General features: G+C 38.5%; 2 protein-coding genes across 2 annotated transcripts; both read right to left on the bottom strand.

Annotated features, from left to right (window-relative positions):
* Positions 1-12,597: 12,597 nt before the first annotated feature.
* LOC309491632 (hypermethylated in cancer 2 protein-like) lies at positions 12,598-24,776 on the bottom strand. The gene is made up of 2 exons (XM_082190686.1): positions 24,643-24,776; positions 12,598-17,381 (listed from the first exon to the last, which is right to left on the bottom strand). The coding sequence occupies exon 2, from the start codon at positions 17,348-17,350 to the stop codon at positions 15,992-15,994; it is 1,359 nt and encodes a 452-aa protein (XP_082046812.1). The 5' UTR covers positions 17,351-17,381; positions 24,643-24,776; the 3' UTR covers positions 12,598-15,991.
* Positions 24,777-24,999: 223 nt separating this feature from the next.
* On the bottom strand, positions 25,000-58,465 carry LOC309491631 (FYVE, RhoGEF and PH domain-containing protein 6-like). The gene is made up of 20 exons (XM_082190685.1): positions 56,768-58,465; positions 55,805-55,904; positions 44,013-44,077; positions 43,753-43,783; positions 42,892-43,043; positions 41,630-41,786; positions 40,551-40,638; positions 36,108-36,158; positions 35,915-35,973; positions 35,755-35,826; positions 35,602-35,670; positions 35,155-35,238; positions 34,938-35,017; positions 33,087-33,189; positions 32,863-33,009; positions 28,984-29,092; positions 28,783-28,871; positions 27,681-27,815; positions 25,448-25,590; positions 25,000-25,332 (listed from the first exon to the last, which is right to left on the bottom strand). Exons 1-20 carry the CDS (start codon positions 58,348-58,350, stop codon positions 25,296-25,298), a joined length of 3,354 nt encoding a protein of 1,117 aa, XP_082046811.1. The 5' UTR covers positions 58,351-58,465; the 3' UTR covers positions 25,000-25,295.
* Positions 58,466-67,000: the final 8,535 nt, after the last annotated feature.

The following is a 67,000-nucleotide window of genomic DNA, read 5'->3' as shown; positions in this document are numbered from 1 at the left end:
CAGGAAGAAATGCAGAGTGACAAAGTATATGGGCAAAGAAACAAAGGTTTTTTGGAACTTTAGATCTCACAAAAGATGTAGGCTGATCAAGTAATTCCTAAAGAGAAAGCATATCTGGATATGACTCGTTAATTCTCTAAACATTTGTATACCTTTTAAAACAAGTATATATACAATTTTAATTAACTGGCATGCTTAATTTAGATGTACCACAGTTAACACAAAATCATAATGACTGATTAGTACCTATATGATTAATTAATGATGCGTGTGAAAGGAAATCATTTTGATAACATTTTTATCTGTACAGAGGAAAAAAGTTTGTCATGAAAAAAAAAACTTTTGTCAGGTCGATGAGGCCTTCATAGCGGAGAGTCTAGTTGACATGGTCGCTGCTGACATTTCAGGCTGCGTTGTGGTCGTGTCCAGGCGCAGGTCCTCCATCTGGATACGGCCCAGATACGGCTGAGTACCGTAAACCTCGGGATAAACAGTGAGACTAATGTAGCGTAGAAGCCATTCTTCTTATGCTGTAACAAACACATCAGATGTTATGTGAAGTGTTCCCGGTTCCGGCTGACCTAGTTTATGCAATCTAATAATCATTTTACATAATTTGAATTATAGAAATTGATAATGTGCTAGTATGCTAGGTTAAAAAGATGTGTTTTTAGTCTAGATTTAAACTGACAGAGTGTGTCTGCTTCCCGGACAATGTTAGGAAGTCTGTTACAGAGTTTTGGTGCTAAATAGGGAAAGGATCTACCGCCAGCAGTCGATTTTGATATTCTTGATATCAACTGGCCGGAATTTTGATATCACAATAGACGTGAGGGACTATAATGCGTTAAGAGCTCGATCTTACTGGGGAGCTAAACCATTTAGTTCTTTGTAAGTAATCCGCAATATTTAAAAATGTATACGATGTTTAATCGGGAGCCAATGCAGTGTTGACAGAACCGGGCTAATATGGTCATACTACCATCCTGGTTCTGGTAAGAACTCGAGCTGCTGCGTTTTGGCCCAGCTGTAGTTTGTTTATTATGCGTGCAGTGCAACCACCCATAAGAGCATTACAATAATCTAGCCTTGAGGTCATAAACGCATGAACTGTTTCGCATTTGTCATTGAAAGCATATGTCGTAATTTAGATATGTTTTATTGTGGAAGAATGCGGTTTTATAGATGCTAGAAACGTGGCTTTCAAATGAAAGATTGGTATCACAGAGCACACCCAGGTTCCTAACTGACGAAGACTTGACAGAATATCCATTAGGTATTATACAGTATTCTAGGTTATTACGTGCTGAGTTTTTTGATCTAATGTGTTTTCCAGAATTAGGAAATTACTAGTCATCCAATTTTTTATATCAGCTAATGCTTTTCAGATTGGTGCTACTTCCTTAAATTACATACATGAGTTTTAAAGAATCGGTTATAAACATTTCTATCTTTTCCTCATTTTCAAACGACTTATATAACAGTGTTAAAACATAACGTGTCGATCCTGCTCTGTCAATTTATATTGGACATGAAAATGTTTGATTTTTTATTGTTTTTATAGACTTTATACATCTATTAAAATTCTTCCTAAATGTTAATCTTCTGCTTGCATGTTTTTATCCCCCCTTGTAATGGGCTTCATTCGCTTAAAACGTCCACTCTGTTACACATTGCATTGTAAAAATTTAATGTAACAGGGTTGACACATTTCTTTTCAACAAACCTGCACAGTCCAAAATCTACCAAACTGAATGAACCTTCTACCATATAGTTAAGTCAAAAGACAAAAAAGTGGGGGATAGGATAAGGGTATGTCGCATGCAGGATTTGAACCTATATCCTCTTGAGCATAATGCCACAATCACACAGTAGTAACCCAATATACCACAGATGCAGCTAGACTCTACATTATAGTATTTATTTTTTTTTTTTTTACAATGGTTATTCATGTCTGCTTTGCTAAACGAGTCTGCTTTTGGTGGTCACAAATCAGAAACAAGGTCTAGGCTAAAAATATCCACCCTGGTTCCCCTTTCTCTCCTCTCTTTTCATCTGAGTGGGTATTCATCCCCATACCTGTGGGAAAAAGATGGCAGAATAGTTGATTTATTGAACAAGGACGAGTATATATCTAGTTTTTGGGGAAAAGCAAACAAATTTTGAGAAAAGAACAAAGTCAAGAGCCATGATTCAGCAATAGATTTTAAATTAAGCAGTCAGCATTTAAATTATAAAACTTAAACTGGTATTAACAAAGATAACTATGCATACACACTTGAACAGACAAACAGAAAAAACACACAGAGAAGGGAAGAGACCCCCAGATGGCTTAGGGTCTAGTGGTGATAGAGAAGGTCATTAATAACCGTAGAATAAGAGGAGGCCATAACACAGCCTCTTCTGTTAGCCAGAGCCGTTCTAGTTCTAGTGACATTCTGCACAACACTTTATATGAGCACACATAACTTTGACATGATATACGTCGAATATACATACGAGAAAGAATCTGTTTACACACAAAAAATACAACCATAGGTATTACATGAAAAATGCATAACCAGAAGTGCATCCACAAAGAGAAGTAGTCCCACCAGTATTTAGACAACTTTACAATCAAAAAACTAAATATTTTAAAGTGTTTTTTGTTTTTTTTGTTTTACATAGACAACTTTTTTAGTTTTTTTTTAAGATTGCATATGTGTTTTTTGTATCTGATGCATCAGGCTTTTATGCTCTTATAGTATTATATAGGATAATATGGTATGGAGCTCGTTGATTTTATTTTGAGGCCCAAACTGAGCAAAAATAATTTGGTGCAGTTGCTAAAATGTACTATGGAATTCTTGTAATGTAAATCAATGAGATCTTTATAACAGTATAACAGACAAAAAATGCATATTTATACTTACATACAAAATATAATGTAAATGCAAAACAATGATGATTGAGTACAAATAAATGTCCCTCAAAAGCCTGATCTATCCCATTTGATACATTTTAACACAATGTTTCTAAAAACAATATGTATGGATAATCAAGTTGTCACAGAGTAGGTGGCTGCGAAGAAGTGCATGACAAAGGCAGGGGCGTCGGACTGGGGGTAAAACCAGTACTGATTACCAGGGCCCCAAAGGGAGAGAGGGCCCTTGAAAAGTCTGGAATATATTTATGTTACCGGGATATTTTCATTTCCTAATTACATTTTATAATGAATGTCAGATGAAATGTAAAATTAGTGTATTGGCTGAATAACTTTGTTGATTGATTGACTGGTCCCACCCCTTGCTAATGCGCCAAATGGTTTAGTCCATCTGCACGCATTTTGTTTATGTTAGTTCAGCATCTGGAGGAGCGCAAACTTCTGCTGTAGAAATGTCTTTCTCAAAGCAAGGCAAATCAGGCCCCCCAAAATGAAAGGAACGACATTAGAAGGAAAGAAAACAAAATGAGGGGAAACAATTGGTAACTGACTTATTTTCAAAGAAAGGTGAGCACAATCTAGAACACGAAATCTGTAGTGCTAAACTGCTTGAATATCTCCGCGATCGTTAGTGCTAAAAATCAACTGAGACAACCCATTGAAAGAGCAGAACATACACTTTCAGATGATAATTTGGTTATACATGTAATCTGAGGTAAAGGCTAAATAAATAAACTGTACACTAGCAATGCTGTTTGCACAACACACCATTATAATAGCCTAAATTGAAACCTGTTTAATTTTAAATTAATAGGCTATAATATCTAAAATGAGCAATTATATAGCCTACGTTGAGTGTTATATACAAAAAAAAAAAAAAAAAAATATAATTTAGCTTAAACTTAGTAACCACAGTAAAGTAGGCTAGAGAATGTTGAAAGGAGGTTTAAAATGTGTGTGCAAACATGACAAATTATCAGGCTACTCTAAGCATTTACAGTTAATAGTTATTACGCTATAAATATCTAGGTCTACAGATTCATGTGTGCTGAGGCCATATTATTATTATTATTAATTTTTTTGAGGAACATGGGGACATCAGGACTGCCTATGCATAGGGCCCGGGATCTTGTGCTACGCCCCTGGACAAAGGACATACTCAAACTGACTTTAATCTAACAAACAGGAGAATAACTGGGAGAAATGACAACCACATACACATTGACGTAAAACAACAGCAATGTAAGACCAGGAACAGAAAGCTGAAACTGAGAGCTTAAATACGGGCAAACAAAGGAGCTAATGAGATAATTAACAAGGTGGGCTCTAATCAGTCAGAAACATAGGAAACTGTAACGCAGTTCAGATGTTATGGGAAGAAGGAGGCGGGAACCGGCGAACATTCATCAACTTTAATACCAAAATAAAACAAATACAAAACGAAAAGTAAAGTAAAGACAGCAGCCCCTCACGGACGACTGCTGTCACAATAAAACAAAGCACAACACAAGTTCAGGCCTGTCCTCTCTCGCTGTCGTCGCTCCTCCTTTATGCTTCCGCTCCTCCTTGAGAGATACGAGACTGGTGCGTCGTGCAGGTGTCGCTCATCAGTAATCACGCCACCGGCCTCGTGCCGCTCTCTCATGGCCCTCGGCCTCGTCCTGCTCGCCACATACCAGACGAGGCGAGAGAAAAGGAGACGGAAGCATGAGGAGCGACAGAGACGAGAGAGGGGAGAGAGAGAAAAAAAATCTTGGTCCGACTCCCACAACGCGCTGCCATCTGGTCCTCCACCAGCTGGGTGATCTTCTCCGCAGTGCCTGGCGGTGGCACTGGATAGCCCTCAGTGGACGGCTCGACACTTCTCCACTGCCTGGTGGACGGCGACGGCTCCTCTGTGTTCGGGCAGTCGGCAGGAGTTGCCCATTCCCTGCTCCTCCCCGTCATGGCGGATGGCAGCAGGCTCCGGCCCACGGCGAACGGCGGTGACTCCTCCGCTCCCTCACGGACGGCAGCCGCCCCTCCAGCACCCAGGCAGCCAGCAACAAGCTTGACCGTCCCCCCGGCAACTCACTCCAGCGCACCGCCTCGAGCGTCCATGGCGACGGAAACTGCCCGCCATGTTCGAGGGCACCGCGGATTCCCCACAGTGGCGAGGGCATTCCTCCTTCTTCCCTGGTTTCGGCACCAGTGTAACGCAGTTCAGATGTTATGGGAAAAAGGAGGCAGGAACCGGCGAACATCAACTTTAATACCAAAATAAAACAAATACAAAACAAAAAGTAAAGACAGAAGCCCCTCACGGACGACTGCTGTCACAATAAAACAAAACACAACACAAGTTCAGGCCTTGCTCTCTCGCTCTTCACTGTCGTCGCTCCTCCTTCATGCTTCCGTTCCTCCGTGAGAGATACGAGACCGGTGCGTCGCGCAGGTGTCGCTCATCAGTAATCACGCCACCGGCCTCATGCCTCGGCCTCAGTCAAGAGCCATGATTCAGTCAATCATGGCTGAATCATACACACACTACTGCTCCACTGACTATACACTGGTCACTCCACTGCACACCTCAGATCACTTCCTCCTCACTCTCACCCTCTCACCTATCCTCTTTGGTCTCATCCACACTTCCTCCACCTGATCAGCTTTCAACACTAGATACTAACAGTGCAACTGATACTCTTTTCGCTACTTTAACATCCTGCTTAGACAACTTCTGCCCCCTTTCCTCCAGGCCAGCCCGCGCCACACCCTCTGCCCCCTGGTTATCTGATGTTCTCTGTGAATATCGTTCTAAACTCAGGGGTAAAGAGAGGATGTGGCGCAAATCGAAAGATCCTACTGATCTTGGTCTTTATCAATCCCTCCTCTCTTCCTTCTCTGCTAATATCTCTACTGCTAAAATGACTTACTATCACAACAAAATTAACAATTCTTCCGACTCTTGCATGCTTTTCAAAACCTTCTCCTGTCTTCTCAACCCTCCTCCTCCTCCTCCTCCTCCTTCATCAACCCTAACAGCTGATGATTTAGCCACATTCTTCATATATAAAACAACCACCATTAGCGGCAAATTGACCAATCCACAAACTGACAAAAACACATTTTACCAGCTAACACACACATTCTACCCTCCTTCTCTCTACTTTCAGAGGCAGAAGTCTCCAAACTCATCCTTTCCAATCGCCCTACCACCTGTCGGCTTTCCCACTAACCTACTTCAAGCCATTTCTTCCTCAGTTGTACCCACACTCAGGCACATCATAAACGCCTCTCTTCACACCGGTACCTTTCCCACAGCATTTAAGCAGGCTAGTGTAACCCCACTGCTTAAGAAACCCACTCTAAATCCAGCACATCTGGAAAATTACAGACCGGTATCTCTTCTTCCATTCGTCGCGAAAACACTTGAAGGAGTTGTTTTCAACCAGATCTCTTCCTTCCTTAAACAGAACAACCTCTTGGACAACAATCAGTCTGGTTTCAAAAGCGGACACTCAACTGAGACTGCCCTGCTCTCAGTAATTGAAGCTCTGAGACTGGCTTCCAAATCCTCAGTTCTCATCCTGCTGGATCTGTCTGCTGCCTTTTGACACAGTTAACCACCAGATCCTCCTGTCAATCCTAAAGATGAAGGGCATCTCGGGAACCGCACTCCAATGGTTCAAGTCTTACCTCTCAGGTAGGTCCTTTAGGGTGTCGTGGAGGGGTGAGGTGTCTAAGACCCAACATCTAGCTACTGGAGTGCCTCAGGGCTCAGTGCTTGGACCACTTCTCTTCTCCATCTACATGACATCACGAGGATCTGTGATTCAGAAACATGGTTTTTCCTATCACTGCTACGCTGATGACACACAACTCTACCTCTCATTCCTGCCTGACGATCCGACGGTAGCTGATCGTATCTCAGCCTGTCTGACAGACATTTCTGGCTGGATGAAGGACCACCACCTTCAACTAAACCTTGCGAAGACAGAGCTACTTGTGGTCCCGGCCAACCCAACACTCGTCATCCATAATTCGTCAGGCTCGTCATCCATAACTCCATCAAGGTCAGCCAGGAACCTTGGAGTGGTAACTGATGATCAATTGAACTAGAACTGCCCAGTCATGTAGATTTACCTTGTACAGCATTAGGAGGATCAGGCCCTTCCTATCAGAGCATGTAACACAACTCCTTGTCCAAGCGCTAGTTCTATCCAGACTGGACTATTGTAATGCTCTCCTGGCTGGTCTTCCAGCTTGGACGGTCAAAACTCTGCAGCTGATCCAGAATGCTGCAGCCAGAGTGGTCTTTAACGAGCCGAAGAGAGCACATGTCACTCCTCTCCTCACAAAATTGCACTGATTGCCAGTTGCCGCTCGCATCAAATTCAAGTCACTGACGTTTGCCTACAGAACAACCACTGGCTCTGCTCCCTTTTACCTAAACTCATTACCTCAGACTTATGTGCCATCCAGAAACTTGCGCTCTGCAAGCGAACGACGTCTTGTGGAGCCATCTCAAAGAGGCACAAAATCTCTTTCTCGGACCTTTACCATTACTGTTCCCTGCTGGTGGAATGATCTGCCTAACTCAACCAGAGCTGCTGAGTCCATAGCCACTTTCAAGAAATGACTGAAGACGCTTCTTTTTCGACAGCACTTGATCCAGTAATACTAACATTTTCTCTTCTATTCTATTCTATTTTATTTTTTTTGGTAATAAAAAATAAAAAATAACGTACTGCGTTAGATTAAACTGAGAAGGGTCATAGCACTTGCATATTGTTGTCCTACTGTTAGTTTAACTGCTTCTATTGTTCTCATTTGTAAGTCGCTTTGGATAAAAGCATCTGCTAAATGAATAAATATAATGTAAATGAATCAAAACAGAACATGCATGTGACACAAGTAAACATAAGTAGCTTTAGACCAGTTCATGAAATATTCTTTATATAAACTTTACTTTATATAAAAAAAAAAGTTTCACAGCATAAGGTTTGATCTAATCACAATTTAGAGAGGCCTATCAAATATTATAGAGTAGGCTGTACAGTACATTAATGCTCTTTACCATACAAGCTGCCCATTTTTGCTTTTACTCTGCTGCACTTACAACTTCGACCATTGCAAGTACATTAGGCTACTTTACACAATTTAAAAAGTTAACAGAAACAAATCTTTGTTTAAATCAATAATTTATTATTTATTGGATATTTAAATTGCAGTCTGTCGAATATTTTTTTTTTATATAAATATATTCTTTATATTTTATTTTATCAGTAATAAAAGCTGTAAAATATATATATATATATATATCCCTCTGATGGTCCTCGGTCATTTGTGACCGAATAATTTTCTGTTTTGAATTTCTAAAAATCACAGCTTCATCGGAAGGTTATGATACTTGGTGACTTTTCTGGGATTAGGTATGTGAATACAAAAAAAAATTGAGGTCATGATCCGAGCATGCTAAGTGGTCGTAAAAAAAATAGTCACACTCGTGGTCTTCGGTCAAAAATGACCGACCCATAGGAAATGAATGGGAAATTTACAAAAACACAAAAATTCTCTGAATTTTTGTCTGTACAATCTACAAATCGGACACGATTCTAAAAAAAAGTACACCGTAGTAAAGGGGTGACACTCTACAACATCAAGAGTGCAAAAAATTCACACCCACCCACACACACACACATACAAACACACGTTTATACACATACACACCAATAAATTCAGATTACAAAAATCTGTTTTGAATTTTTAAAAATCACAGCTTCATCAGAATGTTACGAAACTTGGTGACTTTTCTGGCATTAGGTATGTGAACACACAAAAAAATTGAGTTCATGATCCGAGCATGCTAAGTGGTCGTAAAAAAATTAGTCACGATTTTGGTCTTCGGTCAAAAATGACCCCCATTGGAAATGAATGGGAAATTGACAAAAACACAAAAATTCTCTACAAATCAGCCACGATGCAGAAAAAAAGTGCTCAGCTATGAAGGGGTGAAGCTCTAAAACATCAAGAGTGAAAAACATAACATAATTAATAATTATAATTAATATATGTATATATAATTAATATAATAATTATTAAAATTATTAAAATAATAATTAATAAAATGTTATAAACCTTGGCAAAAAGTATTATTTGAGAATTTCTAAAAAAATACATTCAATCCACATCTTAAAAGTAAGTAATTTGGTCCAAAAACAACTAGAATTCACAAACATCTCCATTTAGAGCTATACAGGCATCTAGTGGTAAACCCATGCAATAACATGTTTTATTTAATTTTATGTTTAATAAATTGATTAATTTTATTTTATTTTATTTTTTTTCTGAAAGCCTAGTCTCTATTTTACCCGAAAATACTGCATAGAAATTTTTTTTTTAAAAAACAAAACAAAAAAAAAAATCATTATTTCCAATGGCAAAAAATGGACTATAAATATTGCATAAATATTAATAAGTTCAATCAAATTGTCTCAAAATTCTAAATTAAAAAGAATAAATATTATAGAACAAAAATAAATTGCATTGGTTTTTACTGGGATGGAGGAAGTTTCATTTTTAGGTGTCCGGTCATTTATGACCGGGAAGGCCCCCACTGTGACTGCTAAAGGAAGACCATCAGAGGGATATATATATATATATATATATAAACAATTAAAAAAATAGGCTAAATGTGTACTATTATTAATAAAACGTATTTATTTGTGAAATATTTGTTGCAGGTGCTAAAACAGTTCTTTCCAAACTTTTTTTTTTTGTACACAGCTTTGTTGATTATAATGGGAGTGTTCTAGTTGTGCCCTGTCCCGTCAATCACTTGCAGTGTAGACACAGCGTGTGGAGTGATGGCTGAGTTCAGGGGTGGATCCCTCCGGCCCCTTTGACAGGCACAAACATAGAGAGTTGCTGGTGACCAGGATGGGACGAGGGTATGAAGATGCGGGGGGTGTTCGCCTAACACCACTCCCTCCACTGAATAGGCCTTCATTCCGCGCCGTTGTCCCACTGAGGGGAGGGTGTCCGGGGCTAGAGCCGGGAACAAAAGCCCAACTCAAATCACATCAGCCCTCTCAGCGCTACACTTTCTGCCTTTTATTCTCAATATTCTTTTGTGCCTGTGTGTTTCTGACCTAGCTACACTTCGGCCGTAGGAATATTTATAAGAGAACATAAGCAGTATGCTGATAAAGCGCTGTTTTTGATAAATGCGTCTGCGAGAACATGGGCTACACAAGAGTATTCGGCGAGTGCACACACAGCACATTGCATTTATTACTGATACAGAAAGTCATATATCACGACGACGTCGAGGAGACAAGAACAGGGCCTTGATAAAGTGTAACACTGGTCATTTGAATTCACACACGTTCTGATTTTACTGCCAACAACCACTCTGCATTCTGTCTTCTGGTTTAATGCGCTTTGGGGCTTTCGTTGTGTAGCTACTTTACAATAAGCCCCATTGACCCTTACACTACCCTCTATTGTGTGAGTGCCAATTACAGCAAATTTTTGTCTTTTTCAGCCAGTTTCCACCTTGCAACCTGGAATGCACAGGACAAAAGTGACATTCGATATAGCCTAGTTCTTTTGTTGTACATTGACATTGGTTGTTAAAACATACCGAGTCCTGGACATTCAGGAGACGCAACCTGCTTCATGATAGTACAACACATTCACTTTTTTACAGCGTTAGAAGTGACATTTATTTAGCTAATTTCTGGCCCATTTTTGTCTACTCAAACATTTAAGTTTGATTCAACCTAAAGAAAAAATTAATTGTATTTCAATTTAAGTTAGTTTCAAATCTTTCAGTTTTGTTGATACAAAAAAGTCCTTGTATATTTTTAATAGGAAGTCTTAAATGTTTCTCTTAAAATTAAAGCTTCTTTAATGATTCTTTGCACCCATGTTCAATAATAAAGTTAGTTTTTCTTATCAAATTATTTCATGGATATCTTCATGGTTTTATTTTATTTTATATTATGTGTGGATTCCTTTGTCCCAGTTTACATTTTCACATCAACTCACCTGATTACTGTTAGGTTACATACAACAACAACAAAAACAGGCATTTAACCCTTTAAATTTAAGTTTGAATGGTTAAAACAAGAAACCAAAACGATGTGGGTCACTGAAACTTTAACTATGCAAACAATATGCAAAAGTGAGATAAGACCAAAGTTAGCAAAGACTTCTTATTCAACTGGTCTGAATGTTTCTTTCACTGTGTACTTGTCTGTGTGTGCACAGCACAAGCTGTCCACTCTCTGATAATGCCACAAAGGGGATTTCTATGTTTGTAGATTTCTTAGTATGCAAGTTCCCACCCTGCTCAGAGTGTCTGCTCTCTCTTTTTGGAAGCCGCACGTGGGATGCAGCCAGCTGTTCTATTCTCTTCTCTGAACCCTGTCTGCTTGTCCTACACTGCAGGCCTGCACGCCATCAGATAACACCCTGCACGCCGTACGAAATCTTCTGAGGCACTCTGTGCTAACAATACACTGCAGACATTTACATGTGAAAACACTGGGCCTTATCTTAAGTTCAGTGAAGGTTTAGGACAAGAGGACTCAACTTGATTGTGTGAGCATGCAGATCTGTAACAGGTAGGTCTCTACTGGTGGATGAAGGCTGCAATGAGGCTGTCAGCTCAACAAAGAAGCACTGAAACTATATAGTATTCCCAAACTTCCCACTCCAAAAGCTTGATGAATAATGGTGATATGTGGAGTCTTGCTGCCACCCACTGGACAAGATATGAAATCACTGTTACTGAGAGCTTTTGGCTCTGTTCGAAAAGCATTTTGTGCAGTATAGTGTCTACAATTTTTTATGCTATACAAATGCTATACATTTTGCAGTATGCAATGATTCATATTCGAAATTTTCAGTGTGCTGGACTATTTTTTGATTCAACGTGATGTTTTATTAACAAAATTCAGGAGGAGCATGATCAGATAATTAACATGGGAGGAGCTCATTCAGTTAGTCAACTCAATTCAGGATCAGGAGGTATATATACATATACAGCAGACTTTTCCAGCATCCCACCACCAGCCCATCTCCTCACTTATATTCCTATCCCAACCTGGGATGGGGGAGTACGGGGCAAAAAAAACAGCACGCCAAATACACATAACCTTTACTCTATTTAATTATATTTAAAGGTAAAGCGGAGGATGTTTTACTTCCTGGTGGGTAGTCTAAACTATTGGTCCTCCTAATTGTCAATCATTCTGGTGAATCAATCAAACTTTTCAAAAAGTGGAGAGGGCGGGTCTTATCTAAAATTTGGAAAGATCCTCCGCTATACCTTTAAGTGTGAAATTGAGAAATGCAAGTTATCAGTACAATCTATTTAGTCATGGATATCAGATTAATTTTTTTATTTTTTTTATTTTACTTTAACATTTTATTTAGAGATATTTACTTTATTGGCATTGAAAATATTTATTGGTTTTTATTGATAAATGTTTATTGATATGTTATTCCCAATAGCCATCAATTATTCCCCAACATAGCTAAACCTTATAGTCAATTATTGGTGGCAAATAGTTTTCAAAGATGCTATAATATTTGCATACAATGGCAGATTATACATATGATATTATTATATTGCAGAAGCTTAATTATTTTGTACAAACCCACATAAATAAAAAGCAAAAGTGAAGTTATTTGATCAGCATTTAATTTTATTTCATGTCATAACTGAGAACAATGTTACTTACACCAGGACTTTAAATCTTTCAAAGAGTGAAAATGTGCTTTGGTTTTCATAAACAAGTTGCAAATACTTTAGTATCATTATTTTTGCACAAAGTACTTGACATTTTTTAAAAGCATTTGAAAACCACATCAAAACCATACACGTACACACAATCCTGTACTGCTAATGGAAAGAGCTGCCAAACCTTCTGAAGGCATATTGTGTCAGTTATAGTGAATATAGAAACATGTCTAAATCAAAAGAGCTGCAAAAAACATTTGGTTAATGGTGCTTTATGGTTCAAAAAGTTCATTGGGATGTGTCCCTAAAATGTTCCCTGAGGTTTGCAGAGGATGCAAATGAAAGTCTTGTCACAGTTTTGAAGTTCAGTTTCAAGCCCCATTATGTAATAAAAAGTTCCTGAATATTCTAGAATTATATTGATTTACAGACAATGTCAAATAATCGAGAGAGAGAGAGAGCGCGAGAGCGAGAGAGAAACTGAACAAAGAGTGCCTGTAATGGCAATTCAGCAAATTAAATAATTTGACTAGTTGATCTATTATTTAAAGTACCCTTGTTGATATTACCAGAACAGGCAACTAACTACAAAACAACCTCGGAATTAGGTATCGTTTAAAAAGCCCTCCAGCATTATACAACCCAACCAGAGGTAGTTTAAAAGAAACAAGGTTTATAACAAACAAGATATTAATCCGCAAGAAAATCATTTCATATCTGAACAAGTAAAAGTTTCAGTAATGTATCAACTGATAACAATAACATGTCATTTACATTAAGATACCCAAAGATATTTACAGTAGGTTTTGATTTTAAGCTTTTGGTCTCATTTCAACACTAAATGCAAGAATGCAATCTGCTAAACCTAACATTTTTAAAATCATAAGAACAATGCACATGCCACAAGAAAATATGGACAACATGCTGTATACATTAAGCCATTGGTTGAAGCATTGGAAAATAATAATAATAATAATAACAACAACAATAATAAATCCCAAAGGAAAACCCCTGAAAAAAAAAATGAAAAGAAAAAGATTTATAATATAAACCTGAATTGAAAGAAGCATAAATTAGACTTAAATATTTAGCAAGAATATAGATTTGGTTATATAGTTTTACAGTATTTCTTCAGCATTTCAACATTCAATATTTCTTTGGAACTGTACATCAAAACACCCTAATTGCTCAAGCAATATGACTTCACAAGCTCAGATAGCAACCCTACAGTGAAGTATTACCTGACCCCCTGAAAAGTGTACATTAAAACAGGCAGTGTGTTTTCCCCTGTTCTGGATCAGATGTCAGTTTAAGCTCATTAATTAAACTAGACAGAGTGACTGTATTATGGAAGACAGCATGTAGGTTTTCTTATCCAACATGTAGTCTTAATCTCATACAGGCTAATCAGAGGGTTTGGTTTAATCTGAGGTAGCAAGTTTGTGTATTCAAGTAAACAACCAGATAGCTTTATTATAGCGGTCAGTTTCTGAAGCCTAAACTATATCACGATTCCTAATTACATTCGAGAGGTATAGCAAGTCACTGCTGTAAAATAACTGGTATCACCAGGAACATTCAGTTGTTTCAGTTCGGAGAGAATCACTAGCAATTTGAGGTAATTTTCGTTTTAATAGATCAAACTACATCACTAAGTGGATAAACTTGATATTTGTTTAGCTACACACTAACAATAACAATAAACAATTCATGCACAAGAAGAAAATTTATAGAAATTCATAGAAAGAGGTATAACAGCAGGTATTGGCTGAAGTTGGCATTTTTATACTGATCAGGAAATGGCATCGCCATTCTTCAACGAAGATCAAGATAATTCTATGTAGCATTCTAGAGGATTTGCGAGCAAAATTGGACTCTAGATTATCTAAAAAAAAAAAGTGAACTGTAGAGAACCCTTACGGAACCCAAGATTAGACAACAATGGTTTTCTTTTTGAGAGTAGAAAAATAAAATGCTCCAAATAATCCTCTAGATGTATTCATTTGCAGCAAGAGTATTCTAGAATTTGTGGATGAAAACGAACCCTAGATTAGCTCAAAAAGGAAATCAGTGTAGAGAAGAGTTAAAGGATTCTTTTATAGAATCCTAAAGGACTCGAGATCCGTACTGAATACTAGATTAGCTCAAAAGGTAACCTAAATGAATCTTCATATAGGGTTGTAGAGGATTTGTGGCCAAACCTGATCCCTAGAATAGGCTACAGAGGTTTCCTTAGGGTTCCGTTCGGCCAAATCTACCAAGAGCGTTCTTGATCAGGGGTGCCGAACAAACTCCTGGAGGGCCACAGTTTTGCACCCCTGCTCTAGATCGGGCTCTCTCAAATCCGGCTCTGCAGAAGTTTAGCTCCATCCCTAATCGAACACACCTGAACCCGATTATCAATAGATTGGGTTGAAATGCCCTCCAGGTTGGCTACTCCTAAGCCTCATCAGACTGTCAGTCCAAATCAGATTTTTGTGCATATCCGACTGAGTCTGATCATATTTTTCTGATCATAAAGCAGATGTGAACGGGGAAAAAAGCTACATTCATATGTGGTTTGAAATCCTATTTAAATTGCATTTCTTCGTTTATGTCACTTTCTAAGGCCACGTAAAACGTAAACAAGTCAGACGTTAACAAACATGCTGAAAGTCGCTGCAGAAACAAGGTTGTGTTGTTGCAAAGTGTCCTATGTTTCTGCCGCTACTTCAGTTGTAGTAGTCCAGCGCGGTGGCTACACATTGTCAAGTTGTAAATAAGACAACATCTGTATTGCAAAACCCTCCACGATGCTGCTGTTTTTTGGCGTATGCCTACTAACGCAACGTCATTGCCATATATGCAGATATTCCGGAAAAAGAAAGAGCACCACGGGACACACAAATCAGGTACGAATAGTTACGATACACAGTATGGACAGTCAATAATATAGATCAGATTCCAATCGGATGCACAAATAATCGGATTTGGACTGACCGTGTGAACATAGCCCTACTCTAGATCTTCAGAGGTATAATTTGAGCTAAAAGAATATTTGGAGAATTTAAGAATTTGTGGCTGAAACTGAACGCTAAATTAGATCAAAAAGTAAACGTTGCCAAAAACGTACCCTAGATTGGACTACGGAGGTTTCCTTTTTGAGATAGAGGACTCTTTTTAGAATTCCAGAAGATTTGTGGATACAGCTAAAACTGTGAAGAATATCTAGATGAATCTTTGTAGTGTTCTGGAGAACTTGTGGGAGAACTGAGCCCTAGTTAAAAGAACCTAAACCAAACCACTAATGAGAACTGTTGGTATCTGCATTATCCAAGTTTAGGGCTCTTTGACCTGTTCTAAGATGCTGAGGTATGCATCCGCATGTGACTAATGAGGTTTCTTTGTTGCGTAAACTTCCCACCACAGACCTGGCACTCATACGGTTTCTCCCCTGAATGGACACGCATGTGCTCAGTGAGACGGTACTGCCTGGTGAAGCGCATACCACACTCCTCACACGCAAACGGCTTTAGACCGAGGTGGCTGCGCATGTGGCGGGTCATAGTGCCGCGCTGTGTGAACATCTTGCCGCAAATGTTGCAGGGGAATGGGCGCAAGGTGTCAACATCTTTGAGGGACTTTCGCGGACTTTGCTCCAGGCTTTCAGCAGCTTCTTGTGAGACTCTGGTGATTCCAGCATCTCCATCACGTTCCTCTTCCTCCTCATCCTCAACCTTCACATCCAGGTCTCCATCCAAATGACTTTCCACATGGGACTTGAGACTCTCGGAGGAGGGAAAACCCTTTTCACATGGTATACAAACGTAAGGGTTGTCCCCTTCAGCTTCTTTGAGAAAGGTCTCCTTTTGATATACAAAATTGGTGCTGCCATTGTTTGGTTTTTGGCCATCAGTTTCGTCTGTTTTGCCTCCAATTCCTTTCTCTTTCTTTACAGACAACTGTAAAGTGAAAGTCTGATTCTGGCTTAGTTGACTTCCAACCCTGCTAAGAGGAATGTAACCACTGACCTTGGATTTTCTTCGGGATCCCTCCCTTTTTTTTTCCTGAGCTCCATCCAAAGGAATTATCCACTTCTCTTTCTTTGGAACACACTTCCCATTTATTCCTAGCTGCATATTGCTGGAGATGGTTCTAGAAAGAAAAAACGTATCATTCGTCTCAGACTTTACATTCTTCTTAGTCAAATCCAACCCCAAGTCCTGCTTTTTCCTACATTTACTTTCAGCATTTTGCCTTTTTTTGGGAGGAGTCATACACGTTTCAGTGTCTGATGAGTGGTCTTCATACAGGCGAAATAAAGATTTGGAGCTCCCACATGCTACGCTATTGAGGGATCCATTTTGGTTAATCTTAGTGGAGCACAGGTTTGCGAGGTCATTGAGCTGGAGAAAGTTAGCTGTGGTGAGCAGAGAGCTCAAATCCAGAGCCTCAAAAGTCTCATCTGACAATTTTCCGGTGTAAATGAAATCCAGAATTTGCTGGAAAACAGCTGGATCCACCATATCAGGGTCAAGGTGGATGAGGTTATCATGAAGGACAAGGGACTTGAAGTAGTGGCTGGTGGCGGCGAGGACACTTTTGTGAGCTCGGAAGAGTGTATTCTCAACCATGATGATGACATCGCACAGGAAGCCCTTTGAGCGTTGTTGATTGAGCTGGAGAAGCAGTTGACTGGCGTAGTTGGGGAGCTCCATCGCCTACCCTTGATGTTTTGCATTGGTGTCACTGTAAGAAAGGATGACCAAATGTTATTTTGGTGTGACACAGACTCTCACGGATAATCAATAACATCTGCTTTGCCTTAATAGGTGCTCTATGAAGGATTTTCAGAAAAAATAAAGTATAGACTCGTACAAAAATAATGCCTCAGGCTCTCAATTATTACTTATGGTCCACTAGAAGTGTGTGGTGGTGTTTGTGTCAGCAGAAAAATTGTCCTGTGCCTGAAATTTCTAAATTTCTTCTTGAATTCCTGTGCTCAGGACATTTCTGGACGACAATCTTTGGCCAGTGGGTGTGTAGCCCCAGCCAATCACAAAACACTGTGCAGGTGTGGGCGGGGCTTTAACGTTGGTGTCTGAAGCTCGGGAAGCTCTGATAAGTTGTCACGTCTTGACACAAAAAAAATCTGCTAATGTTGTTATTGCCTGTTCTGTAACTTGAGTCAGATTATTAGGCGTTGTAATTATGATTTTATGACAATATTTATTAGCGAGCTAGAGAAGGTGGCTAAAACTCGCTCACAAATTACAGCCAGTCATCTAAATATTAGCATAACTATTCTTTCATTTACAAATTATTTATGCATGAAAAAAAAAAATATATATATTGTAGAATAGCTCATCTTCCCTGCAGGTAATCTCTCTTGAGTTGGTTGAGCTGCGTGTGCAACTGATATATCAGGGGAGAGGGCTTGTATGGGATGAAATGAATTTAGTCTCAAATGATTAACACAGTAAAACATTTATCAAGTTCATGGATAATTGTGCATGCATATCCACAACCAAATGCCTTTCAACTTGCGTGTGCAAAATACAGAATTAAATGTATCAGAATTTGTGCGTGCTACTAGAAAGATGTGCATTTGTGGATCAGGTGACAAGCGTGCATTCATTGACTCGTTTAACGTAATGGATTAAGAATAAAGGCTAACATTAAAAGACCAAACTGGGCAAGACTATAGGCCTACCTTATTAATAAAGCATACATTGTACAGGCAAGCAGATTAAATCAGATTATGAACAACACGCAAGGATAGGCATTTCTCTCCCGTAGAAAACCATTATAAAAACGCTTAACATGCTTTATAGTTGCATGTTCAATAAGGTGTACAGGCTAGTGAGTTTTAGTATATCCCCATCTTACTGCAATAAGGCACATTAAGCGTTTTCTTTATAATAGGGTCTATGGGAGTAAAACTAACTATATAGGCCTATAGACAAGAGCCTATAGAATATGTATGCGTTGCGGCAAGTTTCACATTAAGGGCATTTTTATCCCGTAGAGCCTGTTAAAGAAAACGCTTAACGTGATATTTTCCAGTTGCGTTTAACTTTGCATTTGTAGGGGAAAGCAACCGGGAGCGCAGTAAAGTAAGTTTTAGGTTTGACATTCACCTGTAGTCAGTCAGTCTTTCCAATAGGAACCTACTATAAGCTTTGAAATTTGAAAATGTTTGTTTTTAAAAGTTAAGTCATTTTAATTCATATAATTATATGTTTTAAAGCAGTTTAATTGGCAGGCGTGCGTTATGGCGTCAAAGCATTGTCATGTATAAATATGCAGCTATAACGTTCGTAGGTCATTTTGAATGAATATTTCATGTCGATATACAATGGTTGCATATTGTTCAAACTAATCCTGCTATTGATATTTTTGTAAGACTGCCGACTCTATAGAACAGGGAAATATATAGCAAGGGAAAACGAATGTCCGGCAAATATCGACTTTTAACAAACAGACATTTTCAAATTCCAAAGTTTGTATACTATGTATAGCTTAATATAGCATACTATGTGCAGTCAGATAAAAATAAGCCTAGAATATGAACGATTTTATAATGGTTTTCTATGGGAGAGAAATATGAATCTGATTTAATCTGCTTGCCTGTACAAAGTATGCTTTATTAATAAGGTAGGCCTATAGTCTTGCCGAGTTTGGTCTTTTAATGTTAGTCTTTTGTCTTAATCCATTACGTAAAGCGTTTTCATTATAGCAAGGAAACATTCGATGTAAAACTTTGTGTGTTTTGAGTTCATATTTTTCTGCTAGTCTGTACAAGGTAAGCTAAGTTAAGTTTTATTAATAAATTGTGTACTACATTTGGTGCTTCAATATCACTTTCTTAAACCACATTAAGCATCTTACATGGGGAAGAACGCTTGATTGTCTGTTTTAGCAGGCTACTGCCATCTAGTGGTAGCAGCTTTTCTCAGACAGCTGTGTGTGGATCATGAATCACCTGATCCACAAATGCACATCTTTGTTGCATGTGCAAATTATAATACACTAATAAAAAAGAAAACATTTGTTTTCACAAAAATGTCTCTATTTGTACAAATTGCTACACATTTATTTAATTCTGAATTTTGCACACACAAGTTGAAAGACATTTGGTTGTGGATAATAAAACATATCTGCAACATTTATCAAGTTCATGGATAATTGTGCATGCATGTGTTAATCATTTTGAGACCAAATTCATCCCATAGGGCTTCCGCCCGTGTGGAGCAGTCAGGGGTTCATTCTTTGTACCTCGATTAATACATTTGAGATGATTTGCCAGAAAAAAATCTGTATTATACATTTTTAAGGCCAGACAAGTAGTTTATTGAGGGTTGATTTGTAAAGAAGAACTATACGCCTGCGCACATATATTCAAACGCGCATACATTTGGGCTGAACACATCTGCGTTGAATATTGTTGTTGAATATTAAATGTTCACAGTAAAGGGCAGATATATCGATTCTCGAAACCAAGATCAGCAACCTGTTGTGTCTTTATTATGATAGACTACACAACATTATAATATTATTTGTAAATTTATATTTACAATATAAATATATATTACAATATGGTTCATTAGGGTACTCTTGTAAGAAAGTAGCAGTGGCTGGGACCGACTTTAACTATCACCTCCGCTTAAAAAGATGCAATCTAATCCTGTCATGAAATAAGCCAGCTCTCGAGCAGGTTTGAGCTTATGGACCTGTTGCTATGCCAGCAACTCTAGGATGAGCTTCGAAGAACCGAACAATTCTGGATCATGTCAAATCGGCAACAATGAAACCCAGCTGCTAATTGAGTAATCCACGTACAAAGAATGGACCCCAAGTTTCACTGTTATGTTTAAAAACAGTAACTGAAAATCCTGCATAGTGCACCATTAACTTAAAAAAGAAAAAAAAAAAGAAAAGGGGGACGACAGGCGGATGATAAAATGCTTAGATTACTTTTTTTTAATGCAAATTCACTCCACCATACTATGCAGTTATAAATAAAGTCATTCAATAAGTCACCTTCATTTATATAGCACTTTTAACAATATGGATTGTTTCAAAGCAGCTTTACAGAGATAATAGGAAATTAAAGTAACAGATTGTTTAGGCTTTACAGCAGCTCTAGAATAAAGTTATTGTCCGGCTACAGTTAGTTTTGATTGATTCACTTCCGTTGCGAAGATCATTAGTTATTAACTTAGGGGCTGCTTCCACGACGCGTTTGGTCTATAGGTATGCACATTTGAATATATATGTGCGCAGGCGTTTCTTTACACATTGACATCGCCAAATTACTTGTCCGGCCAGAATAATGCAGAATTTTTTGTCGTTAAGTAATTGTCTATCTATGTTATAAATAATTAAAGAGTACAAATATTGTGACTCTGCAAGTCAGCTGAGCTCAAGGTGTCCACCCACTTTTTCAGTGCCCTTGGTCCTAGTATTTTACACATTAAAAAAAATTACAATAAAACCAGACTCGGGGCTTAAAACAATCTTTGATTTAAAGCAACAACAACAACAAAAAAAAGGATTAGAAACTGGAAAGGTTCAAGAATATGTCCTTCGCAATGTAATGGAAGTTGGGTTGGAAAATGGAAAAATACCGGTATATTATATTTCAAATGGTACAATAATGATTTTGCTCATTTCAGTACCAGATATGGTAATGCTTCCATGTGAATTTGTGTAAGCGCTGTCAAGTGTTACTATTTACAATGTGTATTCGCAGCGTTACGCATTGTAGCCCATCACAGACATATTTTCTGTGTAAAATATAGCCTACTTGTTTCTCTACTGTTCTTAATGCAATTGTTTTAATTCAGTTTTTTTTTTTTTTTTTTGGCTGCTAGTTTTTGGCTGCAAATCTTCCATTTATGTCTAAAATATTAGAAAAAGTGGTGTCCGCTCAACTGGGCTCTTTCTTGCAACAAAATGATATCTATGAAAAGTTTCAGTCTGGATTCAGACCGCATCATAGCACTGAAACTGCGCTCGTTAAAATCACAAATGATTTACTTTTAGCTTCTGACCAAGGCTGTATCTCAATACTAGTTTTACTTGATCTTAGTGCTGAGTTCGATACTATAGATCACACAATACTCTTAGATCGACTACAAAATTATACTGGTGTTCAAGGACAAGCACTAAGCTGGTTCAAATCATACCTATCTGACCGCTACCATTTTGTCTATTTAAATGGAGAAAAATCGATCATGCCGCAGGGATCTGTGTTAGGCCCTCTGTTATTTTCAATATATATGATGCCACTTGGAAATATTATAAGGAAACATGGAATTAGTTTCCATTGTTATGCTGATGACACTCAAATATATATTTCATCAAGGCCGGATGAAAACGCTAAATTTTCCAAATTGACAGAGTGTGTTAAAGATATAAAAGATTGGATGACGCGTAATTTTCTATTATTAAATCCAGACAAGACAGAGGTAATACTTATCGGTTCAAAAAACCGCCCACAAAACCTCGCACAATACAACTTTAACATCATAGGATGTCCTGTTACTTTATCCGCTACAGTAAAAGACCTGGGTGTTATACTCGATTGCAACCTGTCTTTTGAAAATCATATTTCATATGTTACAAAAACAGCCTTTTTCCACCTTAGAAACATTGCTAAGCTACGTAATATGCTATCAGTTTCTGATGCAGAAAAGTTAGTTCATGCATTCATGACCTCGAGACTGGATTACTGTAATGCTTTATTAGCTGGTTGTCCTGCATCCTCAATAAACAAGCTACAGTTCGTCCAAAATGCCGCCGCTAGAGTTCTTACGAGATCAAGAAAATATGATCATATAACACCGATTTTATCATCACTGCATTGGTTACCTATAAAGTTCCGTATTAATTACAAGGTATTGCTACTGACTTATAAAGCCCTAAACGGCTTAGCTCCAGTCTATTTAACGGATCTTCTATCGCCCTATAATCCATCGCGCTCTTTAAGATCACTAAATTCAAGGCTTTTGGTCATACCTAGGATATTCAGAACCACCAAAGGAGGGAGAGCATTTTCACATTTGGCTCCAAAACTCTGGAATAGTCTTCCTGATACTGTTCGTTGCTCAGACTCGCTCTCCCAGTTTAAAACTAGATTAAAGTCGCATCTCTTCAGCCAGGCATTCATATAATCCCACAGTTCAAACTACAATCCGGCCTCTAGCTCATAAATGCCAGAGGAGAACTGGCCCCCGACTGAGCCTGGGTTCTCCCAAGGTTTTTTTTCTCCATTAGGTCACCTGATGGAGTTTTAGGACATCATTAGGTCACTTGATGGAGTTTTTCGGTTCCTTGCCACTGTTGCCTTTGGCTTGCTCAGTTGGGGATATTTTGGGGATATTTAATTTAATTTCATCAATCAATAAATTCCTCTTGAAACAAACTTTGTTGTATTATTTAAATTTAATACTGTGAAGCTGCTTTGATACAATCTGTATTGTGAAAAGCGCTATACAAATAAACTTGACTTGACTACTATGACTACTAGTCACCTATGGTATAAATGTAGTATCGATACAGAGGTATTAAATCCTGCTAATAAGTCGCTTTGGATAAAATCGTCTGCTAAATGGTTAAATGTAAATGCTATCATACTGAAGCCAAAATTGTGATATCGAACCAACCCTAACTTGAAGTAGCGACAGATCAAAAAATGAAAATTGTTCACAATAAAATTAAGATGCATTTAGAAAAAAAAGGGGAAAAAAATCATTTCACGCTAATTTTAAATTCTTTCATGATACAAACTACACCCATGAATAATTGGGGATGACATAAATGAACCAAAAATAATGGTGCAATAGAAAATTATTGATGTTAAGTAACTAATTTTAAACAAAGGTTGACTGCAAAATAGTGTGACCAACTATGATCGATTACAATGCTTCATGGGAGTTTGCCAACAATTAATCTACTGAAAAACAAAACGAAAAACAAATGTGATTTGTACTGTTGTCACTCAGTTGTGGTCATGAAGTGTTTTGAAGGCATTAAGATAGAGAAAAGAAAAATATATATACACATTAATGTCTCTTACCAAAAACACCCATGATACAGTTTTTGCCATAACAGTCACTCAAGCTATTGTTACTAAAATTAAACAGTGGTAACTTTAGTCAAGACAGTCCACAAAAAAGGTTAACAATGAAAAACAAAAAAGAAATGTATAAAGCTTACTCTATTTGAAGAAATACAATTATTGTGACTTTTACAGTACATAAACACTGCACAAACTACAGCATTTTAGCAGAAGCTTTGTTCATTTTCAAAGGGATATTGGCATAATAGTCATCATGGTCATAATTAAAGTAACGTTATATTAAGAGTCATTGCCGTTTTTGAGCCAGGTATGGTGTTGTATTGATCCACAAACAATAATCTAACATTTAAACACTACGGGCGTCCAAACGCGCATGTGCTAATTAAGTGGGGCTGGTCTTTGATTAAAATTGCGAAACTACGCGTTTTAAATCGAGTTTTGGTTTCATTTCAAAATTTTATTTAAAAAAAACCCCATCAACATATAACTTACTCGTCGAAAACAGCACGCCCGTGAATAACACGCCCGAGCTCGTTAAAGCACACGGTGGGTCCTAGGTAAAAAATACACGTATCTGTTTCTTAATAAATGCGGAACTGCGGATACCAATCCTTTACAGACGTGCTTACGTGCGTATATGACAAAATAATTATTTTATAATCTCTGCCACGCTTGAATAGTATGGATGACAGTATAGATGTTAACAATGAGACAAACACTGAACAATTTTTAAGCTCGTTTAAAGTAAAAAAACAAAACAGGAAATGATACCTTGCAAGGCTGCTGTGGGCTAGGTAAGCGGATCGCGCTGTGCATTTAATGCCGTTTGTGTTTTAATAATCAATATTAGTTCGTAAGTTCAACACAACGCGTCTGTTTACATCATATATATGCGAAAACAAATATATATTTATTTTCAAATACCTTTTAAACAAGGGCAGGGGTCCTTACTTCTCCCGTCGTCATCAAAACGCCATCTTAGGAGCTTGTGACGTAGGCAGTTTGACCCCTGACCCAGTTCAGATCAGTCTCACCCCCCTACCTGTCCTTCTGGAGGCATTACCATAGTATTACCTCAGGTTATTCTCTCCGAGTGACACATAAGGCTAATTGTAATAGCCTACTATAAATACCTGAGCCTGATGAGTGATAATAAATAGTTGATTAAAATAAATGTATAATTATTATACTAATTGGAATACAATATAAAATATGTTTAAGTATAAAGAATATTCTAAAACAACATATTCTAAAATGACAAAATACTGAAATGAAAGAAAAAACGATAAAAATACATTTATTGAGTGCACCTAACTGGTTGTACAATGGCTTTGCCATAAATGATACATAATGACTGCTTAATAAAATGATTTTTACTATATTATTCAAAAGCATTATCAGATATATTATCAATTTAATAACTAAAAACACTCACTTCACAAATTTCATTGTAACAATTGGACATACAAAAGTGGCGAGCCACAAATTTAAACAAGTTAGTCATGAGGTAACTTTAATATTGTCTTTTGTATGAAGATCTGGTCTGATAGTTGTCAAGGTTGTTAAGGAAGAGAAGCTTATAGAACTGTGGCTTCCTGGAATGCTTCAATCCATCTATGAGAGAGAGAAAAAAATATATAATATGATTATATTTAAATGTAATATTAGTATGTAATTATTACTACAGGTGTACCTTCATATTTTACATTTTTTATATCAATACATTTACCTTTCAAAGATCTGTCTGTCACTTGCTCTGAAAATGTAGTAGAGCATGTCTTTGTGATAAAGTTTAAAATGCAATGAAGATTCTGATTTCTCTGTTCGGAGAGAGAATCCGAGAAGGGGTAGACTTTCCAAAGCTGCTACATCCTGTATGGATACAACAATTAAAATAATATATAAAGGCTAAATAAATAACAAAAATTTACATTTTTGTAAATTTTGTAAAAAAAATTGTAAAAATTTCAAACTGAAAATATTTATAATACAGTGTATAAAATACATTTATCAAGCACAATGAACTGGTAACAGTGGATTCATTAGCTGATTAAATACAATAAAGTGTGGTCATAAAGTGAAAATATAGCAGCATAACACAATTTTTACTACATCATGCAAAAACAATCAGATAAATTAAGGAAAAGCTCTGAATAACTACAAAACATTCACTTCACAATATGTAAAAGAGAAAACAAAAAAAGCAGTTTATATTGGTGGACATGCTGTGTACTGTACAAAATAAGGAAAAACTTAATTTTCCTTAATCTTTTGATGAGAAAAAAGTGAATTGAAACTAAGCCGAAAAAACTGCTCGCTCGTTTGCTGGAAGTTTGATGACAGAAACCACACATTAACACATGCTTGGCCAGATTTACACATCAATTACTATTTGTGTGCTCAGAAACTTGACCCACCAAGTCACTTGACAGTGGATAGATACTATCATTCCAAAACACCAGAAGCACAAGAAATATGAGTAGCATTTATCATTTCAGTCTGTTTCAGACTCTGATTTTTCAGATTTATTTTCTTATTACACCTTCTTGGTATTATTGTGCTTAATTCACCTGTGCATGCCATGCCAAATTCCAAACGTTTGTCTTAGTAGCCTAGTCTTTCATCAAAATAGTTTTATCTCACACCATCTAATCCTTTATCTCAAGGTTTCTGGTTGACTTGTCATGTTTACAATTTTTTTACTTGCTGGGATTTGCAGCAAACTGTCTAATTTATTTCATGAATAGAGATCTCCAAATTAAATATACATAGAGTCATGGTCAGAATTATTGTCACCCTTGGTAAATATGATCAAAGAATGATGTGAAAATAAATCTGCATTGTTTAACCTTTGATCTTAAAAAAATTTTTAAATCACAAAAATATAACATTTCATTGAAGTAAAACAAATGAAAGTGGGGGGAACCCACATTATCAAATAATGTTTTTTCTCTAACACACGTTGGGGTTAAATATCTTAATAGAAGTATATTCACAAATATAATATTTAAAATTTTTAGCACACTAACTAGGAGCATGAAATTATCAAAAAAATAGTTCTGATGTGTAGCAAAAGATTGTTGGGATTCACAATATATAAAGTGGCTTCCATAACTACTGTATCCAAAGCACAAGAAGCTCATTTAGTCTATTCCAAAGGCCATATTAACAAAATATAGACTTCTGGTAATCCACATTTTGGTCTCATAAGGCCAAATACATCATTTTGGATCTAGCAGCACCCAAAATAAATGGCATAGCAAGGGGGAGGAGTACATACTCCAGGAGTTAAACATTAGATGTGAAAATTTGTCGTGAATTTGGACACTCAATGCCAAGAAGGGTCAGAGCAGTATCCTTATATTTTTGGAAGATGTACTAGAATATTGCTTGTTGTTTCTTGGATTTAATCAAGGGTGTACTCAATTTTGCAACCATTAATTTAAGCAAATTTGGCCATTTTACTTATTTTACAGATATTGATGACCTTTTTCTCTGTTTTTATTAAGTATAGCCTAGTACATTTAATATAATTTTTTATCTTTAAATGAACTGTAATAGTCATCATTAATAAATATATTAATACAAATATCGGTAACACTACAAAATAAAATCAGTTAATGCATTAACTAACATTAATAACAATGAGTAATACATTTGCTACAGTATTTCTTCATCTTTCTTAACATATAACAATAGTTTATAAAAATACAACTGTTCATCGTTTGTTCATGTTAGTTCACAGTGCATTAACTAATGTTAACAAATAAAACTTTTTATTTTATTAATGTATTAGTAAATGTTGAAATTAACATTGATTAATAAATGCTGTAGAAGTATATTTTTAATTCTTAGTCCATGTGTTAAGTGTTATCAAAATATATTTTTATGCACAGAGGTCGTGTACTCATTTATGCTGAGTTTTTCATTATATTAAAATTTCTGAATTTATATAATCTTACCTCACTGGCAGCATATGTGTACAGAACTTTGTTCATGATGACAAACCAGAACCGTTTCCACGGTTTCCTGTTGGCTTTCCTGTTGGAGAGGTCCAAGTAGCCGCTCATCGAGGACCCATCTGTGTTAGCTGAAACCTAAAATAATAATAAAAACATTATTGTTATCAAACAGTTGTGCTGGTTAATATTTTTGTGGAAACCTTCATTTTTTTATGATTCAAAAGCATTCATTTGAAAATCGTTTGTAACATTATAAATGCATTTATTGTCACTTTTGATTAATTTAATGCATCCTTGCTGAATAAAAGTATCAATTTCTCATCTTCAAAAAAAAAAAAAAAATATCCAAACGTTTGAACGATATGTATGAAATTAACTCATAAATGTAACTCATACTAGTCAGATTTATAGTCAGTTTTACAGTTTGCACAGGTGTTTTTAATCAGTCAGGCCAAAAACAAAAAACTAATCTCTGGATTTGCCAAAGTTTGTTCATTTATTACTTTGTCTTATTTTCTCATCCATGATTTTTCTGCCTACCTTGCCGCAAACATTTCAAAAGGGTTTTCAGATTTCACAATTTTCTTTTCTTTTTTTTTCTTTTTTTAATTGGCCAGATAGCATATTTTCACCTGCCAAAATCACGGTTGAATTAAATCCCTCAAGCATGGTTGATAAATCAAATACTAGCATTATTTTCACAAAATTATAGATTTAAATATCACACATCACATACATGTCTTTAAGATAATTTGCTAAACTATGCTAAAGAGTACAAATAAATAACAGGTGTTTTAACAATGTCTGGAATACAGCATAGAAAAAGACAGATAAGATAGATTAGACATGATGCTGAACACTTGATAGCTCCTCCACACACGCGCGCGCGCACACACACACACATTCACACAAGTTCTTCAGGACAGAGTCTATCAACTGACACCCTCTGTCTTTCTAAAAATCACTATCAGCGTTTGGAGAGCTCATTTCTCACTTCTCAAGACAATTGTCAATGGCTCAATACACTGTGAAACTGTCTTTATTATATTAAGTCAATTTTGATTGGCATTTAAAAGACAGTTGCAGTTCTTTGGATCATCACCTCTTTTAGGGCTGCTGGTATTTTCTTCTGCTTTCTGAATGGAAAGGAACCAGGGGACTTAGTAGGCGAATTACTGGGTTCTTCGTCACCTAATATGAGTAAAATATCACACAGGCTCTTATTTTATAGAAATCAATACAAATACATAAAAATACATTAAAGCAGACAGTGTTTCTGTATGAGTGTGTTTGCATGATGAACCTGAATTGCTCTGCTGCAATGCAGAAAAGCAGAGATCGCAAACTCGCGCAAGGCGATTCTTCATATATTTCAGTGGCTGTTCATTAGTCGAACAGGCCTGACACACAACCTACATGCCAAGAGAAAAGAATGCATGCACACATAAGCATCACTGAACAATTACTATGCAACAGAAAGACTGAAAGAAAACATTACACAAGTAAAAAACAATAATACAATTTTCCTTACAATCACATATAAGAACACTTTCCTTAAATATTTCTTCAAATAAAAAAGTAAAAACTATTTTTAAAATAATATAAATTTTTAATATGAATTATAAAAGGGGCTATATGTATATAATTTTCATGTATTAATCGACAAAGCTTGTAACAAAACTTTTAAAAAACAAGACCTTCCCTGCCATCCTAGGTTTTCAAAAATTAAATTTTTATGTAAAGAATTCGGGATGTTTTTGCCAGGAAAATCAAAAGGATGTGACGTTTAGAACCTCTCTCTTCCTTTCAATGACATATGAAATGAATACAATGTTCAGGATAATGCCGTAAGCTCTGCACTGTATGAGAACTGTTTTGTCCATGCTGCTAAGAAAAATTTACTAAATTAATAACTAATATTTTTTTTCAATGGAAATTAATCAACACTAAACTTACTTAAACTGGACAATGACTTTCTTCTAGAGCTTCTATACAGCCAACACAAACTTTGTTGCATTCATTTCTCACTGTACAGCTGCTTCAACAATCTGTATTGTAAAAAGCGCTATATAGGCTAAATAAAGGAGACTTGATTTGACTTGACTAATGTCAATGTGTCATGCAAAGAAAATGGATTCAAACTATAGTCTCACATAAATACTCTATAGTCTCAAATATACTTTATAATCAATCTATTATAACAGTGTAACTTTAATTACCTCATCTGTCATCATAATGCAGGTGAATTGCAGAGCTTGAGTAAACATATGCACATCGCTATGATCAGATGCTTTTAACTGCTGCTTTCTCACCGCTGTCATTTTTGTTATGTTTATTTTGTTATTGAGAGGAAAGCGCACATATTTACATATTTGTCTAAACATCGCTCTCAGCAGCGTGGACCGAGTCAGGATGTTCTTTAACTGTATGTCGCTGCAAAGGTATTTCCAACTTCTTTTTACTTCTAAGCAAAGAACGGAATAGAAATTCGCCCTGAGTATATGAGGGCCTTGAATCACTTTCCAGTCTCTTGTATATGCACGAGCAATAAGTTGCTGGCTGCAGTTCCCTTAACGGCCACGGGTGTCGCTAGTAGAGTTGTGCAAGAATGACATCAAAACCAGGAAGACTAATTTTCCTATGGGGTTTTATTATGGGGTTTTCAATATACGAATAAAATAAAATCTGTGTTAAACATAAGTTGATGATAGTTCAAGAATTTCATTCTTTTAATGTTGATTTTTTTCTTTATATTAGGTATGATGTTGAATCACCCTGACATTTTTAACTTTCGAAAAGTTTGAAGTTTTAAAAGCTGCAATGGATTGATAAAAATGTTTGCTTGTTTCTTCTATAGGCTATAGAAAATAACATGGAAATATCTTGAGATTGTGTTAACCACAGACCTCTTTTCAGATATTTAATCAAAAACTTATATAAAAACTCATTGACTTTGGGACAATGTAACCGGAAGTTAAAAAATGCTGAGTTTCCGAGTTTTATGACTCATTCATGCGGCACTCTATTACACCTGGTATCAATGTCATCATGCCAGTTCACAATATGCCTGCCAAGCCAGAGCTTGTTCACGTCATGGCCACCACGCCTGAGTCTTCAGCCAAGATGGCCACCACCACAGAGCCTCATCACGCCATGCAAGTTTCCCCATATGTTTTTCTGGGAGGGGACTATAGGAGACAAGCTCTTGCGGATGCAGAGCTTGGTTCACTGCTAACCTCCTCAACGCTCTCAAGCCCAGCACTCCCAAGTCCAGTGGTCCCAGAGATCCTACCACTGTCAGCTGCACTCCCTATTATGGGGATCGCTCACTGGTGTGTTTGGGCTCCACACACCTCTGCTCCTCCAGAGGCCGTCCACAAACTCTCTGTGCCTCATGTCACAGCCACGGAGGCCGTCCACAAACTCTCTGTGCCTCATGTCACAGCCACGGAGGCCGTCCACGAACTCTCTGCGCCTCATGTCACAGCCACGGAGGCCGTCCGCAAACTCTCTGTGCCTCATGTCACAGCCACGGAGGCCGTCCGCAAACTCTCTGCGCCTCATGTCATGGCTACAGAGGTTGTCCATTCCCCCTCTGGCCTTCCAGACCAACCTCTGCTCAACAGTCCATGGTTTCCGTCATTACTCTACGGCCCAGGTCTGCCATCACCCCATGGTCCATGTCCACTCCTGCATCATGACCCTCTGCTCCATGGTCCAGGCCCGCCACTGCTCCACGGTCTAGGTATACTATGGCCTCACGGCTCATGCCCACCAATGCTCCACAGTCCAGGTCCACTGCCATGTTATGATCCGGGCCCAATTCCCCTTCATGGGCCTGGCTCTTCTTCCCTTCCCCTAGACTGCCTCTGTTCCACCACCCTCCCAGACTCTTGTTTGGGTTTTGTTTTTGTGTGGGTATTCCTGCAAGACGTCAGGTGCCGCATTTTTTGGTTTTGTTTGTTTCATGTTTAATGTCTTTTATTTTGGTAATTTGCCTTTAGTCATGTCATGTGATTCCCTTTTCCCTCATGTGTTCTTGCCATGTGCTCCCCTTGTGAATGTGTCATGTTGTCATTGGTTGATGTGGTCATGTGGTTTCTCAGTTCTGTTCTGTCATTCTCCTACGCTGTTGACATAGTGTAAACAATGCAGCGCTTCCTGGTTCTACGTCAGACCGCCGCCTCACTATTGGCTAGCTCCTGCGTTAGCATCACACGCATGTCGTGGTGCTCACGTGACCAGTGTTGGCCAATAGTGAGGCGGCGTTCTGAAGTAGAACCTGTAAGCGCTGCGCTGTTTACACAATTTCAACAACGTAGGAGAATGACGTGGAAGAGAAGAGATTGATGAATAAAGTCATTATTTTGGGGGGGGGGGTTGCGCACAAAAAGTATTCTTGTCACTTCATAACATTAAGGTTGAACCACTGTAGTCACATAGACTATTTTAACGATGTCTTTCCTACCTTTCTGGGCCTTGAAAGTTGCAATGACGTTGCTGCCTATGTAGGGTCAGAAACATCGGATTTCATAAAAAATATCTTAATTTGTGTTCCGAACATGAACAAAGGTCTTACGGGTTTGGAACGACATGAGGGTGAGTAATCAATGACAGAAATTACATTTTTGGGTGAACTAACCTTTTAAGTCCATGTTTCAAGCCAGATCTTTGTTTATTTTGTATTTTGTTCATGTTTGTATTAAAATAAAACTGCCCTTGGGTTCACCTGCAACTCGCCTTCAGTGGACTTATGTTACACCGAGATTCTTCATGTCAGTGAATAAATACATAGATTCGCATGGAATGATCGTGTGCTTTAATGGTCTGTTGGTAGAACTTTTGTGTGTGTCAAAGAGGTTCTGGGTTCTAATCTGCCCTTGTTTTGTTCTTTTCTAAAGAACGAATTTCTAATCAAAGAATTATTTGTATTAGGTACATCCTTGCCGCAAGATGTTTCAAAAAGTGGTGGGGACAATATCGACCCTGGCAAAAAGTGGTGGGGACATGTCCCACCCATCTCACCCGCAAATTATGCCTATGACAGAAAGTGTTTTTGAGTGATTGGATCACACAGTGGACATGCATCGCCACACTGGTTTTGCTGCTTGTGATCAGATTACCAAGAATGGAATTTAATATCAGATGTAAATGGGGTCTAAAGGGAGCAAAATCTTCTCACCTTCCCACAGGCTCTGCAATGGTGGCGTCTCCAGGCAAGGGTGAACTCAGAGGTGCAGATCATACACATAGTGACTCTGTGATCTGGGATCCATATTGGGCGTCTGGTTCCCAGCTGGGCCTTAATGTCTACAACGTCTTGGGTTGCCTGGAAAGTTTCATTGATTTAGTTTACAACAAAATTGCACACATGAAGATTATTATAAAGTTTATGAGTCAGTTTACCATCTCAGGGTTTCTAACTGAGGTGAAGGTGGTCTCTTTCTTGGTATAATCGTTGATTGTAGAAGAAATAGCCTGTAGCCACTCATCTCGACATGCAGCAGAACTTTGCGGATAAAACCATGAGAGTTTGTAAATCAGAAACATACACATTCAATTGTATGAATTTGTTATGGGGCATGAAATAAATAAGGCTCAGTATTCACATGGAGCAAAAAATATTAAAAAAAAATTTGCAAAATATATAAAAATTCTATCATAATTTATTTACACTTTTGTCATATACCAAGTAAGGAATAATTGATAACGGGCTGTTTAATCATAAGAAAAATAAGGCACACCCGAGGTGGTAATGCAGCCACTACGTGAAGCAGATTACACCTCGGGTGTGCATTATTTTTCTAATAATTCAACGGCCCGGAGTCAGTTATTCCGCTTATACAACAGTTACCACACCTCAAAACATTGTTCAGATGATTTATTTCAAGACATTTGTTTGTCAGGTTTTTGTCCTTGTGTGTAGGACTAATTTCTCCTTACGACCTTCCAACCTTTTGTGGATGACCCTGAATACGTTGTTGGATGATTTGAATTCCGATTGCCCAATGATGTTGTATTTGGATTTATGGCGGTTCAGTCCAGCTCTTAGGGAAAGACAACTTGACACTGAATACTCTGCGCTGGACTGGTTTCAGACGGTGGCATAGAAAGCTCGCAGCTGGGCATTTAAAGTGCCTGTCCCCTCTCAATCTACTTTTTTTACCTTAAGCCAGTCGTTAAAAACATTGACAGCCCAATCTGTTGTTTTGTTGGTTTTTCTTCATGTTTTTCACCTTCGAGTCTGTCCAGCTGTTCTTCACTGATTATTTTATGTCTTTTGTTGTTGCCGGCTGCCTTCGATGTCCACTTCCTTTTATTTATTTTTTTCATCTGGACTTTCCAATACTGCTGTTGCCCAGTAGTTGAAATGATCATGTTCATAAATATTAAAATTCACTTTCAAAAAATCTAAATTGTTATGTATATGATATGATATGACGCAGCGCCTGAAAATAGTTCCCAGCTCCTAGCCTATTTTCAGGCGCTGCGTCATATCATTACGCCTGCTGCACCCATGGTGCGGCAGCAAAGTTTCTTGATTATTACGCAGGAATGAGAGTATAGTTCCTAGCCATATCAGCCAAGAAAATCGCAACTTTTCATTTTCCGCCATTCTTAGTACACGATGTAACTACAGAAGAGTCAAGTTTTAAATAGGAAAAATATCGAAACTCTTTGGTCATTTTTTTGAGAGAGATGCTAATGGTCTTGTCCGATTCAGTGATCTATGCTACCGCCAGACCCGGAGTTCGGCTGAATGGATTCAAAAACGGTAAAACTCAACTGTTTAACTCTGGGGGAGTTGTAAAATGAGCCTATTTCCAAAAAAAGTGGAGTATCCCTTTAACTACGCGAAGTGATATGGAACTGTAATGCGGTCAAGACCTGGAACGACTTAAGCCGTGCGCTTCCCTAAAAAGAATTGCACACCTTAGAACGTTCGTCAGCTAGTCAGATTCAGGCATAGCATAGTATAAACCTGTATAACTTTCTTGCTTCTGTGGAACAGAGGATATTTTGAAAAATGACTTTCCCTTGTCCATACAATGTTGTCACTGACAAAAGAACATTCTTTAAAATTTATTTAGTGTACATGTAGGTTTGGTACAACATAAGGGTGAATAAATAATGACAGAATTAGATTTTTTAATTTTTTAATTTTTGTGAACTTTAAGAGTAAATGAATGGATAGCACAAAAAAAATAGCGTCACATCATCGACCCACATGATTTAAAACTCATTAAAGATTCTCACCTGGCAGATAAAATGAAAGATCGTTCAACACTCTCAATGTTCAGCTCATTTTGATACCCCTCTTGACTAGGTTTACTAACCTGAGGAAAATACAGATAATAACAGAAAAAAAGACAATATGAAATTTATATAAATATTGCACTTTTTACTAAAATTATAGATGACAATTGTTTAATTATTTCATTTTAATATGATAAATTTAGAATAAAGATCTCACCTTCATCCCAGCCAATGACAGTACGTTGTTCAGTTTGAAATTGCCCGATGCTACTGGCGTGGTATAAAGAAGACTATCATTTGTCTGTTCAAATACAATAGAAATACATTTTTATAGAGCAAGAAAAAGTAACAAAGGTTTTTTTAATGTTAAAGATATTGAAAAAAAGTACCTGCGCAAAAGTTCACATAAAATAAAAAAAAACACCACAAGTTCTGCCTTTGATTCGATTTTCTTTTCTGTATTCTATATATTCTATTGTTCACTAATACTATCATCTAACATACTAACATCTATGAAAAAATTAAGTCCTATGGTAAAATGAAGCCCTGCACACTGAATAGAGTGTTTCACTAGGAAATATGTCTCATATACAGTTGCATTGTGAATATTGTTTCATGTCATTTTTAATAAAATTGAATGAGAATTGTGACAACTGTCACTTACTAAGAAGAACATTCTCGGCTGCATCACTTTCCTGGAGAGCTTCATCAGGATCCCTTCCTTTAACAAAACCTAAAGAAAGATATATTGATATATTTCAAAAGCATTTACTGTTGCAAATAGTTCAACAAGAGTGAACCGTTGTTGTTAACCTACCCTTCCTGGTTGGACAATCACATGATTCCCAATTAAGCGGCACTGAACCTCATAGAGCTTCTGGGAGTTATCCTGTTTGAAAACAAAAATTTGCTTTTCTCAAGATTTACCAAGAAAAGTTATAGTTATTTTAGAAAGTAAAAAATGTATTCTGAATTACCTCTTGTCTTACGAATTCATTGGCATGATTAGCCACCTCCTTTACTATCACTAGGGCAGCTGTAAAGATTTATAAAGATTTAAAAAAAAAATCCATATAATAGAAGATTCAGATCAGGTTTTCATACTGTATGTATTTAGATGATTTAAAGGTGTGCCTAATAATGGAAGATTTCGAGAGCTTTTATTTTCACCTTCTGCATCTCTGTAGTCTGGAGATTCTTCATCTAGATTGTTCAAATAATCTGAGGAAAAAATTAATATTTAAAAATATTATATATATATATATATATATATATATATATTATAAATATGTCAAGTCTTTAAAAATGTATGCATTTCAAATATTTTTTATTTTATTTTTAAAATAATAGTAAACAATAAGAAGTTGCCATTTCACTAGCTCATTTTTAATAAGAAACTTAATCCAAACTTTTACCCAGAAAACAATCACGTGTTGCAAATGCTGCCTCCATGATGCTGCCTTTAGTTTCAAACCAATAAAAGTTGACTGTAATGTAATTCTAATAATCTACAATAATCCTTAGTTACTTATGTAATCAAGTGCATTAGCATTAATAAATACATTTTTTACATTTTTGTATCATTAAGCCTCTACTGCTTACACAACACAAAACATGTGGCCTGTGGAGCACAAATCAGATTTCTGCTTTGTAAATCTGATTATGTGTTTGCTGTAGTAAAATAAAAGCATTAACGCCAACATACCCGACATACCACACAAAAATGTTCTGAAAGCAGGTCCTTGTGTTTAGATATTTGGATGTTACAACTGGCCATCTGAAAGTGTCCTTGTTTATGGCGTTTGTGTATACATAATTAAATAGATAATATACTATAAATGATCTAAAGGACTTACCTAAGTCAATAAATGTATGAGGTGGCAAGGTGGTACACACGGGGTAAAACCAGCACGGGACAAAAGACACACAGTATTGATACAAATATTTTAGCTAAATTAATATGCTTTTAATAATGTCTAAGTTGATACTTGTTCAAAACAATCACTTTAGCAAAGTTTGTACTATTTTTTGGTTTATTTTGATAAATTAAATAATTCATTTTTGTTCAATAAATATACTGTCATCAAAATATTCATTTAAAAAATACAGAAACAAAATTATTTCAAAAATATATATTCTTGAGACCTTTGTCTCAAAATATACTTAATAATTTAAGCAATTCTCAATTGCTACATAAATCATTGGGAAAAAAAACATAAAATTTTAGATCAAATTAGCGAAGAATCAAATTTGCCGCATTCAAGTCAAGGATCAGCCAAATTTCCACGTTCATCATCAAAAGCCGTTGTTAAGAAGAATCAAATTTGCCGCATTCAAGTCAAGGATCAGCCAAATTGCACGTTCATCATCAAAAGCCGTTGTTAAGAAAAGTGCTTAGCTGAATTTTGTGCCATCTAATGGTTTAAAAGAGAATAAAGTCAAATGCACCTTTTACCCCAGTGTGACTTTAGACCCGTTGTATCCTAGATAATATAGATTTATTCTGTATAATATTAAATTAAATGTCTAATACTTCCATAGTTCCATTTAAGATTAGGCAGCTCAGAGAGTGAGGGAGAGCCCACTGCGCATCTGCCAAATCAGACAGTTACAGGTAAAACTGTTAAACTGGCTGACAGTAAAGGAATAGAGGATGCTAGCGTGTGATAAGAAAGATAGACTTTAAATTATTTAATTGGTAATTAAAACAACATATACTGATTAAGCACAAAAGCCTAATTGTATTTACAATATGATTGTAAAAGGTTTGTTATTCATTCTCTATATTAAGATGATACTGCCTCCGAGTCAACCTCTTTATAGTGCCCTCTTTTTTGGTTTGGGCCACTGCCCCTCAAAATGTCTGTGCATGACCCAGCCATACAATTCACCAAACTAAGGTTCAATTCTGATTTACATTTAAATTTTAATTTGAATCTGATTTGATAGTCAGTGTCCTTTTTGCTTGCATATGAAAGATATTCTCTCTCTGCTAATAATGTAAATGACTCAGGGCAGTGTTTCAGAATCATTCAAACTGGTACCTCATGTGTTAAGAATCAATTAATAAAAGGGTTTTTTTGTGTGTGTGTTTTTTGTGGGAATCTACCCGCTACACTGGTTATGCTGTATATTTTTAATAAGCAACATCCAGGCAACTGCGTTGCGCTAAAAACCACTCAGAGCACTTTAGAAACTGCATAGCAATGTGCTAAATAGTCTTGGAGCTCAAACATGAATTGGCTAAACCGACCGTCTGTCAGCTGTCTCACGTCACCAAGGTCAGAGAAATCCCATCACATAGAGCCTCTTTCACCTAGATATGATCATATAGAGTCAGTGTCTGTTCCCCGAATTAGGACATACAAAAAAACTTCCAAACCCATCTATGGGTAAAAATTTAATTGATGTTCAACAAATAAAAAATAGATAATACAAATGAGCAAATGATAAAGCTTGGGTTGCTGAATATTCGATCCCTTACTTCAAAAGCACTTATTGTTAATGATATGATTACAGACTATAACCTAGATGTGCTGTGTTTGACAGAAACCTGGCTAAAACCAAAAAATTACATTACTTTAAGTGAGTCCACCCTCCAAGATTACTTTTATAAACATGAACCTCATCTGAAAGGCAAAGGGGGAGGTGTTGCTGTAATTTATAGTAATATTTTCAGAATTACTAAGAAGTCTAGAATAAAGTCGAAACGTTTCGAGAATAAAGTAGAAACGTACCAGAATACAGTCTTCTGTAGAAGTTGCGTGTGTGTGCATTCATAATGGCGAGCGTCCACTGGTGCATAGGACGTGCTTCCAATTCTGAATTTTTTGTGTGTGTTTCTCAAATATAATATATTATATAATATAACCACTGGTGGTGGTTGAGGAGAGATTCTCTGAAATGATTGTAAAGCGCTTTTAAGTGTAGGCCTACAGTAAACATATGAAAGCGCTATATAAATGCCTCATTCATGCATTCATTCAGCTGGATATCTTGATCCAGTCTGAAAAGTGTTTTCGCCTGTAGGCTAAAGTCTATTTCGGCGCAATATATTTTATAACGTCCTATAGCCTATGCCATATGTTGGTAGATTTTCCTTTTCTTGAAAGGCAAGATAAAAGTAAAGCTATTATTTTGTGTAGTTCCAGTTCACACACACATACACACGCACGCACACGCCTGTGCGGCAATGTGAAATAACGGCAAGCACACACGCAACTTCTACAGAAGACTGTATTCTCGAAATGTTTCGACTTTATTCTCGAAATGTTTCGACTTTATTCTCGAAATGTTTCGACTTTATTCTCGAAATGTTTCGACTTTATTCTCGAAATGTTTCGACTTTATTCTCGAAATGTTTCGACTTTATTCTCGAAATGTTTCGACTTTAATCTCGAAATGTTTCGACTTTAATCTCGAAATGTTTCGACTTTATTCTCTAAATGTTTCGACTTTATTCTCGAAATGTTTCGACTTTAATCTCGTAATGTTTCGACTTTAATCTCGAAATGCTAGATTTTTTTTATTTTTTTTTTACGTTTTTATTTTATTTTACGTTGCGGTTCAGGGCTTCCGTACAATATAGTAACAGTGGCTTGTATTAATATTTATTGTATAGGCTTTTCTAATCAATTCGTGCAACTAAACACAGATATGTATGTGTGTTCATGTTTAATATTTCCTCCATAATTACGTATATACTGTATTGTAATATTTTTTTTGTTAGGTCTGTTACCTTTGTCGGAAGTGTGCAGTAGACACACCCACATTAACAATTTCAATATATGACTTATCCTTTCCGAAAAGACCATAAACATTACAGACAACATCTGAAGTAACAATTAATTTACATACATATATAGTAAAACTAATCCTGTGAGACTGAGACGCTGCAAATCGGGTGATTTTAGATCAACGATTGGCTGTAAATCAATGATGCCCTCTGTCGGTAGGGAATTGTAAGATGGCCGCTCGAACACTTCCGGTGGCTTCACCGCCTAATGGCAGTTTAGAACGCAATGAACAATTCAGTCATTATAGGCCTACAAATCAGTGCTAGCAACTGCAGTGAGCTAAAACCTCTTACCTCTTAACCTCTTACGTGTACCAAAACCACACTTACTGCATGTTGTGCTAAATACCATCCAGAATACCTTAGCAACCGGATAGCAACAACCTGCTAACCATCCACAATACCCTAGCAAACTGCACTACAATGTGTTACTAATTGAAACACCACATAGAACAACACAACCTGGCCAAAAAAATTGTTGCAACCAAGTTCATTTCAGTTCAGTTCAATAACTGTGTTAAGTTCATCAATTGTGAAATTAGTTCAATTAATTTATAAAGCAGCTTTGCAGAAAACAGTGATGTCATCTTCCAGCTCAGTTCAGATCTCATCCAAAAGTGTCAGTTCAGTCAAACACACATTGCAAAGTGCTAAAAAAAACACACTAAAAACACCTTAGTGACAGCATGGCAACAAGCCAACACACTGGCAACTGCACCACAAGCAATGTGCTGAAAAAACTACTCAGAAAACCTTAGCAACCACATAGCAACACCCTGGAAACCACCCCACAATAACCAAAGTGTAAAAATTCTCACCAGTTAGGAGGAGTTGATATTGGGGAATCCTCTGGATAGGTTTAAGCATGTAATGTTTCACTGCGAGGTTAGCGCAGCACGGATTGCTCTGTATCATTGAGAAAGTAAGACAGAGAAAGAAAGACAGAAGATTAATTTTTGTTAGTACCCTAGTGAAAAAATTGTATACTTAAGCACAATTTATTCATATGTATTTTAGTATAACTAAATGTATTTGTGGCCCACTATAAATAGGTATAATTAAAGTCTGTTCAATTGGAACAACTAATTTTGTACTAAATGCATTTTAGTTGCACCTAATAGCGAACATTTATCTAGGTTAAAGTTAGAGCGGCCATGCCAGACGGATAAGTCTTCAGCATTTATGGTGTTTACAAGTCATGTCAGAAAGAACGTATTTACGCATTTAAATGTACATTAAACATCAGCACAACTCGTAATTATGAGTTTTGGTAACTTGGGTTTCCGAGTTAGGTGCGTGACGGTGAGAAAACAGGTCAGAGTCTGCCCCAGTGAAAAAACCTATATTATAACCTAATATTATAATTAAACTTTATTTGGAGTTCTTCTTTATTACACAATGCATATTTCTTAATATTAGCCTAAAATGTGTTTAATATCACTATTATTAAGGATAGTATGATCACTATATAATTTAAATGCAAGATATTTAAAGTGTACCTAAAGTATAGGCCTACTTGCAATAGTTCCACTTTAGCACAATCAAATATACTTCTTTAGTTGGACCTCAGCATTATTTACGGATAATTAAAGTGCATTTTGTACAAAATGAGTTGTTCTAATTTAGCAGACTTTAAGTAAACCAATTTAGTATTCCAATTGCAGGGTATTTATATTACATAAGTAAATAAATATGTAACTGCATTTGAAGTATACTTAGCATAAAATAAATGTATTTCAAATACATTTTAGTATATTTATTTTTCACTAGGGTAGTTTTTAAGAATGTAAAAAAAAAAGAAAAAAAAGAAAAAGAAAAAAAACACCCAAGAGACTATTCACATCACTACAAAGGCATTTAGGTATGAATTAAAAACAGGTCGGAGTGGTTCTAATACCTCAAACTCTTTGACGACTTTGGCAAATGCTGGGTTTTTCCGGCAATGCTCTTCTAGAAGTGCCACATTCTTGTCGAACTCACAAATATAATTGGAGTACATTTTGAGATAAGGTCCTTTCTTCACAAATATATCTGCTACACCACAATGCTTGTTCCTGTTTGAACAAGGAAACTTCTATAAATAGACTAGTTCACATAAAAATACAATCTGGCATCATTGTTTACACATGTTGTCTAAACCCATGGAACTTGAGATCATCCATGGAACTCAAAAGATATTTTGAAGATTGCCCTTTTCGAATCATTCAGACCAGTTTTGTGAACAAGATCAACTTATTTAATTGAAAAGACTCAAAATAATGTTGACCCAAAAGGACAGAGCAGGCCAATTCATTTTTAAATATTCATTTTTAAATAAACCCTTTAGTTTTTATCAATAATTTGGTCACACTTTAGTTTAGTTTAATTCTCACTAACTACGACTTTTGCCTCAATAAACTCCTAATTACTGTTTATTAATAGTAATAGTAGTTAGTAAGGTAGTTGTTAAGTTTAGGTATGAGGTATGATTGAGGGATGTAGTATATGGTCACGCAGAGTAGGACATTAATATGTGCTTTATAAGTAGCCTACTAATAAACAGTCAATATCTTAGTAATATGCATACTAATAAGCAACTAGTTAATAGTGAGAATTGGACCCTAAACTAAAATGTTACCAAAAATTTTGAATGCCATTTATTTCAATGACTTAATGAAAATTACTAGTCATGTCTAGTTTCCAGACCTTTTCTGGGCAAAATGCTTTAAGGAATTAGACCCAATGAGTATATATAGGTCAATGATGTGATGCTCATATTTGTCACTACAATTCATAAATACAAAGAGTTGAAAACACATTTTCTATGACAAGCAGGGGCACTGTAACGTGAGGGAAGGTTAGGATGATTCCAAGGGCCCTGGTCAGAGAGGTGGCTCAACGGGACATCCTACCCATTTTTAAGAACATTTTTTTTCTTTTAAATGCCACTGTTATATGCCATTGACCCATTTATCTGATTTCTTTCACTAGCCTAGCTATAACAAACATGATGTGGTTTTCAACAGTTTCTACAGTGACAATTTCCATGTAATCACAGCAAACCTACAAATGCACTGTACAGCTTCAGTAAGGCTGACTTCCCATTGTTTAAATATACATAAGAAGGTATGCAAGATTGCTGCTTTCTGGTATCTGTTGATGTTGGTGCAGTTGCATTACCAGTGAGCAACCCGTTCTTCCAGCTCGTTCAACAGGTCGCAATTTAGCTCGTACAGCTGAGGCAAAGAACACAAGATCTGGTTCACGACTCGCTCATCGATTACGGCTTTTCCCGCCTGACAGGAGGCCTTCAGTACCGCTTCACGAAAATCCTGCAAGGTTTAGGGAAATGAGATTAAACTATAGAAAAGTAAATCATTATTTTAGGAGTCACTATAATGACATTTTACCATTGGTAACAACAAAAGCACTGATAATGGCCAAAGTCTTTGTTTCTTAACACAGTAAAAACACCATGATATAGGCTATATACGGCCAGAATAATTCATCCACACCAGAAGAATTCATCACATTTTTATGGGTTCAGAACGACATGAGGGTGAACTCATTAAGGAAACAATGCCTTAACTTGGTTTATTTACTCAGTACACAGATTCTGAAATGGAAATGGCCCTGAAAAACTAAAGCCATTAACTATTAATAGTTCATGACTTTTTCACATCTAATTCAACTCCCCCACTGCTTCAGCACTCATACATCAATATATAAGAACTTTACTACCACTGAACTTCACTGCCATACACCCCACACATTGAAGCTACTGAATTGCCATTTGATTAAAAAAATTCCAACAAAACACTGATAAATGCAGTAAAATGAACAGATTCCCAACACTGACTGCAAGTAATAAGAAAGTATAAGAAGCAGATGAAGCAAACAAAAGCAGATTTAGAAAAGAACCCATGTGACTGATTAACTCACATTTCATGAAATGGGTGAAAAAGCAGGGCTTTTCTGTATTGTTTCCTACCTAACGTGACTGCACCTAAATCAGTTCAACAAGTTATAGGAAACACTTACTACATGGAGGAGCTTTAGTACTTGCACAAATCTGTGAAAAAGTATAATAAAGAGAAACATAAAAAATTATACATTTATTAAAAGAGGACTAATTTATGCAAACATTAAGATCCATATTGTGACTTTCTTTATTCTCTGGAACACAAAAGGAGAATCTGATGAAACTCTTTTCCAGAAAGTAACATCCACATATCACAAAACTTGACACATGTGGTAACCAGAAATTTAACAAAAGGTTTGATTGGATAAAACAGACTTACATTTTCTCAGAAGACAAGATCTCATTTACAATGTGTTTAGTTTTATTGGTCTTCTTCTCCTCAGTCTAGAAAAAATAAAAAAATATTTAGCTGTAGTTAATTATGCAAACTATGTATAGAACGTATTTATAAATTGCACTTGACCGTTTTATCTTTGCATATATGCTGTTCTGTAATATTTCTATAAATATATAACATTTATCTTTTAGGAATAATGAAGTGTTATATCTTATAAAGTGTTGGATGATTTCATAACATTTAGGGTGCTTTCACACTTGAGTCCCCTTTAAAAGCTCAGATCCTAGTAATAGTAATAATGGGGACCTCTCTGTGTTCATATTGTTGCTATTTTAAATCTACTGGTGAAATCAGGCAATATGAGAACTAGCAATTATTTACTCCATTTACTATTGAACATACACTATGTTAAGCATTCCATGCAGTGGTTTAATAATATAATTAAATATCTTGCGGGCTTAACACAAACATACAAACACAGATGTGTCTCTCTCAGAGTTTGGAAGCGGTTGAAATCACAGACAAGTGCATGTCATGAATAAATAATTTGGAGAGATCTGCCAGCAGAAGCAGGACATGATGAATGTACAGAGGTATCTGATGACCAAAATAAATTGGAATTTACAATGGATTTCACAATGTAGGCTATGTATGTTTTTAGTGAATATCATTAGCTGAGAGCGAACCATACTCTGGCCACCTCCTGAGATAGTCTTGGTTCGGTTTGCTTTAAAGGGGTCTGAGATCATTTGGAGTGTTCACATATGGGCCCAAACCCTGCTCAGAACCCTGAAAAGGACCAATTGTGAAAACACCCTTAAATATTTCTTAACCCCTTAACTGTCACCGTCCCGTACACTAAGTTTACGTCACTATATTACAATTAAATCCTAATTTAATCATGACAAACTATATATAGTTGGAAAGGTCTAAGACTCCTTAATAGATATTTCAGCACTGTTTTTTGTTACAATTTATGCAGGAACAGTAATAGATGAATTTATGACAAGAGCGCACCTCAAAAAATCTACATCATAACAGGCGTTTCTGCCGTTTGTCACAAAAAGTCGACGCACACACTTTTAATAATTGAAACTTTGGTTCTCTTACGAGAGGACTCTCGTACTGCGTAAGATATCTTACGCTAGGGGAAAATCCTTTTTCCGCGAGATATTGAAGCCAAAAATTATCCTTAATTTTGTAATAATGCAAAACGCGTTGCGGCAGCATGCAGACATAGGCGAGGCAGCTCGCGCGCCTATTGGCTGCTCTGCGGCAACTGCAGCAGCCTATCGAGCGAGGCCTGGCGTGACGCCAGACCCAATCAGGGCACTTCGCGCCCGCTGCGTCACGTCCCGCCGAAATGGGCGTGGTCTAGGCCTATAAATACCGCTCGCAGGCAGCTATTATCTGATTTTTCATCCTTCAAGCGAAGCACACGCATCGCTGGAGCTGGATAAGAAGCCGCGCCGTCTGAGAGAGAGCATCTTCAGCGGGACGAGTCACTGAAGTCGCTGGCCGCGCCGCCTTCCTTGCCTTCCTGCTGCGCTATCCGGCGTTATATCCTTTCTCTGCTACTGTGTTTATGTATGTGTGTGTGCTCGCCGCCGCGACACACACTCCCATTGCACTAAAAGAGCTGGGCGTCTTTTTCAAGACGCCCCTTTTCCTGATCACGCAGCTCTCGCGCTCGCTGACGGCGACTGCCCTCACTGCGAGCTAGTTGCTGCCTATGGTGACTCTGAGGACTCACCTGGCATCCTTCTCCGAGACTGCTCCTCCCCCTGTGGCTCAGTGGCGGAATCATTGGTTTTCCTCACGAGAGACCGGAGTTCGAATCCCGGTCTAGCGGCAGTTAAAATTATGCCGCCAATGCTTCGCTCTGTCAGTTCCCTGAAAAGCGACTGCAGATGTGCATTTTGCAGCCAACGAGCGCGTTGCACAACCCGCTCGCCTGCACCCAAACACCGTTTCTATGGTTTCCGTGCGTCACTGGCGAAAGGAGAAAAGAGCGTTTCTGGTCCCCCCGCGGACGGATCGACCTCCTCTTTCTCGTACATTTCTCATTCCCCTCTGAAGTTCGGGCGACTGGAAATGTCAGTATTGCAGTGAGCAAGCCTGTTGTAATACACGCATGCCTGCAACCAAACGCCAGCACGTTGACGCTCTCTTATAATACTCGCGCTAACTGAGTTACAATGTGTCTCCCCCTGTGGCCCAGTGGCAGACTCTCAGGTTTTTGCACGCGAGAGACCCGCGTTCGATCCCCGGGTCTACCGGCAGATAAAATTATGCCGTCAATGCTCGCTCTGTCAGTTCCCTGAAAAGGCGACTGCAGATGTGTATTTTGCAGCCAACGAGCGCATTGTACAACCCGCTCGCCTGCACCCAAACACCGTTTCTATGGTGTTCCGTGCGTCACTGGCGTAAGGAAAAAAGGGAGTTTTTCTGGTCCCGCTGCGGACGGACCAACCTCCTTTTTCCTATACATTTCCCATTCCCCTCTGGAATTCAGGCGACTGGAAATGTCAATATTGCAGTGAACAAGCCTGTTGTAATGCACGCAGGCCTGCAATAAACGCCAGCATGATTGACGCTTTCTGTTTCTATGGCAACTTCTCGCTCGTTCAGTTCCAGTAAATGTGACTGTTCCAGTGTTTTCTGCAGCCAACAAGTCGGTTCTGTCACCCGCTTGCCTGCACACACATGCCGTTTTCACGGCTACCCAGATAAATCCCCAAAAGAGTGTATTTTCTGGTGTCCCGGCCACGGCCGATGGTGTCTCATGTGTAGTAAGAATGCCCACTGCCCAGTGCCCATCCCTACACACAAGCACAGCCTGTCATACAGGGCTCGCGCACATAAAACCGACTCAGATCGGTCGCGCTTCAAACATGGTGAATGTGCCCACTACCCAGTGCCCACTAACACCGCGTTATGCATGTCTCACGGTTTCTGTAAAAACGAAACCAACGTGCACTCGCTTCACGCAAGCGAACGATGCTTTCGGTGTGATAAATGTGCCCGCTGTCCCGCGCCCACATCCACGCATAGACATGACAGTTCCCACGGGAACCGCCCAGCCCTCCCCCTCGCGGTTGACCACCGCAGAGGAGTCGAGCGCGGGCAATCTGCCCGCTGTTATCAGCGCGCCCCATGCCTCAAATGTCACGAGCGCGATGCTTGTGTTGCAACACGCCGAAGCTTCTCCATCGCTGAGCGAGCGGAGCGCGCTTCGTATTCAACCCCTAGCTATCCATGCAGACGCATGGGCAAAGCTGCCCGGGGTTTTTCGAAGTGGGTGCTGAACATTATAAAAAGAGGCTATTCGCTGCAGTTTCGCCGACGCCCTCGCCGCTATGTGGCGCGCGTCGAGACCACGGTAAAAACAGAAGTAGCACATTTACTTCGAGCCGAAGTGGCGAAACTATTGAGCAAAGGGGCCATAGAGCCTCTCTCTCAAGTTCAGAGCGAAGGAGGGCTATACAGCAGATACTTCCTGGTACCGAAAAAAGACGGGGGTCTCAGACCCATACTAGATCTAAGACAACTGAACAAAGTGCTTGTGAAGCGACAGTTCAGGATGCTCACGACCAGACAAATCCTTGTGCAGATTCGCCAAGGAAATTGGTTTGTGTCAATAGATCTGAAAGACGCGTATTTTCAAATACAGATAGCGTCACGTCACAGGCGATATTTGAGATTCGCCTTCGAGGGCCAGGCATATCAGTACACAGTCCTGCCGTTCGGTTTGTCCCTGGCACCCCGTACATTTACGAAGTGCATGGATGCGGCGCTCGCACCCCTCAGAATGAGAGGCACGCGAGTACTGAACTATCTGGACGATTGGCTGATTCTAGCGCAATCTCGCGCAGTGCTCATAGAACACACGACCATTTTACTCGATCACCTCGAGGATTTGGGTCTCAGTGTCAATTGGGCGAAGAGCTCTCTGTCACCCAGTCAGAAGATATCTTTCCTGGGCACAGAATTGGACTCGCTGTCCATGATAGCGCGACTATCACCACAGCGCGCGGTAGACATTCAACGCACAGCAAACTCGTTTCGCTGCGGCGCGTCTGTCCCGCTCAAGAAATTTCAGAAGATGCTAGGTCTCATGGCCTCAGCATCGTCAGTGCTCCAGCTGGGCCTGCTCCGCATGCGCCCGCTGCAGTTTTGGCTGAAAGCGCGAGTCCCACGCAGAGCGTGGGCATCCGGTTCGCTTCGCCTCAGGGTCAATCAGAAGTGCGTCACAGCTCTGAAACCTTGGAGAGCGAACGACTGGTACCAATCAGGTGTAAGCCTGGGGACTTCCTCGAGGGTGAAAGTGGTGTCCACGGACGCGTCCACCTCGGGATGGGGAGCGCTGCTCGAGGGCAGACCGTTCTTCGGCCAGTGGTCGGAACGGAAAAAGCTCCTGCACATAAACTGCCTCGAAATGCTGGCAGTAGACAACGCGCTGACGCGTTTTTTGTCCCCAAATAAAAGGACGCCACGTCTTGGTCCGTTCGGACAACATGTCTGTGGTGTCCTACATAAATCGCCAGGGCGGCCTCAGGTCCAAGAACCTGTACAGGCTGGCAGAATGCCTCCTGGTATGGGCTCAGTGCAACCTGCGCTCGCTCAGAGCAGCGCACGTGCCAGGGCTCCTGAATATAGGACCGGACAGACTGTCCAGGAACAATGTTCCGGCAGGCGAGTGGTCTCTACACCCACAGACAGTCCAACTGCTGTGGAAGAAATTCGGCAGAGCGGAAGTAGACCTGTTTGCGTCTCAAGAAAACACTCACTGTCAGGAATTTTTCTCCAAGAGCAGGAACGCGCTGGCCCATGTGTGGCCCCGCCGCCCGCTCTATGCTTTTCCCCCCGTCTCTCTCCTGCCTCAGGTGATAAAACGGATCAGGGAAGAAGGATGCTCAGTATTGCTGGTGGCACCGTTCTGGAAAAACCAACCTTGGTTCCCAGTCGTGATGCAGTTAGCAAGTACTGCCCCGTGGCCAGTACCAGTGAGGAGAGACCTCCTCTCACAGGCCCACGGCTCGATCTGGCATCCTCACCCGGAACTATGGTCCCTTCATGTCTGGGCCATCAACGGGTACATGTTGGACTCCCTAAAGGAGTATTAAACACGATCACGCAGGCTAGAGCTCCGTCTACGAGACGACTCTACTCCTCGAAATGGTCAGTGTTTTCGGGCTGGTGTTTTCCTTCCTACAAGAGCTGTTGGATGAGGGCAGGGCCCCCTCCACGCTCAAAGTTTATGTGGCGGCTATAGCAGCGTTCTCAGGAACAACGCTTGGTCAGTCGATAGGAAGGAACGATTTAGTCATCCGCTTCCTTAGAGGGGCTAAGAGACTGAATCCTCCCAGACCTCCCTCAGTCCCCGTATGGGACCTTTCTACGGTTCTGGAAGCCATGAAAGGTGCGCCATTTGAGCCTTTACAGTCAATTGATCTGAAACACCTGTCTTTCAAGATGGTGTTTTTGCTGGCTCTCGCTTCAGTGAAGCGCATAGGGGATCTACACGCGCTCTCTGTGAGCGCGGCGTGCATGGAGTTTGGGCCTAATGACTCAAAAGTTATACTCAAACCTAAACACGGTTATGTTCCAAAATCCCTCAACACACCGTTTAGGGCGCAGGTTATCTCCCTGTCAGCCCTACCGGTCCCTGATGAGGAAAGAGACGCGAGCCTCCTTTGCCCAGTCAGGGCATTACGAGCTTATGTGTCTCGCTCGTCTGTTTTCAGACAGACGGAGCAGCTCTTTGTTTCATTTAGCGGACGTTCTAAGGGACTAGCCACGTCGAAACAGAGCCTATCCAGATGGATAGTTGATGCTATAGCGCTGGCATACGCCTCCAAGGGCATGCAGTGCCCGTTGGGTATCAGAGCGCACTCCACGAGAGGCATGGCCTCTTCGTGGGCCTGGTCAAGTGGGATTGCCTTGCAAGATATTTGTATGGCGGCAGGCTGGGCCTCCCCGTCTACATTTATAAGGTTTTATAACCTAGAGGTTCCCGCCCTGCAGGCCAGGCTGCTGTCGGTCTAAGTTTACCAGTATTATCTGACCTGATGCGATCAGCTCAGAATGCTGCGTCTACTGAGCACAGCTCAATGTTCGACAGTAAAAAGTAGCAGCACGAGATTTACATTTACATTTACATTTAGTCATTTAGCAGACGCCTTTCTCCAAAGCGACTTACAAATTAGGACAAAATTCAGCGAGTCATCATAAAGAGGCAAAAGCAACAACAACGCAAGAAGTGCTCAAAGTACGAAGTTCAGGTATTATTCAGAGTAGCATAAGCCTGATAAGTGATGTTACAAAGGGAAAGGAAAACATTTTTTTTTTTTTTTATATAAGGTTAAGTGCTCACGGAAGAGATTGGTTTTCAGCTGTCTTTTGAATGTTGTCAGGGATTCTGCATTCCGGATGAGGGTGGGGAGAGCGTTCCACCAGCATGGAACTGTGAATGAGAATGTTCTGGAAAGTGATTTTGTGGCTTTCTGTGATGGAACCACGAGACGTCGCTCGTTGACCGATCGTAGGTGTCTGGTAGGGATGTAGACTCGTAGGAGTGAGTGAAAGTAGGAGGGAGCTGAGCCTGTGATAGTTCTGTAAGCAAGCGTCAGTGCCTTGAACTTGATGCGAGCAGCGAGAGGTAGCCAGTGCAGAGAGATGAACAGAGGAGTGACGTGGGCCCTCTTGGGCTCGTTGAAGACAAGACGAGCTGCAGCATTCTGGATCATCTGTAGGGGTTTGGTTGCACATGCTGGAAGTCCAGCCAGAAGAGCATTGCAGTAGTCAAGCCTAGAGATGACCAGGGCCTGGACGATGAGTTGTGTTGCATGCTCAGTTAGGAAAGGCCTGATTTTCCTGATGTTGTGCAGTGCAAACCTGCATGATCGAGCTGTCTTTGAAATGTGATCTGTGAAGGTCAGCTGGTCATCAAACGTTACTCCAAGATTTCTGACCGATCTTGATGGGGTGATTAATGATGACTCTAGCTGGATGGTGAAGTCGTGCTGTAGAGACGGATTGGCAGGGAGGACGAGAAGCTCAGTCTTTGCCAGGTTGAGCTGCAGGTGATGTTCCTTCATCCATGTGGAGATGTCCGCCAGACAGCTTGAGACCCGTGCAGCTACTGTGGGATCATCTGGTTGAAAGGAGAGGAAGAGCTGCGTGTCATCAGCATAGCAGTGGTAGGAAAAACCGTGTGCCCGTATGATGTGTCCCAGTGATGTGGTGTAGATGGAGAAGAGGAGGGGACCAAGAACTGAACCCTGGGGAACCCCTGTGGTCAGCTGATGTGCTCTGGATACTTCACCTCTCCATGCGACCTTGAAGGACCTACCTGTGAGATAGGACTCAAACCAGTGGAGTGAAGTTCCTGTGATGCCCAGTGATGAGAGGGTGGACATAAGGATCTGATGATTCACCGTGTCGAAGGCAGCAGACAGATCCAGGAGAATGAGGACTGAAGATTTGGAAGCAGCTTTTGCGATCCGTAGGGCTTCTGTGACTGACAGTAATGCAGTCTCTGTTGAATGTCCTTTCTTGAAGCCAGATTGGTTGACATCCAGCTGGTTGTTTAGAGACAAGAAGGATGTTAGTTGGTTGAAGACAGCTCTTTCAAGTGTCTTGGCAATGAATGGTAGGAGAGAGATAGGTCTGTAGTTGTCTACAAGTGATGTGTTTAGCGTTGGTTTTTTGAGCAGTGGAGTAACCCGAGCCTGCTTGAATGCTGTAGGGAAGGTGCCAGTATGGAGGGATGAGTTGATGATGTGTGTGAGTGATGGTAGAAGTGTGGGAGAGATGGCTTGTAGAAGGTGTGAGGGGATGGGGTCAAGCGGGCAGGTGGTAGGGTGACTGGAGAGGAGAAGTGTAGATACTTCTTCCTCGGTTAGCGAAGAAAAGGAGGACAGAGGGGTATTGGCTGTGGAAGGGGTCGGTCTGGGTTCCTGTGTGTGTGGAGCTGAGAATTGACTGCTGATAGCTGTTGTTTTCTTGGTGAAGAATAGGGTTGGGTATCGGTTGGGTTTTATCCGATACCAGTACTTACTCGGTATTTTTCAAACGGTTCCGGTGCTTAAACGGTTCTTAAACCGGTACTTAAGAAAACGAAACCGCACACACTTTATCAAAAAAATAATACCTGTGTGTGTTTTCTGAAAAAGATTTTCTGATTTCTGATTAAATAAAAAATTGTGCCGTTTAAAAGGCTACTGATGTAGCCGAAAACACTTAAGTTAAGATCAAAAAATTTTCTTCTCATATTATTTATATATATTATATATTATATTACGTATTATATATTATAGACTTTTACAAAACAGAAAAATATCTGACACTGAGCAGAAATATTTAACACACATAGTATAGCCTCATATAAATATACTTGATATACTTCATACTTGATATGCAAGATTTGCAGTTGGCATTAAAATACTAGACTTACCCGAAGAGGAACACTGCAGCTGAACTTGAACTTTAGTCAAGAATGTCAGAGGTTTTGGGTTCTAATCCGCATTCGTAGTTTTTTGTTTGTTGTTGTTGTTTTTTTAAACCGATTATGCTCATCAGTGGTTGTAAATCAAGCAGGGACACTTTGTGTGCATTAGGCTATATTTTTTTATTTAACCAGAACTCTCCGCGCACATACTCATCTGAGACGCGAGCACACACACACACACACACACACACACACACACACACACACACACACACACACACACTCATCTGAGACGCGAGCACACACACACACACACACACACACACAAACTCGCGCACATACTCATCTGAGACGCGAGCACACACACACACACACACACACACACACACAAACTCTACACACACGAGACGCGCGGAACTCTCCGCGCACATACTCATCTGAGACGCGAGCTCACACACACACACACACTCGCGCACATACTCATCTGAGACGCGAGCACGCACACACAAACTCTCCGCGCACATACTAGACGACGCCTCATAAATAGATCGATCTCTGCAACGTATTGAAGCGCGTCCGCGTCCAACGTATTGAAGCGCGCGTGAAGAAAGTGCGGTGTGCGCGAGCCACAAGAATCCGCGCCACTGATCGCAGATCGCTAGATCAGAGCGCTAGATCGTCTCTTATTTAACAAACGAACTAAATGAATGCTCTGCTGGTTAACTGGAGATGTTTTGTTATTGGATCATTCATGCCGCGAGATGTTTTATAGGGGGCGGTGAAAAAAGTCAGGCACCGAAATCAGGCACCGAAAGTTGCGTTCTTATTCGGTCTCGATACTACCGTTTACGTCGGAACCGGTTCTCTATTGGAACCGGGTCTCGGTACCCAACCCTAGTGAAGAAGTGCGCAAAATCGTCAGCAGTTAAGGAGGAGGCGGGTGGTGGTGGAGGTGGACAGAGGAGAGAGTTGAATGTCTTGAAGAGTAATCGTGTGTTGGAGGAGCTGTTGATCTTGTGTGGAAGTATGAAGATTTTGCAGCATGAACATCAACAGAAAAGGAGGAGAGGAGAGATTGATACATACTCAGGTCAGATGCGTCTTTTGATTTGTGCCATTTCCTCTCTGCTGCCCTGAGTTCGGTCCGGTGTTCCCGAAGACCTCAGATAACCAGGGGGTTAGAGGGAGTAGCGCGTGCTGGCCTGGAGGAGAGGGGGCAGATAATGTCTAGAGAAGAGATTAGAGTGGAGCATAAGGTGTCCGTTGCGGTATTCACATCCAGAGATGAGAATTGTGAGGGTGGGGGAAGAGAGGATGACACGGCAGAGGAAAGATGGGAGGGGGAAAGTGAGCGCAGGTTTCGTCTGAAAGTGACTGGTGGTGGGGGTGGTGGTGCAGGGGTAGAGAGTTGTAGACTGAAAGTAATGAGGAAATGATCTGAAACGTGGAGAGGTGTCACCAGGATGTTTTCTGTGGTGCAGTTGCGTGTGTAAACCAGGTCCAGTTGGTTGCCTGATTTGTGAGTACCTGTGGTGATGAGTCGTTTGAGATCGAAAGAGGCTAGGAGTGAGGTGAAGTCTGTTGCATGTGGCTTTTCGAGATGAATGTTGAAGTCACCGAAGACTAGAAGTGGGGTGCCGTCCTCAGGGAAAGTGGACAGCAGCACATCCAGCTGCAGCACACGAGATGTGCCTGGGCAAACTGTGTAAGACCCACATTCCCCCATCAGTTCAGGCCGTACTCCGCCCTGTCTGTATGATGAAATTCGCGTCTCAGCGACGCTGCCATATGTGGAAGAGTGCGGCTTCGCCCCTCCCTCTTCCCGGACTCCCTGTGAGTTCCCTGAGTGATTGTGCACTATATGTACCCCGGGCTTTCGCCCTTGGGTCCTTGGTGTCAGATCTCAGCATGCACGGCGTTTTGCATTGGGTCCCCTAGCGTAAGATATCTTACGCAGTACGAGAGACCTCTCGTAAGAGAACGTACTCGGTTACTAACGTAACCTCGGTTCTCTCTAGAAGAGGGAACGAGTACTGCGTATCTTGCCGTGCATGCACACGCTCTGGTTGCTTCGATGATGAAAAACCAGATAATAGCTGCCTGCGAGCGGTATTTATAGGCCTAGACCACGCCCATTTCGGCGGGACGTGACGCAGCGGGCGCGAAGTGCCCTGATTGGGTCTGGCGTCACGCCAGGCCTCGCTCGATAGGCTGCTGCAGTTGCCGCAGAGCAGCCAATAGGCGCGCGAGCTGCCTCGCCTATGTCTGCATGCTGCCGCAACGCGTTTTGCATTATTACAAAATTAAGGATAATTTTTGGCTTCAATATCTCGCGGAAAAAGGATTTTCCCCTAGCGTAAGATATCTTACGCAGTACTCGTTCCCTCTTCTAGAGAGAACCGAGGTTACGTTAGTAACCGAGTACGTTTTCATGCTAAAAGTTCATAATAAAACATTTAATCTAGTATTTGTCAATAAAAAAATATACAATAATATTATCCTCTAAAAAGTATAATATACATATTATCCTCTAAAATATAATATTATCTTTTTTTATTGCCTTTTTTTATTACATCACATATTTTAGTATAGTTATCATAAATTAGGTATCATTTGAAAGCTTACGATCTCAGAATTCATCCTGTGAAAACTGTTTTGAAATTGGACATTGTGTTACCATAGAAACGGTAATCTAAATTATTTTATCAGGCTCCTCCCCTTTTGGGCATCATCATATTTCATACTTTATGATCAAAATATTTTCTGATCTTGACAAAACACATATTGTCAGAAAGGTCTGAGTCTCAAGGTTCCATATTTTGTGACAGAAGTGATATTTGGACAGAAATTTATTAATTTGTTATGGTAGAATGCATACAGTTAAATTCAATGGAATTCAATCACACCCGGTGGCTATTTTTGGTAATACGCCTAAACAAAATCTCATGGGAACTTCAATTTTTGTGATATCAACTTCAAATTTGGAACACAACTTGGTTAGATATATGGCTTTGATTTTATAGTAATTTTTTTGTAAAACATATTTTGTAAAAAATATATTTTATATAACAGAAAAAATATTAAATAAATTATATTTGATTTAATGTAAATTTAAACTTCCATAACTTTTTCATACTTTAATTTTTTGAAGAGCTTTCACTTCAGCAATAATCTGCTATTTTTTCCCTTTAAAACAAGACCAAACTTGGGTCTATACTCCAAAGCATACTTGAATTACAACCATTTAAGCTTGAATAGTGCATTTTAATGTCCATTCTCAAAAAGGGGGGTGACAAATATCCCATAAATGTGAATACAGTACCTGTTTTTCTCTATTGATGGTGTTATCCTCCTCTTCTGAGCTGCATTCATCTTCTTCCGAATGCATATCCTCCAATTCCTGCACTTCTTCCAACACATTTCTGAAAAGAAATCAAAAAGCCTCCCAGATTTAAAAAAGTATGTGAGTTGAACTGAAGAGGTGTCATCCCAAAAACACTCAATTTCGGTTATTCCCGCCATAATAGCAACAGTACAGAAGCAGAAGAGTCAATAGTAATGTCTCAGAATCTGTAGTATGAACTAGATGTCGGTCGAAGGTAAAATGATTCCGCAACACCTGTTTAGAATGCTGCACCCATTCTTTAAATTCCATGTCAAACAGGTGTCACATAAATCAAACTAAACTTCTTCACTTTGTACTTACCTAAAGTTTTGTTTTTGCTGTTAGCCAGGAAGTGTCTAATTATTGAAGTATAAACAAGAAAACAGCCCTAAATCAAATTAGACTGCAAGTAAATATAGTCCAGGCTCATTTCCAGCGAAATCTGTTTGTATTTGATATTGATTAAATCTAAATTAATTATCTAAAGAAATTACATCCATACATTTTTAAGATTTGCTTAAGTGTCCAAATACCTTTTGGGGCCATTGTATATTTTTAACCAAGACTAGGGGATTTATTATTATTGGTATAGATTTTTAATTAAATTTATACATTTGTAAATTTGATGGTATAATGTCTGTCCCTCCATAAGGCCCATAAACGTCAAGGATTTTTACTTTTTTCTAAAACATTAAAGCCTTCGCCAAAAACGTTGCTTTCCTAATTAAATATGAGTTATTTTCAGCAAATAAATTAAAATTTTAATTCCAATTCTATATTTTGCAAATCAAATTCAGTACTTCATTTTGCTACTTCAGTTCAAATTCAGGAATGAAATTTCCTCATTTCAACTATTCAACTTTCTCAATAATTATTCATCTGTTTCGACAAAAATTTTACCTTTTAAGAAACTGCTGCTTTTTGGTGTCTGCACAGTGTTCAGGGAACACATCTGGAATTTCATAAATACCATCATCCTCATACATTGTTGACTGATTTTGGTATTTATCAGCATCTTGTGCCTTTGTAGTGCTAAAAGGAGGCAGGTTTTCATATTCTGGGATATCTTCATATGCATGTTCAGATTCACCAGAATTCTCGAGATGTTTTGGAAGATCTTCATCTACACTCTGCTCAACTTGAGGTATATTCGCATCAAGGTGACCATTGTGCAGTGACACCAGTGAATGAGAGCAGATTTCACATTGGCTTTCCTCTGTATCCACTGACTGCTCATTCATAACTGGAGTGAGATCAAGGGCCTGCCCACTCTTGACAGATAACTTGGGAACCTTTTTGACACGGTCAAGGTCCATGATCCTTAGAAAGGAGGTCTTACAGAGGCCATCAGGTTTATGTATATCTGCTGAGGATAAGGACTTTGATTTAGGCTTGAGAGTAAATCCGGTCTTCTTTTTTGGCACATCACTTGCTTGGTTCTGATTGGCAATTTGTCCTTCAAATGCGAGAGGGGGATTTCCTTCAGTATTTTTTTTCGCATTAATGTGACCATCATTTCTCAGTGGACCTTTGAATGCCAGAGTCTTTTTAGGAAGTCTATCTACTGAAAGTTCTGTAGACCCAATGTTATTGTGCCTTCGGACATCAGGTTGAGGTTTCTGGGATGACTTCTTCAGATGGGTACTGCTTGATACCTCTGGAGATACATACAGATTTTGTTCTTTATTTTCAGTCCCCTGTACACCAAATTGCTGGGTTTTATTTTGTTGCAGCTGAGGGATTTTCTGGCGTGGGACAGGTACTGGGGTGCCCTGGCTGTTATGGGTACATTTAAAGCTCCTTATGGCCTGAGGACCTTTGTTCTCTCTAGAATGTCTTACAGCATTGATGTTCATCTTGTTAGGACTTTCTCTCCATAATGGATCTGAATTGTTTACATCAACAGGCAAGACAGTGAACTTGGTAAGGCCTGCTGACTCCTGATGGATAACATTGGGTTGTTCCATCTTATTTTTGCGCTGCATGGCTACTGGTGGTGCTTTCTTAAGAGGCTTAGTAGGGGGCGGACTATAATGCACACTACATTTTAGAGGCTCTGGTGTTTGGCCACTATCAACAGATGAATTAACGCTAGAGACTATGTTTTTTTGGTGTTTCTTGGTCGTTTGCATCTCAGAACCACTATGATTCGCCTTCAAAGGCTCCTTGTTCTGGATCTGGGATGTTTTCTGAGAATTTTCAATTGGATGGAGATTATTGTTATTGAATGAGTGTCCAGAGATGCAGTTTGACAAAATAGGTGTCACCAAATGCTTTTCTTCCTCCGGTGTTCTCAGCGGAGGTTTGGATGAACTCTTTCTGGGACTTTCTGTATTTCCTGCTTTACACGGATCAGGACTGGTCCCATGTTGATTAACATTTTGGTTGTTTTCCTTCGGTGAGCAATCAGCACAATTTCGGTCATTGCATACACAGATTGGAATTATGTAATCCCACTTTGGCTTGTTGTTCCCAGTGTGCATTCCATTTCTGAAATTTAGAACGCCAACATTCTTTGTGATGTCAGACTTTTCTTGTAAAATAGGTTGATGGACCTCCTTGGATGTGAGATGTTTTGAATTGAAAGGAGAGGGAGGTTTGAAAAGGTGTGGTTTTGGTGCTACTTCAGGCTTAACTTTACTTTTAACAGCTGGTGAGTTATGTTGGTAAACACACAACTTGGAAGCAGGTGGCTGTTCTGTTTCCACTGGTGCTGGGAGAACCTTTGGTTTTGTAGCCAACGGTGGTTTCTGATCACCCACTGAGAAAAAAAAAGCACATGGAGACAGAAAAACAAGGAAAGAACACTCTGGTTGAAATACAGTTGACCATTAAACCACATTTTGTCCCTGAGACACTTTTTCATGGAGTTGACTAGCCCTAAAACAGGCAACATGAACCACGAGTTACACAGTTTTATTGTCTTTTTTGGGGCATAAGAACCCCAAAATATTTTGAATATTAAAAAATATTTTGAATATTAAAAAATATTTTGAATATTAAAAAATATTTTGTAAAATATATATTTTATATAAAAGAAAAAATATGAAAACAAGACCAAACTTAGGTCTATACCCAAAAGCATTCTTGAATTACAACCATTTAAGTTTGAATAGTGCATTTTAATGTCCAATCTCAAAAAGGGGGGTGAGAGTTAAAGGGTAACTCTCGCCAAAATGCAACCTAGGCTCTTTTTGTTAATCTACCCGAGGCAAACTTTCGTTTAAAAGCATAATTAGAATGGAAACGGCACTTTTAAGTTTGACCGTATTTTCGTTTTAGGTTAAAATGCCTTGTGAATGGGGCACTTTTATGATAGCATCAAAAATCACTATTTTTAAAACACTAAGGAGGCTCGATAAAACATCAAATTTGCTCGAAGTATCATCACTAGGGGCTCTACACATGAACGCGAGCATTGAGAACATTGCTTGTGTACACAGAGTTTACTAAAAAGAACGATTTTGAACAACTCGCTGTAGCTGTGTCTGCCGGCATTTTGACAGTCAAAAATAGTCGATTTCCGAATGCGAATGAACTGACTCTGAATTTTAGTATTGTTTCTTATATGAGGATCCTTTTTCAAATACAAGGTCAATATTGATTTTCACTAACGAGAAAACAACAAATTATCCGTGAATTTATATTGAACTAAGCTTAAGGAGCTTTCCATCTTTACTCTCCTCCCTGTTACGGAGATCGACTATTTTTGACTGACAAAATCCCGGCGGACGGATACACAGTGAGTTGTTCAAAATCTTTCTTTTTATGTGTCTTTATCGTATACTTTGTCTACTTTTTATGTCCTTCTCAGAAATAAACTTAAAATTGCACTTTAGTATACATATTTGGTCTGTACTCTTAAACGTATAATTAAGTATTCTAAGTATACTGTACATTCCTCCAATGTAGTGATCAATGTAGAAACTGAAAATGACACCACCTTAAAAGTGTTTACACTTTTGATTGAGTAGCCTATTAATTACTTTTTCTTTTTCACTTAGTTTTCAAACCTACATTGTTTGAAAATATTGATTTATGAAGAAAACAGATATGTTCCTAATTCTGAGTATGCAGGGTTGCCAACTTTTCAGTTTAGCTCGGAGTGAGACTTCTCCGACGGGGGGGCTAACGGGGGGGGGGGGGGGCTAACTGGGGGGGGGGGGGGGGGGGGGATGGGGCAGGCAGGGGCCACTTGTGCTTTTAGGGGGCACACCTTTAACATTCATCTTAACCTATTTTCAGTATTATTTCAAGTCATTTTTCACCATGTCATGCATGACTGCAATCTCTAGAAAAAGCTAATAAATAATATTAGCTAAGCTAATAAAACAATTTCAATTCAAATGAATGTTTCATTATGTTTAATTGTAGTGTGATATAATGATCAATAATAACACATTTTTAGCATCTAAGCACATCTAGGCACTTTTTTACACCTGGGGTGGGCGATATGGCAATAATATCACAATTTTTGTTTTGTTTTTCAGAAAAAATCACGATTTTATCATGATTCTTTTTCATGTTGGTTTTACTATTTTGCATGTGACTGAGCATTACAGCCAAACTAATGTCCCTATTTTAAAAACAAAGCCTTATAACAAAATATAGGTAACAAAATATAAAATAAAAAAGAATGGCAGACATTTAGGTCAAAGTGGCGAAGCTAAAATCTTTGTCACTATTTTCTTTGTTATTAAAAATTAAGAACAGAGATACATATTACACATACACAACTTAATATACAAATGAAATAAACAGTGCTTTATTTTTTCAGCTATAGGTGTATTTAACAGTAGAATTGAAGAAAGTAATTAAATGGACAAATATGAAAATAAAACACAAAAGACTTAAAGTTCTCAGTCAAGAGCAGTGAATGATTTCCTCTGTGTGTTTTGTTGTTTTATTAACATTAACGGCATAGTTCTCCCCCCAAAAAGTCATAATTTACTCTCTTAAGTTGTTTTAAACCTGAATAAGTTTCTTTCTTCTGTTGAAAATAAACGTTATTTGAAAGAATGTCAGTAACCAAACAGTTGATGTACCCCTGTGACTTCCATAGTATATTTTTTTCCTACTATGTATGTCAATGGGGACCAGCAACTGTTTGGTTTTGGGTGAACTATCTCTTTAAGAACAAGCGGCAGCATGTTTATTATTAGGGCTACTGTCTCTGTAAGAACTGCACGCGACGCGTCTAATATACACGCATATATATATGACAAGCAGATTTTAATTAATTTTCTCTGTTTGCTTTCACTTTAGACATAACCAACTTTGTTTATGTAAACATTGTCTGTATTTGACAGTATTAGCGCAATATTAGACTCACAAGATAACTTAGTCCAGTAACAGGCTTTTAGTGCATGTGCGCGTCGAGTGTACGCGCTCAGTAAAGCGCATATTTGAACAGCGCATCAGCAGCGAATGACATGTTTAACCGGCAAGGCTTTAAAGCACATGCAAATAATGAACTTTTGTGAACTGCAGTGTCCCGTTCCTCTGCGTTAACATTTGATGTGAATATACGTCGTGCTGCAGTGTAGACTATAGATGAAGGCGCCGCAACTGATAAAATGCGCAGTTGTAAGACTTTCCCTCTCTGCCGTGCGTGCGCGCGCTATCGGTTGGTTTGGACGACAGTCTCGCATGCGTGCTCGCTCTAGGTTCTGGGAGATTTTTAACTAATTTGCGCCATAACTAGTGGTCCATCCAGTAGTTAAGAGCCTGAATTGTTTATAGTAATTCTGAAATTTAGTGCACATGAGTGAAAAAAAAATAGAGCACAGAAGAATGTCTATTTTTGCGTGAGATTTCTTTGTTGAGCGTGAGAGCGTGAGATTGAGGCTGAATGCGTGACTGTCACGCGAGATGCGTGAGAGTTGGCAACCCTGAGTATGTGAATTTTTGTGTAGGCTAGTCCACTGGTAGTGTACATAGGAATTTGCTTCAAATCTACTTTACTCTTTCCCCACCATCCATGTTTTCGGTATACGGTAGCGGGCGCTATTACACATCTTCTAGTACAGAATCTCCGGATCAAAACACAGGTGAAGAAGAAGCAGAAAAATAGCTATATATTATAATAAAATGAACTATACTTTGTTTTAATAGTGCTTTTTATATATCGATATAACTATATACAGTATGTAATATTGTGCACAATCTGTCACGCCCACTGGAGCCTCATCAATAGGGTGATAGCATGCGCTGAACCTCTGGAATAAACGAACCCTCCAGAGAAGCTCATGCTCAGAGAGTAGCCATGTTCTATGGCTACTTACATACCCTGAAAGTTACCTTCGTTTTTGGAACCGAAAGTTGAGGTTATCCGCTTACTTACCCTTAAACACACGAGTATGTCACATAACCTGCTTTCTGGAATACCCTCCAGACATAGTCTTTATAAAAAAAAAAAAATCTATTTTCTCAGCTTTTGGTTTAAAATGTTGCTTTTCTTATGAAACGTATCCAATTCAAGTGTTGATAAAAAATTATGCATGAATAAAATGGTCTTAAAATGGAAAAAGTACAGTTAAAGTTAAATTTCAAGTAGCCTATAAAAATGAATTAATACCTAAGAACATAGTATACGTATAGTCAACTATTTATTTATTATTTTTTCACTTTAAGTATGATGTTATGTTTATTTAAAGAAAACTTACAAGTATACTTGAAGTATAAAACTACTAAACTAGTAATTTACTGAGAGTATACTTCAGTGTACTTTCATAAATTAAAAAATGTGCTACAAGCACAGTGCTAGTTCCACACATATGCCAGCATGATGAAACTTGGTGTATTTACTAGTTGTCATATCAACACTATATAGAGAAAAGAATTGCTCCAAAATTAAAAAAAAAAATCTTTGGAAGATATCATTGAACATTTATTTACATTTTTCATCACTGTTTTTTTTTGTTTTTGTTTTTGTTTTTTTGCATTTATTTAAAACTAGACAAATCTGAAATTATATTAATTTTATATCTGTTATTTAACAGTTGAGATTGTTCTTTAATGCTGATCTAACCAGCAGAAGAAACTAGCCGGGTTTAAATCCTAGTTGCGCAGGTGAGGCACGTTGTCATACTGTGTTACAATGAGCCCCTATTAGAACTGCTATTCTATTCTATACTTTTATGAATTCTATTGAGAAACCATGAGAAAAAGGTGAATAAAGACAGAGTCAATGTTCAGAAATTATTCATTATTATTATGTTTTGAACTATGCTGTATATCTGTGTTTTGTGGTGTGTTTGTTTTCAAACTCAAAAATTACTATTTTTAAATATTAAAAATGGCATTATTTTATATGAAAAAGTTAATAATTGTATTTTATTGAGAAAATATTTTTGTTTGACTTGTATATTGTTTTGATTAGATCAGATAACATTTTAATCTGTCATGTTACAACATGGCCCGCTTATACAGTATACACTGTATTAATGAAATAATTGTACTAGACGTGTGAAATTTTATAGCCTACTTAAAAGTATACTTTTATACACTAAAAAGTGGGCCAATTTAGTCCCAAGTGAAACAGCACACTTACAAGTATACTTATAGTACATTGATATTAGTAAGTATACTTAAAAATATACTTGATCTTTACTTTTTAAGTAGCCTATACTTAGTTTTGGGAAGGGGCATGGAAAGTCCCTTGCTGTAATGGAATTCAGCAAGATTTATATAGCCTGGCATATTCTATTAAATTTACAAACAAAAGACCCATTAAAAATATATGGTAGACCGTGAATGGCTGTCAGACTCTTTGATCCAGTGAATATTTCTAAAGGTAGGTGCTTGAACTCGCTTCTTAAAACATATTTTTTTTAAAAAACCCACTTCTAGAGAAAACTCATTTGTTACAGTGTACATCTTATCCGTGTTACAACTAGTCAGTGTCGCTTTGCTTTTGCCTTAAAAAGTCAGTTCAACGAAGTATATAAAATAAACTTTCCAGTGGTGACAGATATGTTTTGCACAGTTTGACTTTTAAATTATATTTGTATTAAAAATCTCTTAAAAGTAAACATCGGCTTACTATTAAAATGGTTGTGACTTAGTATGAATTATCCATGTAAAAAGAAGAAGAAAAAAACTCACCTGTACGCTTCATCGTCCCACAATATTCACTTATTCATGAGGCTATGCGTGACCACTGTCTAGTTTTCTAGAAGCTCAACGATACCATTCAAGGCGACGTTTCCAGTCCAGTTTAATGAGGAAATACTATGAGCAAATTCCTTCAGAGGCTCAGGGAGGGCGGGTTACATACACACGTGCCTTTTTGTAACTAGTAGGGTAGCCTAATTCGCAATTCCATTGAGTGCGTGCCTGGCTATGTTGATCCGCATCAGTGCGAGCTCGGAAAAAGTGCGCATATCGACCGCAAGGGGGCGCTCGCGAGCACCCTTCTGAAACCTAAAATGACAAATGGGACACCCTGTGGTCTCATGGACTTAACGGCCATTGTAAGTCCACAAGACCGAAAAAGTGCATATGAAGTGTGCCATTTGGGACAGAGCCGTATTCAAAGATATGACATAAAATTGAGACTGATAAAATCATGGTCTGTAGGCGCAATTTTAATTAGGCTACATGACAAAGGTGAACGCAGTCATCAAACCTAGCTGTAAAATCTATACTCCAATGTCCGTTTGACAGAAAAACTAAAGGTAAAAGAGCTGGGCTCAGACCAACATGCAGGTTTTTTTCCCCCACATTGTTTTTTTTTTTAATTATTATTATTTTTACACTTTACAGAATAAGGCCTCATTAGTTAACATTTGATAATGTATTACCTAACATGAACTAACTATGAGCAATACATTTGTTACAGTATTTATTCATCTTTCTTAATGTTATTTAATACAAATATTTTGTTCATTGTTTGTTCATGTTACTTCACAGTGCATTAATGTTTAAATGAACATTAACTAACATCAATAAATGCTGTAGAAGTATTGTTCATTCTTAGTTCATGTTAACTATATACTAATGTTAACTAATGAAACCTTATTGTAAAGTGTTAATGATTTTTCTTGTACATAGTTGTCCTCTGTCTCATTTGTTTAAATCGGTCATGGAGGTAGGCTATCCAAAGTTTTATTGAAACTGGTAAATTAACTCATCATAGCTGATTTTATTAATTATTTTATATATATATATATATATATATATATATATATATATATATATATATATATATATATATATATATATATATATATATATATTCAAGGTCAAGGAGATGTTTGATATGCCACAGCCCCACCTAGAAAATTACAAAAATGACAAAGGCATCCAGCCTTTATATGGGCAAAGGCATGTAGCAGCAGCTGGAAAAAAAAGAAGCCATCTCACATCTCATGTTTTTACTGATGAAGTGAAGTGAAGACAATAAACACTGAGTGAAGACAATAAACACATGATTTTAGGCCCATGTGTGTTTTTCAAGCCCTCTCAAGGTATTTATTGACAATAAAGTATATGAATAATGCAGTGCTTATTGACAGCCTTTTTAATGTTTTTGAAAGTCTCTTATATTGCATTTATTTAATAAAAAATACAGTAAAAACAGTAATATTGTGAAATATTATTACAAATGAAAATAATTTGTGAATATGTTTTAAAATGTAGCCTAATTTATTCCTGCGAGTCTTCAGCATCACATCCTTCAGAAATCATTCTAATATGATGATTTGATGCTCAAGAAACATTTTTGATTATTATCAGTGTTGAAAACAGTTGTGCTGCTTATAAAATTGTTTTGGAAACCCTGATACATTTTATTTTTCAGGATTTTTTGATGAAGAAAGTTCAAAGAACAGCATTTGCATTTTACACTGATTTATTTATTAAATGTATAAAGCATTTTTTACATTTTATGAAATCCATGAGGACTTAAAGGAGAACTTGGTAACTTTTTTCACTTAATAAAACTGTCTAGAAATCATTTGGATGGTTAAACAACCTGTTCTGGTGATATTGGTGACTTTCCCCGCTCCCCCCAGCGTTCCCAGGCGGAAAACCAACCTTGCAACTTGCAACACTACCGTCCCGGCAAGTTAGAAATTGGAAGTCTCGTGATAAGCGAGAACTAGAACGAGAACGAGCGCGAACCACAAATTGCTTTACGGCAATTCGACATAAACACACACGCATGTATGATGTATTACCAGATTACCCACCTCGGTAGACATAGCTCCACGCGATACAGTTGGCTTGCTCCGATCAAAACAAACGCACATGAGCAGCGGTAGCGAGGGGGAGGAGGCCGCCGCAAGTGAGTTTTTTACGACTGTGTTGTGAAATATACGCCCCCCCACAGCTGTAGGGGGAGCTCGTGGGGAAAACATGCGACAACAAAAGGGAAAATCAGCAAAGAAGTGACTAGAGTTCGCTAGAGTTACCGAGTTCTCCTTTAATGCACAAGTTTTTGTAGTAGGCTACATAAACCAATGGAAATTAGTGGTTAAACTATATAGCAGTGTATTTGATTTCTTATCAAATTAAAAGCAAGAGATGAGATAAAAAACGTTATTACCAAGCCTGAAGTAGGCTTACCCCAGCAAACACAGTACGTTGTGACGTCGTCGTCAGTTGTGCCTGCTACAGACTGTGCGATTTCGGCAATCCTATCACTACAAATCACACTGCATGACATGGATCTAATAAACTTGGGTACGACATGTATAGACTGTACGATGGTGACACCTATTGAATCATTGGCTGTGTGAGTCCCAATTCAAAGGCTGCATGCGAATGTCGGACTGAGCGTTTAAAAGTTGTTGTTTTTTACATTTTTATTAATCAGATAATTTGAAACCCAATACTTGCGTTTAAAAGTGTAATTCGGCAATTTCTCTCTCTCAGGAAAAAAAAATCCCATCGTCACTGGCGTGCAATGAATTCTGGGGTTAGTCTTGCTTGACCATGCAGTCGATTTGCGCCCTCGATGCGCACTTTTGCGAGTTCCGCAGCAGACTTCATCCCGACAGTCAAAGCTGCGTTACTTCACGAAAGTGCTGACTCAGAGGAAGACTGCGAGTGCTTAGGGTGCCATTTGGGACAGGGCCTTAGCATGCCAAATATCTCACAGGCGTCGGCGACTCGTCTGCGATTCTCTCA

Source organism: Leuciscus leuciscus, assembly GCF_965113295.1.
Source record: "Leuciscus leuciscus genome assembly, contig: HAP1_SCAFFOLD_392, whole genome shotgun sequence".
In the NCBI taxonomy this organism is placed as follows: Eukaryota; Metazoa; Chordata; class Actinopteri; order Cypriniformes; family Leuciscidae; genus Leuciscus; species Leuciscus leuciscus.
Note: the sequence above shows the minus strand (reverse complement) of the source record. Positions and strands in the feature narration are given on the sequence as shown.

Coding starts and splice junctions, on each gene's coding strand:
- LOC309491632 (XM_082190686.1), bottom strand. CDS start 17,350: ATGGAGCTCCCCAACTACGCCAGTCAACTGCTTCTCCAGCTCAATCAA.
- LOC309491631 (XM_082190685.1), bottom strand. CDS start 58,350: ATGCACACTGGGAACAACAAGCCAAAGTGGGATTACATAATTCCAATC. Junction 36,159..40,550: donor ATATCAACTCCTCCTAACTG/GTGAGAATTTTT, acceptor TTTTTTCCTCAG/ATTATTTGAACAATCTAGAT. Junction 35,239..35,601: donor AGCCGAGAATGTTCTTCTTA/GTAAGTGACAGT, acceptor GTATTTGAACAG/ACAAATGATAGTCTTCTTTA.